The 70317-nt window shown below is 50.6% G+C and overlaps 2 protein-coding genes across 5 annotated transcripts; both read right to left on the bottom strand.

Moving 5' to 3' along the window:
- Positions 1-16980: 16980 nt before the first annotated feature.
- Positions 16981-18821, bottom strand: ACKR1 (atypical chemokine receptor 1 (Duffy blood group)). 2 transcript variants are annotated; one of them, XM_021681930.1, is made up of 2 exons: positions 18385-18821; positions 16981-17980 (listed from the first exon to the last, which is right to left on the bottom strand). In XM_021681930.1, exons 1-2 carry the CDS (start codon positions 18406-18408, stop codon positions 17009-17011), a joined length of 996 nt encoding a protein of 331 aa, XP_021537605.1. In that variant the 5' UTR covers positions 18409-18821; the 3' UTR covers positions 16981-17008. The 2 variants fall into 2 exon arrangements, with proteins under 2 accessions (XP_021537605.1, XP_044772209.1); XM_044916274.1 differs by having other exon boundaries at positions 18379-18408.
- A 3022-nt stretch (positions 18822-21843) lies between these two features.
- CADM3 (cell adhesion molecule 3) lies at positions 21844-51308 on the bottom strand. Of its 3 annotated transcripts, XM_021681933.1 has the most exons (10): positions 51067-51308; positions 33844-33945; positions 31645-31785; positions 30988-31140; positions 30188-30325; positions 29693-29863; positions 27453-27543; positions 26863-27032; positions 23859-23984; positions 21844-22193 (listed from the first exon to the last, which is right to left on the bottom strand). In XM_021681933.1, the coding sequence occupies exons 1-10, from the start codon at positions 51146-51148 to the stop codon at positions 22075-22077; spliced, it is 1293 nt and encodes a 430-aa protein (XP_021537608.1). In that variant the 5' UTR covers positions 51149-51308; the 3' UTR covers positions 21844-22074. The 3 variants fall into 3 exon arrangements, with proteins under 3 accessions (XP_021537608.1, XP_021537607.1, XP_044772207.1); XM_021681932.1 differs by lacking the exon at positions 33844-33945; XM_044916272.1 differs by lacking the exon at positions 33844-33945 and having other exon boundaries at positions 29831-29863.
- Between the last annotated feature and the right edge of the window lie 19009 nt (positions 51309-70317).

The raw sequence follows: 70317 nt of genomic DNA, 5'->3' as shown, positions 1-70317 counted from the left end.
AGTTATTGAGAAATACACCTTGACGAAAGGATGTCAGTTCACCAATCCACAGACACTTGATAGCATTAATTCTGGGGAGCATCCCACTGTTTTATTTCTGAATTCTACAATCACTAAATAGTTTTGTGTTCTCTGTTTTGCCAACTGTGTGGCCTTAGTCAAGTCACTTAAATTCCTGGGTCTAACTTTAAATAATCAATGAAAAGCCTGGGTTAGATCATCCCTGGGTGATTTTCAAGTGTTAAGAGTTTGAATTCATATCATTTGTAATTTTACCTCCTGAGGAAAGCAACCCACCAAAAAGCTAGTATAAGAGGACTTGTTGTAATGCCTAAGATTTACGTAATGTGCATCTTTTCCTATTTAACTATGTTGCTACCTCTGTTTACTTTAGTCAGGACTGGTTAGCCTACTGCGTTAGGACAGTATGATGGCTCCCACTGATACCATCTACAGCTTGCAAAGTGCCGTTATGCTGGAAGAGAAGTTAATAGGGCATAAGGATCAAACGGTGTGCGCTCAGGAGGCAAATTGCCTGGATTTGATACATTCACCACATCTTAGTTGCATGATCTGGGGACAGTTGGCGTGCCCCTGTGGTGTCACTTCCCACACCTGGGAATACCGGAGGACCTCCTTGGTGTGTCACTGTGAGGATTAAATAAATTAATACACTGAAGTGCTCTGGACATCCATACAGCACACAGCAAACATTCAGTGGCCATCAGCTACAACGTTAATTGTGACCATTGTGTCCATCGATCCTCGCGAGACTGAAGACGCATTCCCGGGGACCCTTCAGATGCCGCAACTGGAGGAGAAGACAAGTCGGACTAATCGCCAAACATCACCCAACTCAGAAGTGTCTACTGGTGAGTGTGGACCCCAGGCATGCTGGTTTCCAGTGGTGATCTCTCTACACCCGGGGCTTCCCCTGTGAAACCCACACTTGGACTTCGGCCGTTGACTCTTTTGATGAGCTTCACTCCAGCAGAATCTGCCCCCAGGTGAGCCGGAGCACCCCGGTGTCCCATCAGTTATCTTGTTCACCTGTATCACAGCTACCTTGTGAACCTGCCAGCAGGGCTAATAGCTCTATGGCTGTGGGGCAAGGGGAGGGGGGCACAAACCAAGACAGCCGCCTATATCCCTTTTCACCGGAAGTAATGATTCTCTTATTGTAAATGCCACAGCACTTCATCGGTATTCTTCCGCAGGGCATCACGCACTTCCCAGCACACGGTGCGGAACCCCGCACTCCAATCCAGCCTGCCCTGCCACACTGCTCCCTCCCTGAATGAACTGTTGCTGTCTTACTCCCTTTGTACCTCGTCATGTACTGTAAGATATTTGTTGATTGGGTGGACGGATGGATGAATGCCATACTTGAAGTGCTGATGTATTTAAGGTCAGAATCAGGCCCCTGCAGAGAGACCTAATTTAGTTCAGCTCAAGTAAATTTGGAGTGGCGGAAATATACCTGGCACTCTGCCAGATATTATAAGGGATCCAAAGCATATGTCATCGTCTCTAAAAATTTTTTTGGACAGGCAAGACTTCTATTCATGAAGAAACTATACCTGAGGGGGAAAAAGGAAATGATATAAGGGAATGCTGGCAGTCTTTGAATTAGAAGCCTCTTCCAAAAATTCATTTTAAGTTAGTTGTTTGAAATTTGGAGAACATTTACCTATGGAAACATTGTCATAAATTATGCTCTGTTCCCAATATTCATCCACGGTATTTTGCCAGAGAAGTCAAAGATGAAAAGGACTTCAGAATTTATCTGGTCAAACCCTCTCATTTTATGGAAGATACGGTGCGACTTTCTCAAGCTCACATAGCGAGTGACCTGAAGCTAGAATTTGAATCTCTCGACTTCCTATGAAGTGTTCACTTTAGTAACAGTACTAATGACAGAAAAGTCAATCATCACGACAGTGAACTGTGTTTACATAAATGTTGATCCAACACCCATCACAAGGCAGATTCTTGTGAAAATGCCTTTTCATGCAAGCTACAGACCCAGGCATCCTCCTTGACTGGCCCATCTCCTCCACTGCCCCCTGTTCCCATCATGTCCTGCTGGTTTACCTGCCTAGGTGGTCCTCAGATCTGCTCCTCTTCCCCGCCCCTGCCCATTCAGGCTGTCTCTTCCTCATCTGGCCCATTGAGCAGCTTCCTATACAGCCTCCAAAGTGATTTATCTACAACTTCTAAAAAACAAGCCAGATCATCTCACTTTTCTGCTTAAAATCTTCCCATGAATCTATCCAATCACCTCCTGGATAAAATGCATGCTCCCTAACTTATTCTGCAGACCTCCCCAGGGTCTAACTCCTCCCCTCATCCACATCATTTCCCGCCTGCCCCTCTGTGTTACCAGGGGTGCACCCGCTTCTCACGCGGCGCTCAGACTATGATGCCTCGCGTCCTCCCCTCTGCTCAGAGCGCCTCCCCTTGCCTGGCTAGTCCGCATCTCCCCTTCATAACAGAGGTATCCATTTTGCTCTGCCTCCAGCTTGCTTCAGTCCATCCCCTGAGTGCAGGTTCCTGAGCCCCTTACCCCTGGGGTGGTGATAGAAGAAAATTCAAAGCAATCCCTCCATCACCTTATTAGGTGACCAGGAGCATTTGCTGGGTGAGTTGAATTAGGGAATCTGCCATGTTGCTGGATCCATTGCACTGGCTGAAAAATTGCGGGTGGTGTCTCTGAGGCAGAGGCCAGATTGCACACAGTGACTCTGAGTCCCCAGATAACAAGAACGGTCAGGATTGTAGGTGTGGTCTGGCTCGCTGGCCTTTGGGAGGATTGTCCCAAGCAGGCACTGCTGGAATGACCCTCCTACACAGATCCTACTTGCAGGCAGCCTGCGCTCTTGTTCCTCAGCCCTGGCCTTTCCCAGCCCCGTACCCTGGCTCTGCTTTCCCAGGAACTCAGGGTCCTGACACTCTTCCCTCTCTCTCGTGTCTCCCTTGGGCCCTCGCCTTTCTCCACATCTCCTCCAGCAAGGACTGATTCCATCCTCCTTACACAGTAGGGGTGTTGGCCCCTCAGGGCCCATACATTCACCTAAAAGCCTATTAAGGAGGTTCTGGTCTGGGCCATCCGCAGCTACTGGGCAATTTCTCCTGTCCAGCCTTTAAACCCAAAGATTGATCATTTTCCCAGTGAGGGGAAGAAGCGGTTAGTTTTGTGCCACAAGGTATCTCTCTAATTAAAAAGGAGTTGATGACACTTATTTACGATAGGGCATTGTGCTGAGCTTGAGGACTCGGTTGGGCATCACCACTGACCAGAAGCCACTCTGACCAGCAGCATTGCCCTCCCCCTCCGGCCGGGCTGGGCGCCACTCCTCTGTGCCCTGTAACAAGTGGGGAGACCGCTCTGACCCTGCACTCACTGCACTGAACTGCAAGGTCTGTTCATAGGCCTATCTCCAACACGCCTGAGTCTTGGAGAGCAGGGGCTAGGCCTCATTCACCTTTGTGATCTTTATCCCAAGAACAGTGCCCGACACATAGTAGGTGCTCAAGAAATGATGGTTGTGGTTTTGCTGCATTTCACTGACCTCCTTTGATATCTGGAATTCGTGAGAGCGCTGACCCATGCCCTCAAGGATCTTACAACCAACTTAACATTAATTATTACTACTATAAATAATGATCCTTTCCTGATATGAGGGGTAGATGAGACACCAAGAATTACTATGCAGATGGGAGACACATAGAAATATATTTAGCTAACCAACAACTAATAGCTCAGATCAGCTGAATGGCCAGCTGTGATGATTCAGCATCAGTCGGGGTTTATAATAAGTCCAGCAGGAGCCCAGGTGATCTCCCTTTTCTCCAGGGTTCTGGATGAGGTCCACACTTTGTGGAGGGGTGGTAAGTACTCTGACCCACAGAGCAGAGTCAGATACCAAAGTGATATCTAACAGATGCTCCTTTCAAATCAGCTCCGCGTCAAGGAAAAATCCTCAAGTCTAGATGAGAATTGATTTAAAAAACAAAATAAATCTAGCAGAGTCTAAGGGATGCATGAAAGTTGGTTAGAAAAGGGAGTCTTTCGGGAACTTTCATTCTTACGGAGGAGATGAGGCAGGCGTATGTGCAACTGGCATATAGATATCGCTCTAATCTCTTTTCTCCGAATTGCAAAAATTGGCAGAGAGGCAAGATCTAGTGGTGATGAGGGACTTCAACTAGCAGGACATCTGCTGGAAGTCTCTTGCAGAACATCTGATGAATTCTTGCTTTGCCCTGCTGACAACTTAATCTCTCTGTAGGTAGAAAAAGCAATGACGGGGAAACTGGTACTCAGGACTTAATTATGACCAGTAAAGAAGACCTGGGTCATGATGTGCCTGTTGTAGGAAAGTGACTGGCACTTCCAAAAACTAATAATAAAGGGTAGGGTGGCCTCTTATAACAAAATATGACAACCACCTCAATTCCTTTTGGGAAACAGGCAATGTATGAATAAATTAATTAAAATATTCAGATCAGTGTACCCCAGACACGAGGAGAGCAGATTTCTAAAAGTTCAGAGCAAGGGATTATGATCTTGTGACCCACGATGCAAAAGAGTAATGGAACTCCGTTCTTTAATGGGATGGGCACTTCTGAGACATGAAACCCAAATAAAATAATCATGAGTCATCCTGATAAAAAGAGAAGGCAGCTAACAAAACCCACGTGGCTTCATAAAGAGCTCTTTGATGAGCTCAGATTGAATAAAGACCTGCACAAAATATGTAAGGAGGAAAGCGTAACTCACAGCAAATCCACAAGTTCAGACAGTCCTATAAGCACAGGAAGAACGTTAATGCCCAATATTTACTGAGGATTTACTGGGTACCTGGTACCGTTCTCAGCACTTTACGTATATTAACTCATGGATTCCTCAGAAGAACATGATGAAGTAGGTGTACATTTTATCTTGTTTTCACAGATGAAGAATCTAAAAAACAAAGTGGTTAAGTCACTGGCCCAAGGTCAAAAACCAACACAGAGCAGAGTGAACCCTAGCAAGCTGGCTCCAGGGCCCACACTCTTGACGGCACTTCTCAGGACACTCTGAGCAGGTGAAAGGGCAGATGCGTCAGTCTTTGGCAAAATAGTCGCTTCATATGGCAGGGTCGGTACGTTTTTTATTTCTGAGTTCCACGCTTGTAGTCAATGTACCACTTCTATCGCACTCAAAAAAGTCAGCCAGCATTTACTGAATGCCTGCTATGGGTCGGCCAGTAAGCTCAGGACTTACAGGAGATACCCAACAGATACTTGTTGATGGGGTGATCAGCAAATTTGTGTAGGAGAATGATGCATCTCTGCAATCGGTACAACTGTACTCTTGTTTAATTTATATGCTGAATCTTGAAACTCACAGGAATCATCAGCAGAGACCGTCTTTTCTCCGACTTCACAACCCGAAGAAGGGAAGTCCTGACATTTTATTGCTTCTCAGACTCCTCTCGGTGCCAGGGAGAACAGCAAGGACCCAGCCTGCCCTCTCTTTCTTGCATTCTCCAACCACCCAGCCAGGCCTGCCGACTGTTTTACAACCTGGAAGACCAAACGGGCTCCCCTCGGGGTCTTGTCGGGCCTTGGCACCATTAAAAACAGTTGGGAATTAACGCCGTGTGAGCCAAACGGTATGAAAGGTGGTTCTGAGAAGGGTGAGAATGTAAGATTCGGGGGATGGACAGCCTGCTGCCTGACTTCCCAGCTTCTGTGCACACAGTGCGCATCCCGGGCCACTGTCCCACGTGTCGGGGGCGCCGAGGTACTGCACGGGGGAAGAGAGAGCCACTCGCCCAGGGTCCAAGCAGCAAGGCTGTCCCCTTCATGTGAGCACAGCAGATGTGACCGAGCGGCGTGTTCCGAGGCTCGTGAGCTGCCCTGGCCGCCTCGCCTGCCACTCACCCCTGTGCCCTGCTGCACCCCTTCAGCCCCGTCCTTCCCACCACGCCACACACATCCAGTGCCGGGGCTCGGCGCCTGTGGGCGGCGGGTGAGACGGAAAGTGAGAAGAGCAAAATCTATCCCTGACAACCTGAAGGTGGCAATAATCACATCTACTTGAAAACTGCCTGAGAGTGAACTGCATGTTCTTGTGTGGATATGCAAACACATGCAAATGTATGTAAATGCACGACCCTCTTAACTATTTTCTCCATCTGGTTGTGGCCCCTCGTGGTGAGGCCAGAAGGAAGGAGGCTCCAAGGGATGGGTTCTGTCCAGTTCTCCCCCTGGGCCGTGGGCGTGGTTGGAGAAACAGATCCTCTGTTCTGCAGGCCACCTTTGCCCCCTCCCGGCGGTTTGGGGAGGGGGTGGGGCACCTGGGGAGGCTCCTGTCCAAGAAACATCTCTTGCTATGATTCAGCTTGATCTGGGCCCGGAGAAGCAGGCCTTCTGTCCTCTGGCCCCTTCCTCATCCCCAGCCCCTCCATCCCAGCCGGCCCAGTCTGTGATGGCGCTATGGCCTTGCTGGGAGTGTCACCAGGATGGGGGAAGCCCCCACATCCCTGAGGCTCAGCCACCAGCTGGAGAACAAGAGGGCTGAGCTCGATTCACTTCTAGGTCCCTCCCAGAAGCTCAGATCTGAATGTCTGGGATCTATGATGGAAAATATAGCAACAGGGCTGCGCTGATATGACTCACCACCAGCTGGATGCAAGAGAGGAAGGAGCACACTTGAAAGTCATCCTGGAACACAGGCCTGGGTTCAAATCTTCGATTTTTCTGGTTCCTAACAATTCATATGTGACAAATTGCATAATTTCTGATTTAAGGGCCCCATTTTTCCCCTTCACTGCTTAACCTCTGTCCTGCATACATGCATCAGTATATACAACAGACTTTTAAAATGTATACTTTGTGTCCAGCCCTGGGCAAGGTTCTAGCAAGGTTGAAAGATAAGGAAACCATAGATTCCGTCCTTCAGACATCTAACCTAGGGGGGCCAACACCCAAGGACAGAGGTAAAATAACACCGGGTGCTAACTATGATCCCAAGATGCTTTGGGAGCACAGAGCAGGTACATCTAACTCCCCATCCCAGTCTGCAGGGACAGAGGATGGCTGCAGGTAAGGGGACACCTGAGGCAGGTCTTGGAGGACAAGTAGTCATTGGCCAGACAAAGGGGGGGGGGCGTGTAGAGAGCTTTCCAGTCCAATGGAACAGCCCCACGCAGAGACACAAAGTAAGACAGAAGGTCTTACTTTGGGGAGCAGCTTGTCACACATCATGTCTGGAACTTGGCGTGACTGGCAAGGCCGGGGAGGTAGGTTCCGGGGAAGGTAGGGAGGGCCGCACGTGCCATGCTGAGGCCTGGATTTCTTCTAGGATGGCAGGAAGCCAGTGACTCCCAGAGGACTGATTGGTGTGTTTTTAGAATTTTTCTTGCTGCAGGTGGAGTGGTCTCAGGATGAGCCAGGCTGGAGCCTGAGAGGCCCATCAGGAGGCTGGAAAGCCTAGTTCCTCCGCTTGCCCTGGAGAAGGTGGATCTGTGCCAACATCTTGCCCTGTGAACCAGACCTGCTCCTTGGCACGACCGTGAGGCAGGGAAAGATGAGCTTGGGGCCCCCATCTCTGCTCCTTCTTCCCTTTGGTTCCCGATCCACCTCAGCTGCCTGATTGTCTCCTATCAGCAACTTGACATTTGACCTCCTTGCAGCAACATTTCTGATAAGTGAACTTGCACTTATGGTCTATTATTTAATTCATGGACTGTCTTAGAGGAATTCTGTGTTGAAAGGGAACCCTGGGGCGAGGGGTGGTGTGTGCCAATGAGAGGCAGAGGTCCAACAGCAGGCCTTTCAGGAATCTGCGAGGACTTCCACCGCCCCCACCCACGCTCCCATCACAGGCTGCCTCCTGCTGCCCGGGGACAGCCTGCTGGGGTCAGGTCTGTGCCACCAAATGCAGACAAAGCTTGGCCTCTGCTTAAGGACATGGTGCCAAGACTCAGGGTCTAGAAGCTGAAGACCATGTGGGGCTGCCTGCCTGCCCCAGGTCTGTGGTGCGTGGTGTGAGACCCTGGGTCCCACATGATGCTCTGTGGTCCCTTTGCTACCTAGAGGGAGTGATGCTTTTCCTTCCTGCGTCTCATGGCCAGCTCCTTGGCAACCCCTAGATGCTCAGTCATGCCTGATCTTGCACTCACCTCACCGCTGATCTACTGACAGTTTCCCACAATCGCCCTTCCTGGGGACCCCTCCCAGCCTGAGCACGGGAAGGACAGAAAGGCAAGAAGGTTGCATTCTCCATCAACCTGCCCTCCGACTGGTGCCCCGTGGGGGAAGATGTGAGGAACGTCTCTACTTTTGGGGCCGAGGGGGCCGGGGAAGGAAGGGGAATGTGGTGGGTTTTTTTTTTTTCTCACTTTATGTAAAGCATGGGAACTAAGCATGTGCAGGGCCTGCCCCCAGTGCATGGTAATGCCTGAATTTTGAAGTCAAGTCTGGAAGGCAAGGAGACCAGAGAAGGGAAAGGTTCCAGGAACCAGGCCTTCACCTGCTAGGGGACGGGTGCGGGCAGGGGCTCTGGATGAAGACAGCCTGGGTGAATAATCACCGAAGTGTGCGGTGTCCCTCACACTCCAGCTTTCAAATGAATTGCCCGGGATCCTGTTAAAGTGCAGATTCTGATTCAGGCCCGGGTCTGGGGCAGGGCCTGAGAGTCCGTATTTCCTCCAAGCTCCCAGGTCATGCCAATACTGTGATCCATAGCCCATATTTTGAATGGCAAGAGTGTAGAGTATGTGCCATTAATCTATGCCAGAGAGCTGGGGGCATCTCAGCATCTGCTGAGCAGACAGGTTCTCCCCACTGCACCACCTCCCACAGCAAGGAGCCTCCGAAGGACCCCATGTGCCAAGGGACAGAAACCACAGGCGACCATGTAGGAAGAGCTGGAATGTGGTCATTTTGGGGTCCCTGGGGCAAGGTTCAGTATCATAAACAGCAGAGGGTAGGGATTGCTGCTTTTTGGCAGTCCAAGAACATTTTATGCTGTGCCCTAAATAATACTGTAATGCAGCCAAAGCCAGCCCAAATGCCAGGAAAATGCCTGCCACAGCCCCATTATCGCCCTCGCCGGGCCAGCCTCTCTTTTAAAGGAACGCTTCCTTGGCGCTTCTTGTTAAGCTGTCTCGGGCACATTGTGTTAGCCTTTTGGTCCCTGGGCCAAGTGGATACACAGGAACGGAGGTAAGCAGGGGACATCCAGCATTCCTGCTCCTTCTGGCGGAGTTTACGTGCAGGTGGAGTGAACGGCCCAGAAGGCAATGGATGCTTCCCCAGTTGCCTGCAAGGCAGACTCTTCTTTAATACTAATTGTGGTGTATGTCCTCCTAGCTGTAACTCATTTGACAGCTTCCACATCTGTCAGTTCATTTAATCTTCAGGTCAGATCTGTGAGGGAGGTGGGACTGGCATCATTACCTGCTCTTTCTCAAGTGGGAAAACTGAAGCCCGGAGAGCTAAGTCACAGAGCTCAGAACGCCTCGACCCAGCCGTCCAAACACCCTGCCTTCACACACTGTGTCCTTTCCCAGGGAACAGAGACGATCTTGGAATCCCTGGCTGGTGGCTGCGCATCCTGAAGAGCTGTCTACTCTGGTTAGGGGAAGGTATCTAAATTAACATCATCCAAGGCTTGGCAACGAGGGGCAGGGGGGGTGTAATTGGTAAGCAGGTCCTTAGTTCTACCACCTCTATTTCTTAACACTGATTCTAGTGAAGAGCTTTCTAAAATACGTATTTCAGCTTCTCTGCGTTCCCTTCATAGTGCCCCTTCGTCCTCTTAGAGCCAATATTCGCTAATAATTTCGGCCAAACCTGGGTCTGGAGAGAAGGGGAGCCGAAGTGACCACTTTTGGCCACTAGAGGGACCCCAGGCACCAGCTACAGTTTTTTTTTGCAGCAATTGGTGCCTGGTATGGTACCCACCTCTTGGAAAGATTCAGGTCAGGGGCGTATCTGGCTAGGAATCCCTTCATTGTTCCACAGACCAGGTTTGGAAGAGACCAGAGTATCCTAGCTCTGAACCAGAGGACTTTAATTCAAGGATCCAAGCAAAGAGACTAAAATCATCACAAGTGGGACCCGGACACCAGAATCAAGGAATTACGCATTTTGGTCTAGCTCTTTCATTTAACATATCATCACAGGGGTTTCAGAGTCTTCTGGCCCCAAATATTCTGATTCAGAATATCTTGAATGGAGTCAAGGACTATTGAAAGCCTCTCTCCAGGCGATTCTGATGCACTGCCAACTCAGGGAAAAGCTGCTGGACTAGTCCTGGCTCTGTCCCAGTGCACGGGACATCCCTCCACTGTGTCTGATGATTTGCTACGGTTCAGCCTCTGCTTGAGTCCTTTCTGCAACTGTGAGCTCATAACTCAAATCAGATCTGTCCTCTTATTCTCTTGCAAGACACCAGTTCTGTTTTCCTGTAACAGCATTTAAAAAGCACGTGCAATTTATCTGTGTGTTTAGTGTCTAATCTCTGCCTCTCACATTTGTCTCTAAACTCCACAAGAGTGAGGCCATCCTCGGATGTGTTCACTGCAGTAAAACAAGAGCACAGAGTAGCGTAGAGCTCGGTGTGTGTGCGTGCACGTGCGGGTGCGTGCCTGTGAGCATGTGTCTATTTTTTATAGTAACAAGAATGCCATAGCCCATCCCTGTCATCTGTAATCCAATTGTGGAAAGACTTTCTTAACATTCAGCCAAAATCAATCTGTTACTTCTCCCCCATCCATGTCCCTAGTTCTAAGGCCACAGCCGACATTTCTCTAATGCTCCCTTCACAGGACAGCCATTCAGCGAACTGAAGATGGCTGTGTGTTTTCTACATTTTCCTAGAATTGGGGTCCCACCCGCCTCCCCTGCTCCTTCAGCCCCTCTGTCAGGGTTGGGGGACTGTCATTTCGGCCACTCGCCTTTAAAGAGCTCTAATTTGTTAGTGTGGTCCCCAGAGCTGAGCCCTTGGTTCCCAGACTGGCCTGTGCAGGGCGGGAAGGAGCGGTGGAGCGTCCTGCCTTGTCTCTTACTGCAGCTTGAGTCTGCATTCGCTTCTTGGCTGCCACACACACTGCGGAATCATCTGTAGCCTGTGGCCGAGTGAAACCTCTAAGTTGTTTGTTTGTTTGTTTTTTGGTAAGAACTTCTGTCGAGCCAGGTCTCTTCCATCTCGTTTTTGTGCAATTGATTTTTTAAAACACAGGTTTTGCCTTAATTTCTATTAAATTGTATTTAATTTCTGCAATTCTTGCTATCCCAGTGGCCTTCCCTCCAACTCTGTGCTCCCAGAGATTTCCATGGGTTGCTCTCTTGTCACCCAAGAACATGGCGGGAGCAGCCCCATCCTGAAGACTGAAGGAGTGGCCATAGAGGAGAGACATGGACATGCTTTTGGAGCTTCCAGGTTGCTAGCAGAGACGGTCCACTTCTTCCTCACCTCTTCCTTGGGGGTCACAGACAGACAGGGGCCAACTGATTTGTAAAGCGCTTTCCACCACACCCACCTTGGAAGAGTGTGGAGGGGAAAATGCCCTTCATTTTTCTATCTTCTCTGCATCTGTACGTAAAGAACGTTCCTGGCCACCACGGGGAGGCAGGGCCACCACGGGGAGGCAGGACCACCTGCTGATGAGGGGCTTTGTGATTTGCTAATGGTCTTTGGGTGTGAAATAGAAGCCCGGACTGAAGCATCAAGGTGACCAAGGACCTTGTGGGGTTTCTGTATGTCCTGGGACCCAAACATGTGTAAGGTTATTAAGGAGAAAGCTGGGAAGTCCTGAGAACCTAGGAAGGAAGGGGACAGGAAGGGACCAAGTGGGTCCAGGGAGATGCTGATGTCTAGAATTGTGTCTGAGTCCTTTCTGTGTCTTCTGGGACCTCTCCCAATGTCCTGAACTTAGGAGGCACTCAATACATCCTTTAAGTGAAATGAGTTACACACCCTTAAGTGCCTTCAAGGGTTAACCTGACCAAGTGCCCAGAACTGCGCAAAGAATGGACTGCTGCGGTGGGTGGGGGTGGGCTCCAGAAGGCTAGAAAAGGAGCCAGAGCTCCGAGGTCTCAAAGGGGTGGTGGCAACGGGCAGTGGGGACGCTGAGCTGAGCTGGGACTGAAGGAAGGAGAAGAAACAAGCAGTAGGGAGGCCAAAACGTCTCTTAGGTCCACAAAGAGTGTGGGCTCCCTCCCGGAGTGTGATCAAATCTGAGGAAGTGGCTGGACTCCAAATTTGATTCTGAGCCAGTGGAAGACCATCTCCTTGAACTCGGGGGCATCCCCGGGGACTCACTTTTCCTCAAGTAAAGATGAAGGGTGGCAGGCCTTCCAGCTCTCCCCCGATGCCCAGAGCTGTACCGTCCCGAAGGAAAGCGAGCATCACTCCTCCTACGTGTGACTTGGGGACGGTGGTGAGTCCCCCCCGGCAGCAGCTGCCCAAGAGTGGACACAGAAAACAGGTTCCCCGGCCAGAAATCTTTTATTTTTTTTCTTCTGAGACATTATTTAAATTCAAGTTAGTTAACAAGGAGTGTAGTACTGGTTTCAGGAGTAGAATTCAGTGATTGATCGCTTCCGTACAACACCGAGTGCTCATCGCAACAAGTGCCCGTTTAATGCCCATCCCCCAGTTAGCCCATCCCCCCACCTCCCTCCACCCAGGCCAGAAATCTTGTGCTGACAGTCCTCCAGTCTTTTCCCGCCCCCAAACGACTGAATAGCCGGGAGAGACGCCCTGGAGGACTTCGGGAGGAAGAGTTCTGGGCCCTGACATTTGTTCTGGGGGAATTCTGTGTTTACTTGTCCCAGGGGCCTGCAAACCCTCCAGGTTGGGACACCACGCTTTATTCATAGGAAATTAATTAATTCACATATTTAGCACCTATTTCCTGAGCTCTGTGTTCCAGTCACAACAGAGTAAAAGCTCCTGCATTCTTGACACTTGCTTTGTTGTGGTGGGGGAGGGGCAGATGAACAGGAAACTGGTCAGCAAACCAATGAAGAAAGGAGACAATTTCAGTGTATGATACACACCACACTGGAAACATCTCAGGTGAATTGGCGGAGAATAACTGGGTGCATGGAGTGGCCAGGGGCTCCATCTCATTTGATGTCAGGAAAGGTGAGCCTTGGAAGAGGCGATATTTGTATTGAGACCCCGAGGATGAGAAGGAGCCAGGCATGGAAACTGCACAGGGAAGAGTGTTCCAGGCAGAAGAGATGTCAAGTGCAAAGCCCAGAGTACAAACGGGGTTTTCCCATTCAGAGAACAGAAAGTTCTTTAGGTCCCTGGGCCTCAAGCTTCCTGAGCAAGGAGGAGACAAAGCCACCGTCCGATCACAGAAATTCCTGCGTTGAGTTTAACTCCAAGGGCGGTGGGGAAGAACTCAATGCCAAATTGTGGGTGTAATATTCTATTTTCCTAAAGAGAGATTTCATCACTTTCACTGGATTTTCCAAGAGACCTAGGACTCCCCCTTCCCCAAGCATTAGTAATACCCGACTTCGAGGGAGAAGAGCAGGCTCAGGTCCTTCAGAAAGAGGCAGTTTGCAGCTGTAGACAGTGTATTATTCTTTCAGGATAGAGGGAAAGACTCAGGAAAAAAGTTCAAACCATAAGCCTTGAGCAGGACAAGGCTGGGACTTGGAACATTGTCTGGGAATCTTAGGGAGTAGGCAACTTTAAGTGCCCCCAAAACATGGTACAAGGAAAGGCAGAGAGACATAGCAGTGTTGGGGCAGTTGGGGTTCTCATGCTGGAAACCCAGTTCCCAAACACATGGACGGGGAATTAAACACATTTGAAAAATTGCAAAGACTTCTTCCTCTCGTTTATACAACTGCGTCGGAAAGATTTCCTAAATGTAAGTGTGACATAAAGATGGCTGAAATCCCCTACAGCTATGCCCCCCTCCCAGTTCCCCTAAACCAGTTTTTCAAGGGGGTCTCTGGAGATCCTGCAGCAGGTAGTCATGGGAGAGATGAAAGCTGATGCCCACTTTTGCTGAACTCATTTCTCAGCTGGCCCCACCCCCTGCGTGCCCCACATCCCTCCTGCCCAAATCACCCAGAAGATGTGCGGATTCGATTTGGAAGGACTTGGACTTGTTAATTAACCTAAACAGTCACATTCGTCTGCAAGGTGCATTATTGTTAATTAAAGCTGCGATTCTCCTTGTGCCCAGACGGCGGGCTGCTCTTGTCAGAATAATTAGATAGCATACGACGGTTTTCAGGCAAATCCCTGGCAATTAGAGCTGGTGAAGAATTGGGTTTGAAATCCCAGTGACTTTTTCAATCAGAATTCCTCAGAGGGCCACCTCTGGGGGAAGGTGATGATGGGGCTGTGGGGTTCGGACATGGGGGTGGGAAAAAGGGTGTGAGGACAGGTATCTGTTTCCTGCAACCTCTGGGAAGGGACCCCAGCCTGGAATAAATGAACTGTGGGCATCGCTGTGATCATCAGTCTTCCCCGAAGAAATAAGTCTCCCCCCGGAAGCAGTGTGGATGGACCTTCCCCAGGGCAAGGTGAGCTCCCCACGCTTGCTTGCTCCCTGCTCTCATCTTTCGGAGAGGATTGTTCCTCTAGCCGGGAGGCCCACTAACTCAGACACAGCGAATGTCCCTGCCAACCCTAAGATGAAATTCTGAAGGGTCCTAAGGAAACAGGAGCTGGGTTCCTGAGGGGTTGCTGAAAAGATGCCAGGTTCAGACCAGTTTGGGGGAGGCCGGTGGCATGCGGTGGGTGGGTTAGATGGCTTGGGGTGACAAGTTGGGGTGGGAGGACCCCAGGAAAGTCTTGAAGAAACATCCAAAGTCAGGTTGAGGCTCACAGAAGAAGCATCCCTGTGCAGTAGACAGTGCAGGAAAGGGTCGCGGGGAAGGACTGGGGCAAAACAGCAGGGCAGGGGTGGGATGGGCTGGAGATAAGCGTGGAGAGCCCGCCCCAACCTCCCGGACCTCTTATCAGCCACCAGCTTCTGCCTCGGCCTTGGCTTCGTGAGAGATGTGATAGGGGCTGTCTGGGCTTCTCTCCAGCGAGACCCTGCAGACGCGGTTTGTGTCTAGGGGCTGGGGCCCGGGCTGGGGCCGGGGCTGGGGCCGGGGTGCAGAGCCCCGGGGGCTTGCGTACAGCCTCCCTAGTATCAGGCTGACCCTGGAGGTTTCAGGACGGAGAGCACCCTCCGCTGCCCGTGGACTAGGTCAGCCTCGCTGCCCCGAGAGGGGGTCGGGGGATGTCAGGTAGGATGGAGAAGGGACGGGGCTGGCGGGTTCCGAGGAGGAGTCTCTGGAAAGAGGATGAGAGAGGAATCCCTGTGCGGCCTTCGGGAACTGTGGTTGGAGGCCTTAGCATAAATTAGGTTTGTAAATTCTCTCTTTTTTCATTTTCCCTTCTCTTCTTTCTGTCTCAGAATGCCTCCCGCGGCTCCATGGGCCCTAAGTCCCGCCTTTCAATTTAGGATGAACCAATCAGCAGCTCCCCCGATGGTTGCTAAGAGACAGGAGGTGGGGGGGCGGATTTGGAGGCTTTGTCACGCACCCACCCAGGAAAATTCCTGAGCCTCTCCGCCGCCTGCCCAGGATGCTCTAGCTCGTGCCTGCTCCTCTCCTGCGCTCTCCTAGCTGTCTCCAAGCCCAGAGGCGAGCAGGAACGGTGTAGGGGAAAGCCAGGTTAGATCACGTCTTTACAAAACAGGACAAGCTGTGTCCCGATTCAGACAATGGAAGGTATCCTTCAAGTTTCCCCAGTTTTCAACTGGGTTGGAGGGAGAAACTCATTTTTGGGTGTGTGGCATCTTGGGTCGAGGGTGAATTTGCTGGTGGTGGTAGAAGTTGCGTCCCTTACAGAGAGGGCTTATCCACTGTCCTTCCAACCATTACCCAAACCTGGAGAAAAAGCCTCCAGGACCATGACTATGCAACCAGGGCATCAGGGGGATAGCTGGGTTCAAAGGGGAAATTTGGGGGATTCTAAGCAGAAGATGAGTCAGGTCAGGCCCCTCCCCTTGAAGTGCCTCAACCTTCTCGACTTCTTGATTTTTGGTCCCCTGTATGCATCTCACACAGACACACAGAGAAAACTTGGCATAGATGCCAGGGGAAAGAAAACACATTTGGGTAGGGAGTGAGTCATTAATCCTGATTCCACATTCTGAAAACAAGGATGGAGAGTGGAGCAAAGTGGAGGGAGGGTCTGAGAGAGCGCAGGGCGGGCACACAGGTGTGTGTGGTTGGACACTGAGGGAGAGGCACCCACACGCGGACCGGTGGTATTACATGCATGCACCCAGCATGGACGTAGGTGCCAACAGATGGAGACAGACAGATGCACGCACACACACACACACACACACACACACAAGTGTGCACGCTCATACACACATGGGGATTAAGGTCCTGCCGAGAAATGAACCTCGGGGAGATGACTCCTAGGAAGTGGCTTTTCGAATTATCTTGATATGTTCCCTGGACTAAGGGAGCCCCCCGGGATGCTTCTCTCCCTGATCTCTAAGCAAAGCCAACAGGTGTCAGGGACATAGAAGGCAGAGAGGAAGGCTGGACAAGACAGACAGGGTGGGGAGACATGCTCTGAGTCCTTCTCTTTTTTCTGTTTTCTCTCTCCGGTTTCTATTCCTGTTTCATTTGCTTTCCGGAGCAGCTTCTCTTCCTTCGTCATGTCTTCTAGTTTTTCAAGTGTCCTGCTCCCCTCATACTCTGGCATCTCTTCTCCAACCCCCTTTGAGACGGCAGTAACCCCACACCTCTAGAGAACATCTGTGCGCCCTGAGGAAGTTTGTACATCATTCACTCTCTCCCCAGGCCGGCTAGAGAAACAGACGCCGCCGGCAGGAAGGTCTGGCATGAAATGCCTCTCTCTCCATGCTCCTTCCTCTCCTCTATGTCCCTGGATAAAATAAGAAACCATCAGCTTCATAAAAGCGGCGCAGACTTTAATTCAGGCGGACAGGTGGGAAGAGAGCTAAGACTTTGCTCCCTCGGTGTCCAGATGAGAAGGCTGTCTGAGCGGGAGGGGCAGGGAGGACCGGGAGGTGCGTGCCGTCTGGTGGTAGGACAGGGCCAGGAGCAGGGGTGTGGCCACGCAGTGCAGAATGGCCACGGCCTCTGCCAGGTGCTGTAGCAAGTCCAGGGCCTGCTGGGCCAGACATGTTGACAGGACCAAGGTCTTGGACCTCACGAGAAAGTCCAAGCCCACAACCACCCCATAGGGCCACCAGAACACAAACCAGGCCCACAGGACGTTGACCCAGGGACACGGCCACCTGCCCAGTATTTTCATCAGTGCCTTGGCTCCTAGCAAACCCAGTGGCAACAAGGTGAAGATGGTGAAACAGGCCATGACGTGTGACAGCTGCAGAAACCAGTGGCTCTTGCTGAATGTCACGGAGCAGAATCCATGGGAAGTGTCAGTGGCCAGGGTGACTGGCAGCCCCAGTAGGATAGCCGTTCCCCAGAGTCCCACACCGAGCCCCAGGGTGATGTTGGGGCCCTGACCTGTGCTCATTTTGGGGCCCAGGCAGGCATGGCAGCCTATCAGCATAGCCTGGGCAAAGGCTGAGCCATACCAGACCATGTGGGCCAGATGGCACAGCGCTGTGCCCTGGACACCGCTCAGCCCTGGTGCCAGGATGGGCACCGCAGTACTGAAGAGGGTGCTGCCCACGGCCAGCTGCATCAGGAAAGGCCGTTCGGGGCACACCTGCCAGCGGGAGAGCGGTCGGAGGAGCGCGAAGAGGACCGCCCCACCGGCAAGGATGCCCAGGACGCTGGTGAGGATGAAGAAGGGCAACGAGGAGCCGTCCAGCAGGCTGCACGAGCGGCAGGGGGCAGCTGCGTCCACATTGCTGTAGTTATAGTTCAGGTCATAGGAATCATTAAACTCGTCCCAAATATCGTCTCCAAAGGGGAACTTAGTAGAGTCCTCATCCGCCACCTGGAGGACAGCCCCAGAGGGGACAGACAGTCAGATCATCTGTTTACCCCACTGAAGAGTCCCTGGGAATGAGGGGCGGGAGGGGGAGACGGAGGGGAGGCTAGCCTGGAGGAGGGGACACAGGGGGACAGTGGGAGAGGATGGAACAGGGAGCCTGGGAGCCTGGGCAGAAGAGCAGGGGAGGGGACCGGACAGGCAGCAAGAGCCGGACAAGGTCAGGGCCAGGGCGCCAGGGACCCGGATGGATGGGGGACCCAGGAGACCAGAGTAAGAAGGAGAAAGAGGAAACAGAGGGAAGGGTAAGAGAGGAGTGGAGAAGAGAAGAGGTGCAAAGGCCCCCGGGCAGACGGAAAGAGGTGGTGAGGTAAAGAGATGGGGGACTATGGGCTTGGCCCCACACTCACCTGGTACTGCAGACAGTTCCCCATGGCACTGCTGGACTCAGGGCAGGCAGAGAGAAGGGCTGGGAACGTCCTATGGGCAGCTGCGGCTCCAAGATAAGTGCCAGGGGCTAATGAAGGCCATCAGTTCTGGGCAGGGCCATGGGATAGGCGGCGGGGGGGAGCTGGGCATTCAGGAAGACTTCGTCCCACGCCCATGGCCTGCCTAAGCCTCAGGAGCAGAAGGGGCACTAGCCCGGGGCTTCCTGTTTTGAGGTTGGATTCCATCGGTGGGGACCTGCGCTCGGGAAAGGAAAAAGGCGGCCAGCAGATAGTGGGTATTTTCCCGAAGGTGGAAAGCGGGCCTGAGAAGCCAGGGGGTTTTCCAGCAAGGACAGAGTCTTCGAGCACCAGGAAGGAAGAGGGGCCAGGGGTGACTTGTGAGACAGAGATAAGAGACCTGCTGGGAAGGCGGAGGGAAGGGGCAGTTGATGACTCTCACTGAGTCTCCACCCCCTTGAACTGGATCCAGGGAAAGCTGGCTCCAGGGCGACATTTGTGGGAGGGGGTGTGAGTGGTGCCTGGGGTTGATCCGCGGGTGGCTGATGGCCCCAGCGCCCCGCCCGTGTGCACCCCAGTCTATGTGTGTGGCTGTGTGTTGTATGTTGCATGCACATATCTGAGCGCTAGGTGGTAGGCAGGTGTCTGGGTGTTTCCGTGCGAGGACGGGAGGGGCTGGGGGGCAGCTTTCAAGGCTGCACAATGAAGCTACTTCGGGGAGCGATTGGGCGTTCGTCTAGCCACCTATGGGCGCAATGAATGCGTTTTCCATACCCAGCACAGTACCCGGCCTGACGAGTTAAAGCAGGCTCTGGGGCACAATGGGGCAACATGTTTTAAAATGGGACGGTTGCCTATGGGGTAATCTCTATTCATATTTCTGTTGGGGGACATAAAGGTTCTGGAACGGCTGCACTGGCTGGCATCTCAGCGACATGCACAGTCCCTTCCTGGGGTGGGGTCCTCTACTTCTCTCTGGCTGGAGAGCGAAAGCATGGACTCTGCAGACGCAGGCCCCTGAGCCAACACCTCTGCTCTTCTGCAGCAGCCCCCACCCGGCTTCTGCACCATCTCTGACGTTTCCCTGCATTTTACTCTCTCGGGTGGGGAAACAGCCGGGACTTTGGGAGGGGTGAGTCATGGAGTCTCAGGAGCTGGTTAGGTGACACTATTTCACTCCAAGAAAGCATGGCATGTTTCCACTCCAATCTCACCAAGAAGCTCTTTTGCATTTAGGTAGGGGGGCATGGAGCCAGAGTAGGGAAGCCAAGACACAAAAGGTGGGCGCCTTACGCAGATCTTCACCCCCTTTCTTCCCAGGATGCCAACTCCAGTTTCAGGTTCAACGTGAGCGGGTTAGACAGTGGTCCCTGGGGAGGGTCTGTCCTGCAGTGGGGCTGGTGGAGCCTCTGCCTTCATTTTAACCTTCTCCAGCACCGCCTGGCGATGGGCCATGGGGAGCAGTCAGGCACCCCTCCCCAAACACTCTGGAAAGCAAGCACTGGCCAGGACCCCCAAGGGGGCTAAACACCCTTCTCTCCCTTGGAGAGTTCTGTGGTCTCCATACAGGGATGCCCTTGGGAGGGGGCATGGCAAGGCACATGGCCACCCCCAGAGGCGCCGGACGCAGAGGACACCAGCAGGACCACCCTCACACGCACACGTCCCAACTGGAGCAAGAAGGAGGCAGCCGGACGACACAGATAATCCAGATATATTGAGGGTGGCCCCTCTGAGATTAGCACAGGAGAGTTAGAAAGATTATAAAGATACACGATCCCCTCCCTGCTCCCCTCCCCCCCACCCACAGACAGACACACACAGCACAACGGCCCCTGCCCCCCGCCCCCCGTACAAATATGGCTTCTGTGTAATATGGACAGAGTGGTTCAGCTCAAAGAGGAAAGGTGCTGGGAGACAGGGAGCCGACAGGCCTGGGGCCCTAGGCTGCCTTGCTGCTGTGGGGGGGGCCCTGGCTGAGGTGGGGGGTGCCTGCGGTGCCCAAGGGCCCTAACCAGCGGCTGGAAGATTCACGAGGCTATGACCTGAACTGAGGGGGTGGGCGAGCCTGCCGGACACGGCAGGGTGGATGTGCCGGAGCGGGTGAGCAGGGCCGAGGGGCACCCTGGCTCAGGGAGTGTGGGCAACCTCATCTCCACGGCAATGAAGGAAGACAGAAAATCAAAAGCAGGGGTGGAAACGGGAAGGAGACCGAGGTCTCAGCCCCAGCCCTCGCCGCGCAGGGGACAGACTGTAGGGGAAAGAAGTGACAGCGGTTCTCCCAGGGTCGGTGCCAGGGAGCGGCCTGAGGGGTGCATAGCAAAGCTGTGGCACTGGCTCCATGGCTCTGAGAAGGGAAATCGAGGCAGGGTTTGAATGCTCTGTGTTTTAGGGAGAGGCGAGATGGACAACCGAGCGAAACACATCCCGGGACTGTTTTCTCCATGACCGATGGGCACTGAGGGTGGCCTGGGACGCACGGGGACGGAGCCACAGCCCAGGTGAGGTCCACAGCCTGATTAGGAGCCCGGCCCACCCGAAGCCCTCCTTGCGGCGTCCCAGGGCCCCCCCGCCCGGGCGCCCCCCCCTCCGGCTCTGTCTCACACACATGTGCATGTACACACGGACACCGTAACCACACACTCACAGGGTTCACATTACGCCCCTCGTCTGGGCAGGACACAGCTCGGTGCAGCGAAGCGCCTTTTAGTATTTTTGTTGTTATGTCTGCCTGGCTGCTGTGGGAACGGGAAGGGGCACAGGCGGCACAAGACGGGAGGAGTGGTTGCCGAGCGATGCGACAGCTGGGCTCGGGGCAGAGCCAGGGGCCGGGAGCAGCGCCTCCCCCACAGCTGCTGGAGCTTCCCCCCCCCCCCCCCCCCCCCCCGACCCCGGGGCCTGGCTTCCTTCGCCCCAGGGGCAAGGGGTAACACGGCCCTCTCCGCCATCCTCCCCCCGCAGATCTACCCCCTCCGGGCAGGGACCTGCGTCCTCCCCATGCGGAAGCCCTGGGTCCCTGCGTGGCTGCCTTCCACCTGCGGGTCACACCTCCTCGGGGCCCCCACTCACCCCTCTCCCGTTGTGCTGGAGGAGGGGTGACTGGGTGGTACCTGCTTCCCTGTCCGTAGCTTGAGGTGCGTGACTAGCAGAGGAAAAGCCCCCTCCAGCTTCTGCTCACCACCTCCCCATTGTCCCCCCCGGAGGCCAGGAAGCTGCTCCATGGTGGAGGACGGAGGGCGGAGGGCCGGGGAGGGCCCCCCACACCAGCCCGGCTTGGCACCCTGTCCTCACCCCTCCGCCTTCGCTCTCCTCCTAACACTCCAGGGTTGTTCTTTTCCTCACCCAGGGCCCCTGCCCCTCCAGCCTGGAGACGGATTTGATTTGGGATTGTTATAAAAATAATAATAACCCAAACGCAGAGAAGCCACGGAAAGGGCTGAGGGCAACCCTCCCTCCCCCCCGCCCTCCTCCCTCCCCATTCCAAACCGAGTACAAAACCGCACCCAAAGCAGACATTCTGTACAGGGGGGTGGGGAGGGCTGGGGAGCAAGCGGGAGGGGCGGCCCTGGGGTCGCTCTGTACAAGTCCAGGTTGGTGATGGCCCCAGCAGTCCCCGTGGGGCCCCTGGGGGGCGCAGGAGGTGGCTGGGCGCCTCTAGATGAAATACTCCTTCTTGTCGTCCCCGCCCGACTGCCCGCCTTCTGCATTGATGATGGCCGTGTCTGCGTCCGGGGCGTCGTCCGAGCCTTTGGCCTCATGTGTCAGGTAGGTTCCTGCAGAGAGGGAGAAGCTCCTCCTGTCAGTTTCAGGAGCAGTTTCCACACCTCTGAAGCCCGCCCCCTACCCCTGCCCTGCCCTGCCCGCCCACCACAGCCATTCCTGCAATGCTTCTCCTGCTTAGAGCTTTCTACCTCCCCACCTGACCCAATTTGCATCTTGCTGCCAACATCCATCACCTGACCGCACCTCATGAATTAATGAATGAATGCAGTCCTTAATTAGAATCTTATTTATAAAACAGGAAAAAAAGCCCCATGTGTGCGTGTGTATAGATGCATGGGTGGGTATATGTGTGTATACATACACAGGTACGTGTGTATGGGTGTATGCATGTGTATGCGTGCCTACACGTGTGTAAGTGTGCGTGCGTGTGAGCACACACATGTACATGTGTGCTCCTATGGGTGTGTATGTGTCTCTGTGTGTACCTGTATGTATGCATGTGCATGTGTGTCTGCACATGTTTAAGTGTGTGCGTGCGTGTGAGCACACGCATGTACATGTGTGCTCCTGTGGGTGTGTGTGTGTCTCTGTGTGTACCTGTATGTATGCATGTGCATGTGTCTGCACATGTGTGTGTGCATGCATGTGAGCACACACATGTACATGTGTGCTCCTATAGCTGTGTGTGTCTGTGTACCTGTATGTGTGCACGTATGCATGTGCACATGTGTCTGCACATGTGTGTGTGCATGTGAGTACACACATGTACATGTGTGCTCCTACAGGTGTGTATGTGTCTCTGTGTACCTGTATGTGTGCACGTATGCATGTGCATGTGTCTGCACATGTGTGCATAAGCATGTGCGCCTCTATGTATATGCATACATGTGAGTATGTACATGTACCTGTGTGTGTACCTGTGTGTGCAGGTATGCATGTATGTGTGCATCTGCACATGTGTGCGTAAGCATGTATGCGCGCCCGTGTGTATATGTGTACATGTGAATGTGTGCATGTACATGTGCGCACCTCTAGGTGTGTGTGTGTACACCCGTGGGTATGTGTGCATGTGTGAGTATATGCGTGTACCTGCATGCACATGTGTGTATGCATACATGTGTGCCTCCATATGTGCATATGTGTGCACCTGTGTGCACATGCATGTGTGTACACGTGAGCAGGTGTGTAGTGAGCATGCATGCCCACCCTAGGTTGGGGACAGGGAAACTGCAGGTCAGCCACGAGCAGGTAGCTGAGATCCGGGTCAGCCCATGCAGTTGGATTGCTGGCTAAAGTAGGTACAGAGGGATAGTCTGTGAGGAGTCAGCAGGCTTGGATACAGGAGAGGAGAGGAGAGATGGTGTGGGGACAAGGCGCCGGGGGACCAAAGGACAAAGAGATGAGAAAGGAAGCCAACGCAGGAAGAGATGGGACGGAGTGGCAGAGTCGGCAGGTCTCTGCCTGAAAGCACGAGACCCTGGGGGCAGAGTGGTGTGGGAGCAGCTGCGGACTGAGTGGGAAGGCTCCATTTTACTTGGGTGATCACCGAGGGATCGGGCTCTACTGCGGGTTGGTGGTGCTCAGTCATCACAGGGCTGGCTGTCTTCTTTCTTCCTCTCACACTCCAAGGGGCCAGCAGAGTCCCCAAAGGCCCGTCCTGCAGCCGGATTCTGGCTGCCTCCCTACCTGCCCTCAGGCTCCCCGCTGCCTCTGACCTTTGTGCCGGATCAAGTAGTGGCCGAGGAAGATGAGCAGGATGAGCAGCAGGAAGACGATGAATGCCACGATCCCACCAATGACGGCGTGGTATGTGCTGGAGGACGAGGGTACCGGGCTGGGGTCTGCGGGGAGGGATGCACACAGTCAGACCTGGGGAGAGCCCTGGTCTTAGAGCGTCTCTGGTCTGGCCGTGGGCAATCGGACTCAGCACAGAACACGGGCTGACGCCAGCAGAACGGACTGGATCATACGGCAGGGGGGATATGCCTTGTTTTGTACCCTTTTTTCTTACACAGTGTCTGGAACGCAGTAATTGTTTAAAACAATTATGTATTCCTGAATAAATGGACAAATCTGCTCACACTCAACCCTTTAAATTGTTTCTGGCACGGAAGCTTTGGTCAAAGTTCACTGCTTTAACACCTACATCGTCTCTTGTTCTCGCTCTTGCTTTTACTTTTGGGGTATCAGACTATATTCCTTCTATCTCCTCCAGGCCCTCTTACCTCCTGTCTGTTTGCCATTCAGAGCTGGCCTCTCTAGCGGGGCCCCCAACCTATTCCCTGTCCCCCGGAGACCAGACAGAGGAGGGGCAGTGAAACACCAACGAAGCTGGGAATGGGGACTCTGACAGCACCTCCCAGAGTGCCACGGACTACGGCTGCTGTGTAAAGAGCAGTTCTGAGATGCAACGAAATCCCAGTCCTCCAGCACGCCTCCTCCGGGAGGTCTGGGACTCCAGCATCACATCCCACCATCCAGAGGTTTGTGGGAAAGGCAAAGACTTCCTTCATGGATGCAACCCCCCACCCCCACCCCAAGCTTCCTCCCATGGTGGCTAATGTCTCTGCCCTCCACTGCAGCATCTACGGGGTGGGGGGGGGGCATGTAGATCCTCAGAGCACACACTGGGCCAGGCATGCCACGGACAGCACCAGCCTAGTCTGGGTCCCAAATATCCAAGACAGTGCCCAGGCCCAGGACACAGTTCTGATGTGTCCAAAACTACATTAGCCGTAGATACAACTCTCCCACCCATGGGAGTGCTACTGTTTTCCCACAGACTCAGCTTGAGTCTTGATGCCCCACTGACTCCTTGTATATTTTGTCTTTCCTATCTTACGTCTCCTCAAGCTCGACTGGGCCAGCTTCTTGGTTCCTTGACTGTTGCTATGCCTAATTTGACAAGAAAACATTTATGTTTTGGTTTTTTATGCTCTGCTTGGGGGTGGGGGGAGGATTGGCCTGGGGGCTCCATGATATGATGAGGTGGGTGTGAGGGTGTTGAGTGGGAAGAAGCAGAGGGACGTCGCCCCTGTCTTTCTCCCAGGCAGCAGGTGACACACAGTCCACACTAAAAAAAAAAAAAAAAAAAAAAAAAAATTAATGCTGGATAATTGTTCCGGCTATGGAAACGGAAATGACTTAGAAAAACAGAGCTTTCCATGGCCAAAATGACGTGTGGGGTCATCAGTTACAGATCCCTGTCTCTGCTGGAACTCCTTTATTCCTTCCAGGCTGGTGGGGCCAGGACTGCTGAGGAGACGCCTGGAAGGAGATGCAGAACCTCCTCCTACCGCCGGGTGTCAGCACTGGAAGTGGACGCGGTGAGACAGGACTGGGTGGGGGAGGGCGGGCCCGCAGGAGACCAACCACCAACCACAGGGGCCAAGAACTTTCAGCGCCCTGCCGGTCAGCCTCGGAATTGGCAGGGGGAGATCTGGGGGCTGACACTGGTCCTTGATGCTGGCATCCTACACTAGCTTTGCTTGTGGTGCTGAGGCAGTTCCCACATACCCAGGCCTGTCCTGGAGTCAGATTCACCCCATCTACACAAACACCACGCTCCCACGGGTCTCAGGTCTCTTATCCATGGGAGGCCCGACTGCCATCACCTCGCTGACTGAACGGGCATTTCCAGCAAGGGAGCCTCTGGTGTTCCCCCGACAATGCATTTCCCCTATTTTGAGCTTATAAGGTTTTCTGGCAGGACCCCACTGCCGCTGGGATCTTCAAAAATTCTGCCCACTTAATTGTGCAAGACTGTTGAATCTCAGATCTGTACCTCTGAAACAAATAATGCAATATATGTTAAGAAAAAAAGAAGAAGAAGAAGGTAGCGGGAGGGGAAGAATGAAGCGGGGGAAATCGGAGGGGTAGACGAACCATGAGAGACGATGGACTCTGAAAAACCAACTGAGGGTTCTAGAGGGGAGGGGGGTGGGGGATGGGTTAGCCTGGTGGTGGGTATGGAGGAGGGCACATTCTGCATGGAGCACTGGGTGTTATGCACAAACAATGAATCATGGAACACTTCATCTAAAACTAATGATGTAATGTATGGGGATTAACATAACAATAAAAAAATTTAAAAAAAAATTCTGCCCACTCTCCAATAAGGGGACCTCTGTGCCAGCCTGTCACGGCTCCTGGGTTTTGTGGTCACACCTTTGGGAAGAGCTTCAGAGAAGAAGCATGACTAGTGTCTCTGGGAGATAAGGCATCGGAGAAAATGCCCTGTATCTCAGCGTCGTACCAGCAGACCTCTGTGTTCTGCCTGGACCCACCCTACCCTGTCCAAGGTCTGCAGCAAGGAGGTGGTGGTGGTGGCTCCACGCGTCCCCTGTGGGTCACAGGAGTGGCAGCCCTGAGACAGCCCACTGGAAAGGGGAACTCCCACGCTGGCCCCGGTGAGACTCTGGGGCCTCTCCACACAGAACTGTAGTTGTTGCTGCCTGGGGAGTGCAGGGGGGGAGGACGGTGTCCGGCGGGCCACCAGTGTTAACCAGGCAGACGAGAGCCTGCCATCCTGCTGATTGCTTCCGTGTTACACGTTCCAGAGCGGACCCAGAGCCCAAGTCCCAGGCCCTTCCGCGGTGGGCTCTTGTCCCCTCCCTTGCCCCTAGGGCACAGCAAGGGGTGCTCTCAGGAGCCGAGACACAGGGCGTGGGCTGGGCGGACAGGGCGAGGGGGATGCGGCGGAGGGCTGGGACGGCTCACCGTTCACATTGAGCGTGTAGTAGGCCTTGTAGCTGCCCATGTTGCTGGTGGCCGTGCAACCATACGTCCCACTGTCGCTCTTGTTGAGGAAGGGGAAGATCAGGGCACTCTCCTGGGTCATCTTTAGCGGGGGCACACTGCCCTCCTTCTCCCACAGGTACTGCTGGGGTCTGTGGAGGCAGAGAAATCTCACGTGTTTGGGAGAGAGCAGGCCAGGGGGCTGAAGGGAGACAGAAAAACACCTGGGTGGAGGAAGTCAAGGACGGTTTGACGCAGGCTGAAGGACTTACAGGGGCCACAGGCACGAGGTGCTGAAGGGAGGGGTGACCCCTTGGGGTTCGACCTGAGGATGAGGGTGATTTCCTAACTCGTATCTGACTGTGACTTGGTGGATCCTACGGGGACCATGGGGGCAGCCAGAGAGTGCCCCCCTTCTGCTGCTTTGCAGGAGAAACAGGTGGGGGACGGATGGCGCAGGGCAGGGACAGGGAAGGCAAGAGGCTGACAGTAGGGGGCGATGGGGAGACTCTAAGGGAAGACCACAGTCTGAGGTGCGGAGGTGCGCTGGGGCGGGAAGCGGATCCTCTTACACGGGATTGCCACGGCCCTCACAGTGGAGTAGCAGTTTCTGGCCCTCGCGGGGGTGTGGGGGGTCTGGCCTAATCTTCGCCGTCGGTGTGTCTGTGGAGAAGGAAAGGGCGTCAGCGCACAATGGCCACACCGTCCAGGAGAGGACCGCCATCCCGCCATCATCCAGTTGCACATTACGGCTTCCATCCCGAGAAGTCTCAAGCGCTGGCGGGGCCGGGGACAGAGGCCTCCACCCCCCGCCTGCCACAAGCCCAGTCCACGGTTGCTACTGAACGCGTGTGGGATTCGCACTGCAACCCCGTAGAGGTAGGATTTCTGAAGATCTGTCGTGGTGGGGACCGAAAGGACGTCCTAACAGAGAGCTGAGAAAGGGTCGACTTAATACACATTTTTGGTAACCAGTGAACTTGAACAGGATCGTTTATTGAGCTCACACTCTCTCCATCCTCTCTGTTCTGCAGGGAGTTTAAACTGAAAGCAACAAGGGAACACAAAATATCATTTTCCACCGTCAGTCCAACAGTGAAGTAAGAGCTTCCCAACAACAAGAGATGGGGGTCATATTTGGGCAGCAGAAAGGCACTGACATGGTATAGATGAGCTCTGTGAAGGCATAATGGCATCTGCCATGGCGCCAAAGGGCTGCTGGGAGGCTAGGTCCAGATGGCCGCACGAACAATACAGCCAGATGCTGGTTTAGAACAACAGATAAAGAGGCCGAGCTTCCCCTAAGGACAGAGCCAACCTTAACAACCAGTTAATGAACGTGTTTCTGTCAGATCAAACAGGACAAAGAGCATCAGGCCAGGTGAGAAGATGGGTGCTCCAGGGCCCCACAGCCATAGAAACCTCTAGCACAGTGCCTGGAGTCTAGCACTTGTTGACTGACTGCTGATCACAGTTGGGCCTAGACAGTCAGCACCAGATGGTCTGGTACCTGACAGAGAAGTCTGTGGGGTTCGGACATGGGAGGGCCCTCCTGAGCCCTAGACAGGGACCCGGGCCTGGGGCCCCACACTTCTAACTAATCAGCAGAGAAACACCTTACAGCAATAGACAACTCTGAAGTCTGCACAGTTCTTTCACAGATATTTTCCCCTTGACCCTCACGCTAACTCCGGGAAGTAAGCAGCCCCTGGGAGATGGCAAGTTTGGTGGAAGAGGCACAGCTAGTCGGTAGTGGCCCCGCGGCTGGATTCGGGGCCGTCTGCCGCCAGCTTGAGAGTATGCCAAATGGGAAGTGACACCGCCCCAAACCTGCCTCACATTCAGGTTTCAGCAATGGGTCTAGCAATTTTGAAGAGTGCCAAGTTCAGTCCTGGGTCTTCCATAAGAAAGAAGATGAAGCAGCTGAGTTATTTCAGGAAAATGCCCGCCTCTAGATAAATTAGGATAAGAAATGCATTATTTTATAACTCTCTGTCTTCTGCCTCGGTACTTTCTTTTCTTTTTTCTTGGTTCCCCGACTCAGAAAATTTACAAATTTCCTCAGGTGAGGGTGGAAGTTTCCTGTCCACACCCAAGGCAGATTCCACAGAGAAACAAAGATCCTTGGAAAGGTTCCAAGTAGGGACTATGACAGTGGCCATTGTAAGTCAGAGAGCCAAGAACACTTGTGGAGCTGGGGCAGACGAGGAGGACCATAGGGAAAATCTGGGATCCTGAAATCACAGTATGTTGGTCTAGGAAAAAGCCTTAGTGATCACCAGGTTCATCGTCTTAATAGAGCAAATAAAGAGTCAAACTCAGTGGGTAAAGCCCTTTTCTTAACCTCAGAGAGCCTGGAGCGGTGGGGGGCGGAGGGAAGACTAGCACCTGCATCTTCTGGCTCCCGGCTTGCCACAGTTACCACTAGAGCTTACAATCTAGCTGCATAACCCTGGCCTAGCTCAGGGCTTAGTAAACTTGCTCTGGGGCCAAATCCTCCTAGCTCTGTGTTTTTGTAAATAAAGTTTTATTGGGATGCGGCCACACTAATGTGTTGACGTACTGTTTATGGCTATTTTTCTGCAGCAACAGCAGAGTTAAGTAGTTGAGACAGAGACCATGTGACCCACGAAGCCTTAAATACTTGCTACTGAGCCCTTTACTGAAAAGCTTGCTGACTCTTGGCCTGGTGCTGTCACCCCTCAACTCATCACTTATCTGTGCACAGTGCTTCGCATATAGTCACAAGCACTTTCTCCCCCCGCCACCATCTCATGCCTGATCCTTCTTCACCCAGAAGCCCACCACATACATAGAACTTCGATGCGTTGAGAGGTGGATCTGTCAGCTCCCTTTAGAGATTCATGGTTCACAGAGCATACGATGTCAGCCCCATCATCCTCACGGGAAACCTGGAATGTCACTGAGCTGCTCACAGTGAAGGTTTTACCATTGGGATCTTCCTGAACGCGGGTTGGTTCTCCTGGAGTACAGAACAGACACACACACACGCATACACACAGACAGAGTGAGCCCTAACATACAGATACAGTGTGGGCCCCACGGCAGACATACAGATGGCGAGTCTCAACTTAGACAAACTTAGAAAGTTGTGAAATGGTTATGTACACACAGGGAGAATGTAGGCCCTAGCACACACACACACACACACACACACACGAGTGTGCACAGAATATCTGTCCTTCTCCTTCTACACCACACTAATGTGCACATACACAGACATGTACCCCTCTCTTCCTCACCCACCCCACCACCTCCTTCTGAACCCCAAAGCAGGGGGACGTACCGTGGAGCTCTTGGTCGCCCTTCCGCCAGGTGAGCTGGGCTGCAGGTTTGCTTCCAGAAGACTGACAGTTTAGGGTGGTTGTCTCCTTTTCCCGTAATGAGGACTTGTAGCCAGTAATTATGGGCTTCTGTGGGATTCCTGCCATGGACGGGGGATGGCCAAGATAGGAAGGAGAGGCACCATGAGGTGACCTCAGCTGTCCCTGCAGAGATGGCCCCTCAGTGGCGGGGGGGCGGGGTGGGGAGTCAGGATGCATGAGTCCTACTTTGGTTTAGAATGGGTAGAAGACTAGAGAAATCATCTTTCTCTTCAATCTCTTCCGTAAGGACACACAGGGAAGATCTGATACATGACCTGACACCCCACAGTAAAACCGGCTGGCTAAAGAAATGGTGTGAAGCCCAGGGGAGCAAGGAAGAAAACTGAAATGTAGGACCCAGGTAAGAGCATGTAAGCAGCTGGGGTACTTGGACAATAGAATCATACACTACAAGTACTTCTCGTTTTCCTCATATAATCTTGGGAGGTTCATGGAATAGACGTTAGCATCTTTCTATCATAGGTTAGGACATTCAGGCTCAGAGAGAATAAGAGATTCCTCCCAGAGCACACAGTAAGTAGAGGAGAAAAGATCAGAACCCAGTGCTATTTGCACTTGGTTCCATTGTGAAGGAAGCACAGACTCAAGTTTTCCCAAATGCTGGGAGACTTGCCTGGCCTCTGGCTGCCTCGGGGGCTCACCTAGGAGCTGTGTTTGCAAGGAAGCCCACCGTGGAGCCCCTGGGGTTGGGGAGCCTCACCGAGCACAGTGACGAGGGACTTGGCGGTCCTCACGGGCATGGTGAAGATGGAGCAGGTGTACTCGCCCTCATCCGCCAGGGCCACGTTGCTGATGCTGATGCTGAGCTCATGGGGTGTGGATCTAACCAGCTGGATCCGATTATCACGAAGGGCTGGGGACATCGGGAGAACGGGAAGCAGGGCTTTCACTGGCACTGTTCATCTTCCAGTCCCAGGCCAGAGTCTTTGGGAGAAGGGGTCTAGCATGGTTTGGGGCAGGGAAAACTGCTTCTGAGTTTGAGCAGTCTTTATGCGGTCAGTCACTTTCCTGAGCCACTGGGCAGGCACAGCAGCCTCAGGGACGCTCAGAGAAGCAGGCTTGAATCTCGTGGGCCGCCGTGTGAAGTACACGGGGCAACACTGACACCAGCTAAATCTTAGGGCTGCTTTGGGGTGTCGCCAGGGAGGACCCTGTGGGACCGTGCATGGTTCAGGTCAGAGCTGTGACACTACAGTTTTTCTGGAGCCAGGGGAGGAGCCCCTGGCATAGCTGCCTCCTCCAACAGCATGTCTTCCCAGTGCCCAGCCTCTGCACCCCAGGCACATACAGCCCCGGGCTCTGCGGACCCCTGCCCCCGCCCACAGTGCCCCCGGAGAGAGGACACCTGGGACAGTACCTCTCTTCTCGCCAAAGTAGAGAGTCTGCTGGGCAGGGTTAGACCACTGCAGAGACGAGTCCTCATGATCTTTCACTTGGCACTTGAGCACCACAGTGCCACCAGCCACCACTGTCTCGTCCGATGTCCAGGGCTGGCTATCTGCAGGAGTACAAGAGGGTCAGCTTCCTGAGGAAGCCCCAGCCCCTCCACCCACTTCTGGGCCAAAGCGTGCCTCATCTAACCCCGGCGGTCCAAGGCCCGGGTGTCTGTGTTCTCGCCAGGCATCGTGGGAGAAGGAAGAGAGGTGGTGGGGAAGGGGAGACAGACCTTATTTCCTCTTGCTCGGAATACACAGAAAAACAGTCACTTGTTGAATGTTTGCTGAGTGAACTGACAGGGCCACAAACATTTAGGGGAATAAAGGCGCCCACATCTACACAGAGCACCGCACATGCATCTTTCCTGAGAGGCTCTGCCGTTCACTTTGAAAGCACGCACACGCATCTGTCATTCTACACTCTGCCTTCCTGCCTGTGACTGCCTATTCGAGCAAGGACAGGAAAGGCGCTTGAGACCAATAATCCCAAAACTAAAAGCGAGGAGAAGGCCGAGCCAGCTTTGGGTCCCACATTCGTTTACATAAGAGGTAGCTGATAAAACTGTGGAATAAGCAACCAAAAAGATTTAAAAAAAAAAAAAGAAAGAAAGAAAGAAAGAAAAGAAAAGCTGAAACATATTGGCACAGACTTTTGAATTCCTCCCACAATAACTTCCCTTCATCATCAGCTCACACTCTTTCAGTACCCGGACAACCAGCCTCTCCACACACCAACCCAAATCACCCCCCTCCTGTTATTTTAGAGTAAAGGATTAAAGTTTTCCCTGCCATGTGATGGAAATACTTTCCCACCCCTCTCTCCTTAGTCAAATTAATTAAAAAAAAAAAAAGGACTAATAAGGTATCATATGGATGAGCCATTTGACTCCCAAATGGGCCCTCAAGATGGCCTAGCCGGGAGCCCTCAGGGCGTGACCCTCGCTTCTGCCTCCACCCAACGTTGTTCCGTGTTCCCCACGGCTTGGCTTCTGCTCCCCATGCTGACTCCCTCATCTCCAGGACTGACTTTCTGTGACCCCAGAGCAGTGACCTCCACAGGACGAAAATGCACAACACCTTCCAGCTCTGATTCTGAAGCATCCGCACCATCCCTTCGGTGGCATGAAACCAGTTAAGCAGCATTATTCTTCTCTGAATAGGAAGCCAAGGAACTTACTTCCTGCGTTTCCTAATTGCGTAATTTTAAACAATCCCCATCCTCCCCCTGGCACTGACCTTACCCCTGCCCTGTCTGTTATTCCTTTCCTCCTTGGTCACCAGAGCTCCATTTCCAAGAAATACATAATGGATGCTCCTAGCAGAGAAGGGGCCCTGAGGAGAGAAGGTGGCGTGTGCTGGACTTGATAACGAGCACGCGCGCTTCGGGGTGTCCATCTTCACGTTGGTGCACAAAGTCTGGCCGCTGGTTTCAGTGTTTAGAATCATAACAGAACTGAGGGGGATCTTAGGGATCACGGAATCCAATTCCCTCATTTTACAGATGTAGACAATGAGGCCATGGAGGTGGAGTGATTGCCTATGATCATTCTACTAACCAGGGACTCCAGTGGGGACTGTGATTCTGTTCTTCGACTCTCAATGCAGGGGCCTTTTCATGGGAATGCTCCTCAAGTAACCGTCTAACTTGAACATTTAAACGATGATTTTAAGATTAGTGAGCCAGAGACGGAGCTGGCTGAGTACACTGGGACATGATTTATCCCTTAAGCATCTGAACTAAAGGTTTGGGAAACCTGTCATTTACTGCTCGCCATATACCAAGTTTTGACCAGTAATCCTGTTATCCCTGGGTCCCTTTGAAGAATTCTACTTCGATTGTGTCTTTCAGAACCTCTTTATTCTGAGTAATACCCTCCTCCTGGAATCATTTTATTTTGGGGAAAAGGTGTAGGGGATACAGAGGTCTCTGCACTGGAGTAAGGGAAGAGGCGTAGGTGCAAGAGAAGTTGGTGGTGTGGAACTAAGAACTAAAATGTCGGATGGAGCTGTGTGGTAATGAAGAGGGTGAGAACATAGGGCAGAGGCAACATGAGTGGGAGATGATGTGAGGATGGCTGAAGGAACTGAGGGACATTGACATGAGGGTCCTGGATTCTCACCTTGACTGGCCAGCATGTCAGAGCTGCTCCAGACTGTGGAGCTGATGGCCTCGCCGAGTGGAGCCAGAGTTCCCAGCTCCAAATCCTGCTCCTGCCAGTAGCCTGGGGAGAGAATCTCCATCAAGGATGAGCCCTACGTAGTTGCTGCTACCATTTGGGATACGTTGGTTGTTGAGGGTGGGGAGAGGGCAGGCCCTTAATGAAAAGCAGGTTCTCCAGGATCCCTAAGAGAAGGTGGGTTTCTCACAAAGGGGAGAGATTAACTAGAGTCCTGAAAAGGGAAGTGAGCTCTTCCTCTGAAGGAGAGATAAAAGGAGGATGCTGAGTTTTACCAGTCAGAGCCAGAAGAGACCTTAAAGATCCTCTGGTCCAGTTCTCCCACTTTACAGATAAGGACAATGGAGCCTACAAAGGTTAAAAGTCACTTGGTGAAGGTCATCCCAGAAAATGAAAGATAAGCGAAGAGTTTTCATTCCTTATCCAAGATTCTTCCTGCTACACCATATTATCTACTAAAATAACAACAGATTTAATAATTACAAAATACGTTTACTCTTAATCCTTTTAGTAGACCTGTGAAATAAACACGCTGGTTCCTGTTTTGCAGCGTGGAAACAGGATGAAGTGACTTGCCCAAGGTCATACAAACAGAAAAACAAAGATCGGAAATTGAATGCCTGATCCCAAGTCCAGAGCTGTTACTTTCCAGCTGAGGCCTCTACCACTGCAGACAGACCGCGGCGGGCCGGCGACGGCCACCTGCTAGGGGACGCGCAGTCTGGACTGTTCCTCCTGCGCCCGGCCCACTGCCCACTTGATTCCCCTGGCTCTGCTCCCTGCCGGCCACAACTAACCCCAGGGCCTGAGTCACCGCCTGTCTTCCCGGCCGGTGGCTCCTGCACCCGCCGGAGAAGCACTGCACGGAGCCCAGGGCCTGGGTCCCCAGCTCCACCTGAAGAGGCGGAGGGACAAAGAAAGCCGCCACGCAAATCTGCCGAGTCTCCCGCCGCAAACCCAGAAATAGCCAATCACTGGCGCAAAGCTCAGTGACGTCATCGGCTGCTGAGCAGAGTCCGGAGCGGCCGCGCGTCCCGGGCTGGGAGTCGCGGGAACTTGGCGGGCGGGGCGGGGCGGGAGCGCGGGAACCTGACGGGCCAGCGCTGCCCCGGCGGTGCTAGGGCGGTCGGGGGTGCGGGTCGGGGGTGCGAGACCAGACTGAGACGGGGGCCTGAAGAAAGGGGACGGGACGAGGGGGGGAATTGCGGAATCTGAAGGAAAGGGGAGAAGGGACAGGTTGCGGGGGAGAGCAAGGGAGGAGAGGGGAGGGAGGGGGTGGCCGGGGTGGCGGGGGTGGGCGAGGCGGAGGAAGCGGGCCAGGGCCCCGAGAGAGCGCCTCCGGGGGTCTCCGGCCTCCACTGGTCCTCACACACATCCTCCAGGAAATTCGAGAAAACGTTCTTCTCCGGGAGCGTAGCACCAATGTCCAAATGGGGAGGGAAAGTAGAGACCGCAGAAAACCTGGAGCCCGCGGAGAGAAGTAGGCAGCAAAGGGGACAGGGAAAGTGTTGGTGAAGGGAGGCAAGAAGACTGAGGCCGCCAGGAGAGGTGGCCAGTGCTAACACAGGGGCTCTCAGACCCAGCAGTGCCCGCCCCCCTTCCCCCCACCGGGGGCCAGGCCCTGGCCCTGCTGCCTTCTGCGGACTTCAAGGCTGGAGGCAACCTGACGCTGGTGAGTGTTTCATTTTCTTTTCCAGGTTTTGTATTTGTGGGTGCTTGGACACACGGTGGAAAGCCAGATTGGGGTGGTAGAGGGTCAGAGAGAAGCCAGAGAGGGGTCCATGCTTAACCCCCAACTCCCAGTCCTGGTACTATGTGCCCTCCGTAAGCACCAAATAGGAGCGGAGGGAATAGCAATCTCAGACTTTGGCGCAGGACTTCTCAGTTTGCAGGTGGATCTTCAGCCACCAGTTCATTTAATGACAAAACCACCTTGAGAGATAGGCAGCCAACAGAATCGCTTTTTAGAGATGAGGTTGAGAGAGGTCCAGTGACTTACCTAAAGGCACACAAATAGACACCTCTCAAGAATCCTCTTTCTCTCTCCCTTGGGGCTCTCAGAGCTTTTGCAACAGCTCTTTTTTCGTGTGGCATTTCTGCTCATTGTATGGCAGTACACTTGTTGACTTATCAGTTTCCCCATCTAAACTTTGAGCTGGTTAAGAACAGGGGCCTGCCCTTATTCATTTTGTATCCTCAGCTCTCGGTGCAGAGCAGGTTCTTGGTGCATTAAATTGGCTCTGGTCATTCATTCAGACACACCTGGCGCTCTGCTCTGTTCACAGTCAGGCAGAGGATGGATCTGCCCAACAGTGTGGATTTCGTCCCACTCTCCTGCGCCTTCTTTCCTCTGTGCTTTTTTGCTGCATTCCCTCAGTTGCTTTTCCCTCCTGTTTCTATTTCTTTCATCTCTCCCCTCCTGCATTTTGCTGGCATTTTCTCCCCCTGTATAGGATGAATATGTGAAATGGTAAGGTAGGGAATTCAAACCACACTGAATTGTTCAGATGAGGGGACAGATAATTAAAATGAATAGCCTCCAATAAATGACATATATTGTGTTTGTAGATTTCCAGGGAACTCACTCTGGTTTGTAGCGTTTTAAGAAGCTGGTGAACAGATAACTGTGTGTGTGTGTTTCTTTCCCTGCTGCGGTGATATTTCTCCCTCTAGTTCTGAAGAGTACTTATGATCGCATGTCTTCTCTTGAGAACTGTCTGTTAGTATGCCTGAAAGTTTTCTCGCTGTTCTTATAACACTGTGCACCTGTAATGATAAATGCAGAATGGCCATTCCCCCAGCAGCGGATGAGTGATTATAATGCTATTAACAGAAACATGGATAAGTAGCAGAAATTATGACTGGGGCAGCAAAAGCCTTGTGCCTTTGGGTTCAGATTGTGCTCATCATTTATGACATCAGCATAAATGCCTTCTGTGGACTCCAGTTGGAAGAGAAAACTCAGGAGCGCTCTGAAAGGGTGGCATGGACTTTGCAGTGGACACAGTGGACCTTCTGCTCAGGCAGGGACACTGGAGGGAAATGCAGACTTTGGACCACAGAGCCACTTGTTGCCGGCGGTGGGGGGGGGGGGGGGCAGGCTACTCATAGGGAAAAGCAATGAAGAGATTCTATTCAAATGGGCCTTACTGTCTTCCTGCTTGTGAGCCTTCACTGACTTCCCATGGTCTGCAGATAATATCCAGATGTGTTAGGCTGGCCTTCAAGATCCTGGGCAGTCTGACGCCACTGCGCCTTCCAGCTTTGTCTTTCCTTTATCCTACCCATATCCCAGACATGATGCCAGTCTGAGTTTTCTATAAACCCTTGGCTTTCCTGCCTACATTCCCTTTCCTACCATAACCCTGCTGATAATGCCCTCCACCCATCTTCATACATCTAAGCCCTACCAGTGCTTAAAGCCTACTTTCTGTGGCATTTGCTCTGGTAAGTCTTCCTTAATTGTCTCGGATGGAAATGGCTTCTGGTTTCTCTGAGTTGCAACACTTGATCTACTTTTCTTAAGTTGTGCATCACTCTGTGTTGTACTGCAAGTTTGGCTTCCCTCCTAAATTATAAAGATTCCACAGGTGGGGATATCTGATTCATCTCTGTATCCAGCACGGGCTCTAATGCAGCATACTGCACATGGAAGGGGCTTGATAAACAAATATTTAATAAATGATTCCAAGATGCTGGGCATCTTCTGTTGTGAGAACCAGGCTCAGCATCTGCCAGGGAAGAGGAAAAAGCAAACCAAAGAGGAGGAGGAAGAAACAGGACAAAGGAGAAGGTAGACCATCGCAAGGCTGAAGCTCTAGAACCTACAATATGGTGGGAATCGATATTTATTGATCACCTTGTATGTGTCAAAGCCCAAGTTAGGTGCTCTATAATCATTATCCAGAACAGCCCTTTTTGATAGGTATTAGTATGCATACGTTAAGGATGAGTTGGCTGCGACTCAGAAAAGTTAAGTAACTCATCTACACGATGGAGCCAGTAAGTGTTGGGACGGGACAGCCGTCAAACTTAGACCCCTCTGACCGCAGAGCCCAGGCTTTGTGCACTTCTCCGCTGCACTGCCTCCCTCTGCAGAAGTATGCATTTTGTGTGTGTGGTGGGGGGGTGGGGGCAGGAGTTCTAGGGGTCAAGGTTCCTTCCTGCATCGCTCACTAAACAACATTCACACTGCTCATCTGTAAGATGATCAAGATAACAGTGTAGCAAGTTGGGAATGGGGGCTTGTGGTGGTAATGGATGGCTTATACCCACTGAATTTCCTTGTTAATTGGATTTCTTCATGTGGCTTCATCTATACCTCTGGGGGATACTTCATTTACCCCCAAGAGCCTTACAATGCGGGACTTTTCAGTTAACCCAGCAGCAGATGTGTCTAGTTAAAACTAACAGAATCCCGTCACGTTTTCACAAGACTCTAGTGTCTGGGCTGAAAACAAAAAGAGTGTCTTGTTTGCCCTCAGTTGCCTTGGGGGTTTCTTAATTCTTGGTTTATTTACCCGGGGGTTCCAGTATCTTAAGGACTCCCGGCATTTTAAAGGACAAAGTAGCCCTTTCACCCACCAATGTCCTCCTGATCGATTGTTCACACTGAGAGGAGCAGAAGTGGGAATTGGAGACTTACCGTGTCCCTTGAAAGAGCAGTGGCACCTGGGACTCGTTTTCCACTCATAACACATGTCCTCACATATAGTATGTGCTCAATAAATATTTACTGAATAAACATATGAGCGACCCAAATGAATGAAAATGTAGGATGTCTGAGTGAGGCTAGGAGGGAAGTCTAAGAGAATGTGCCAGCATAAGCTCCAGTTGCTTGGTTCATGCCTCCCCTGCCCTGTCTGTTCTGGGAATCTACAGTGCATTCCCCCGGGCCTGTGAACACGGTCACCGGTGCATAGGTGGGGTGGTGGGACAGGGACGGAGAGCTCCCGTGTTACCATTGCTGGCCTTGCCAGCGCCTGGGTCCAGAGCTTTACTTCCCTGACTAGAGAAAACCAGCTCCCTGAGTAGGAGTTGATGATGATGGTGATGGTGATGATGATGATGAGTCAGCATTTCTAACTCCAGAGTTAAAAATATTCTTCATCCCAGCCTACTTGTTATTCCTCACGACTACCATGACAGGTGGGTGGAGGAGTGTTATCTCCAAGGGAAAAACACACTGGGGGCTGTGGCCCAAAATACTGAAGGGACCCACTTTTAGGATCGTTTACCCACACCCTCTGCTAGGCTCCCCGGCCAGGGGATCTCGCTCGGATTCTTCCCTGACCTAAGCTACTAGTGAATTCTCGTGTATGTTTGGATCACACACAGAAGAGAATGGGCCTGGCAAAATCAGATTTAGAACTCAGCCCCTGGAGCTTTGCTGTGTGCCCAGAGCCACACGTTTCTTTATCAGTGAATGTCTGATTCTGCGTCTGGAGGAAGGTAGGCCTTGTAGTCCTGATTTAGATGATAACTCCGAGATCTGGGGAGAGTCACTTTGACCTGAGAGACTTTAGAGCTCAACACCCTGATCAAAAAAGGACTCCTTTCATACTTTTACACTTGCTTGCGTGCTGCCAGGAATTACTCTACTTCTGCTGAGGTCACCGTGTTGCTCCCTCATCTGAGGCATGGAGGGCCTGAGTGTCGAAAAACTCTTATTTCCACCTTCTGTCCCTTTCTAACTCCATCCTCCCCCGGGTTCTCAATCCCTCCTTCTCTCTGTACTAGAGTGCAGTCACACAAAAGCTGGGGCCGTGAGAAGTGGGAGTTGTTCTGACGTTTGGGATTGTCTGTCTTTCCAGGTGTATTTCCTGCTTTCTCTGTTGCTCCACAGGGATGGGCCTCTGTCCCCTCACAGGCTGCAGGATCACCTAAAGGATGCCCTGGCTCGGTTCAGATATGCTCCAGCTCACAGTTCCTGTGGGACTTCTGAGCTCAGTCTCGCCCCAGCGGCCTGCCTCCCTCACCCAGGCCTCCTCTCCACCCTCTCTGTTGCGGGGCCCCTGGGACCTCGCTCTTTGTTCCCTCGCTCCGTTCTTTCTGTTGCTGTCTGGCTTTTCCTCCTGGAGTCTTGTTTATCTCCTTTCCCTCTGGCTCCCAGCAGCCGCTTGGGCCCAGAAGGCACTACTCTCTGAGCTTTGCTGTACTATCCCAGGAGGCACACAGGATATAAGGGAAAATAGACGGTAAATAGGGTGGGAAACAGAACCTTCACTAGAAGAAGTGCCTGTTGTGTTGATTTGTCCCATGGCTTGGTGAAGCGTGGCCAAGAGGTTCAGATTTGCAGAACCAGGGATCCTACACTATTAGATAATCCAAGAGATTTAGGTTTGGAAGGGGCTGATCCAGGCTCCAACAGGTTTATTACTGAACATTGGCAGATGCCTTTTGGTTCCATCCTAAGCAGGTCATTGAAAATGAAAGGCTTTTGTTTCCTGGGCTTGGAATGGTGTGTGGCTAAGCTTTTCCAGGCTGAATGAGGAGGAGGGAATCTTTGGGTTAGTTGGCTAGCTCGCCTGTGGTGGGCGTGAGGGTGGGGTTAAAACAAAAAGCTTATCTGTGTGTTAACCCTCTTTTCACTAAAAAAAAAAAAACAACAACAACAAAAAAAACCCCAAAAACCCCCCAAAACACCAAAAGCAAACCTCGTTATCCCAAATGTTTTGAATTACCCAAGTATTAGAAAAAAGTACCAAACTACAATATATCATGAATAAATATATTTTGTCTATTTCCTAAAACCCAGCCATCGATTTGCATGTCTGGTCATTTTCTACTGACCCCTAATGGCCAGAGGTGGTTAATCCTAAGATCTTTTTGATTCTACCACACAGAGTATGGAATTGATGTCTTTTCTGACCCCCTCTTACCTAAGTTCAGTAATTCCTCTCTTCCTTCTGTTATGCCTAATCCTCCCCCAAATACTTTCCCCTCTATCATTCTTAGAAGCATAGACTTTGAGACTTGACAAGAATCCGAAGTAGCACCTAGTGCAAATCTCATTTTAAAGAAGAAAAACCAGGGCTCAGAGAGGTTGAGACACTTGAGCAAGGTCACACAGGCAGTCTGTGGAACCCGTGGTTAGAAGCCCGTCTCCTGTGGTCACTGTCATTTGATAGCAGCCCTGGGGGCCAAGGGATTCAGAGGTTAAGTTGCCAGCTGGTGTGATTTTACTTTCAGTGACATCTACCCTCCCTGCTCCCCATCTCTGTGGATGGTAGTGAGGCCCCCCAGGACCCCGGACCTCAAAGGAGGTAAGGCTCCTAAATGCCAGGCAGGTTAGAGGTGGTGTGAGGTGAGCTGTGAGCTCCTGCAGCCGTGAAGAATGGCGTCTTCACAGACTCAGGGCCTTACTGGCCTCTTCCAGGTCTCCCCAGAGAGGACACGAAGGGGCAGAGGCGCTTCCATGCCCGTAGATGTGAAAAGGCTGACTGAGGACAGGCTGTGGGCGCGCACCCGTGTGCTGGCCTCTGGTGGTGGAGAGCCTTGGGATGCAGGGCTGACCGTGAGGAGGGGGACGGCTACAAGAGAGGAGAGAGCAGAGGAGCATGTCCTATTCTCAAGCTCCGAAGAGAGAAGAATCTGGAGGCAGTAGTGGGCTTGTGGTAGGCTGAGGGGGCCCCTCAGAGACTTAGTTAAGATTCCGAGGAGCGGAGACTGGGAAGTGGGTGGCGGAGAAGGAGGTGGGGACAGCTGTTGCTTTGATTTGCTATTGAGTCAGTGTTCTCAGTGCATCGGCACTGGGAGGGAGCCCTGGGCTGGCCCCCAACAGAAGCAAGCCCCTCTGTAGCCAATACTGCCTTGTAGCAAGAACTGCAGTTGGGAGACAAAGAGGAAAGGGGTCTGATCCCAAAAGAGCCCCTTCCCAGGCTTAGCTCTTTCCTCGCAGCACTGGGCTGTGTTCTGTGGACAAGCATCTAGTGTTCTGGACTAAGAGGCTGGGAGGGGATGAGGCAGAGCAAAGAGGATGGCTCAGGAGGAGCTGCTGGGAGAGCGGCCCGGGGTCTATGCAGGGGGCTGTCTCATCCGCTGTTGCTCAGGTAAGCCCACAAGGCTGGGCATGACATCACTCCCTTGATGGTAGCTCTGAGCCACCTCCTCATTCCCTTCCCACACACGCTCACACACGCAGAAATCAGGACAGGTGGGACCCGGGGTCTGCATGCTGATGCAGGAGTCAGGAAGCCAGACTTCGTCTGAACTCTGAGATGCTCCCCTGAACCAGGTGCAGGCACTTCATACCCCTCCCCTAAATTTTTGCCTTGCTGCTTTCACACGTGTGGAATAGAACTGGGGGAAAATCTCCCATCTTAGAAAATACTTGGGAAAGGAAACATAACAGAGGCAGTGTGGAGTAAGTGAACAGAGAATTCCACCTAGCTCATTGGACAGTATGTTTGTGGTAAAGGAGGGACTGGCAATGGGCAAGGCAGCCCAGGGGCATGGAGGAGAAATGAAGAGTGGGTTCCCCAAGGCTGAGAAACCCCAGTCCAGTTTGCACAGCCTGAGTGCCCGCTTGAGTGCACGGATGGCCTCCCTTTCTCAACAGGCTCTGTCTTACTCTCCTTGGCTCTTAAGTCCTACTTTAGATATCTCAGCCCGATGGCTTGGTGTGGGGGGATAACAATGCTGGGAAAAAAGTTTAATTTGTTAGAAGCCAGGCAAGAAAGCATTCATCTCTGCTGGTTCTGATTTCACTGACTTGTTTTTACTGTTTCCCTTCACTGGGTGATGAGAGTCAAGTTGTGGATGGCAGGTTCAGGGCACTGCTGAGGAGCATTACATGAAGACAAATGTGTTCCGCTCTGCACACCTACACTGCTCCAGGCCCCCTCCCTCAGTCGTAACAGTCTCTTCCTTTCACTTTTTTCACTTAAAAATGTATTTTCCAGAGGGTGGCACATTGTTCAGTTAGCCTTACTTTGTGCCTTCCAGGGGAACTTGAGCGCTTTGGTGAAACAGACACATTCTTCCAAGCCTACAGACTTCATGGTCCCCACAATGGGGACCCACAGATGATCTGTTCTTTTCTTAAACCTTCATTGAGTACCTTCTCTGAGGAGGGTATATACTCAATTTTTGTTCTCCACGATACATATATATTCCAACCTAGCCACCCTCTTTCTCTCATTTAGCATGTGTCCCTCAACACACATGACACACTACAGTTTTCACTATTCAATCTCTGTTTTTATTTTTTTCTGACACAAACACACAGCTTTTCTTATGACCCAGATACAGAGCCCTTTTCCCCAGCCCATTATTAGTCAGAACCCCTTACTTCCAGAAAACCATATGGCTTAAACTCAGAGATATTCCCCAAAGCAAAATTTAGGTTCTCTCTTCTGCTCAGACTCCCCAGGAGAGGGACAGAATCCTCTCCCCTCCCAAGGGCTGAGGCTCAGGCCATCTGTCACTGACACTGGACTCCAGGGCTTGGAAACCAGGAGAGAGTTGGCATGAAGCAGCAGTTGAGGATAAATGAGAATATGTGAGGCCCAGGGGCTTAGTGGTGGTAGTTTTTATATTTGTTTGAGATGATAGGATAGAGATTAGAGGAGAAAACACATAATACGCGTTTAGAAAGATTTCATCCTTAGTAATTAGAGTAAGAGTTAGTAAGAATGAGTACAATTGTCCTACCGTCATTTTTGCATTTGCTGAGGCACAAATGATTAGGAGCAGATGGCAAAACTGGCCTTTCGTTTCATAATAAGGAAAGAACTTGGCTCTAGGCTCTTCAGAGCTTGACCTAAGCCATGCTAAGTCTCAAGTTACTTGTCATCAATGTATTTATTAGAGTCTTGCTGGGTTTCTAGGAAGTATCAGGTATTTAAGTCAAAGACTCCAGAAACCAGTTCACCCTCCGGAGCTTTTTACCCCAAGGTTTTGGCTGGAATTCTAGAATCAGGATTGGAAGCAAAGAATCGGGGCAACAGAAGAAGACAAGTAAACGTAGGAAGCCAGGATTTGCATAATCACAATGAAATCTGGTATTGGAAGTACTGGTTCCCCACTCTGCCTGGCTAATATCTGGGATTATATGAAGGAAGTGCAGAGCTAAGTAGTGGTTAGGTTAGAGATGAATGGCTGAGATAGCAGCCTTCATTTCTTGTTCTTTTTTTCCCCTAGGGCAAGGTGGTGCATCTGACCTTCCTGACCCTGAACTGGAAGTAAATGAGTCAAAGGTGCTTATAATTAGCAATCAATACACAATTAGTGCAGGTCTATCTGGGGTAAGGAAAAATAAATCCTTAGAGAAGACTACATTTTAGTTCTTTATATTATTTAGCTTTCTTATCATTCTCCTGGAGATCTCTAGGAGACAGAGAGAGAGAGAGGTTTAAGGAATCCCAGAGGGAAGAACTCAACGCAGAATAATGATACAATTTTGAAAAAAAAAAAATGTTGGAAGCTCTGCATTAGAATCCTTTCTGAAACATGTCTGCTGTCCGTGAGAACAGGGGGCTCAGGGAGATGAGTAGATAGGAGATACTCCAGCTGTTACTGTAACCTAAATTCTGTCTTCCTGAAGGCTCACTCATGGAGATAAATCACTTCCATTACCTGTCCTTGAGGAATGAAGTTTCTCCTTGTTTCACATGAGGAGATGGAAGAGGGGCCCTGAAAATTCATCCTGGAAGCTCGCCTCCCCAACTAGATTCTGCTGTAGGTCATTCACCAGTGTAAACCATTATAAGAATGATTACTAAGAAATTGATACGAAATCAGCACTTAGGGGAAATCAGGATTTAGGGGAAGATAAGCTTGTGTGGTTTTGACTTGATGGGAGGAACAGGCTGTCTAGTCTCAGACTGGCAGGGGCTGAGCATTCTCGGCTCCTTGCTGCATTTGACGTCATCAGTATTGGCAGATACCCCAAAAGAGTAGCAGAGTCCAGTTTAAAGATGCGCCTCTTGAGATTTGGCCAAGGACTTGGACTCTGGGATAAGATGGTTGTATTTAGTTCTGTACAAGATGGTTGTAAAGATGGGGGACGTGAGTCAGGGTTTTGGTATTTGTTTTTGGTGTCTCTCATATATATTAAATTCCTCCCTTACCTATTCGGATAACCCATCTGTATATATTCTCTTTGTATTTACTTCTAAGGTTGAGGGAAAAGAGAAAATAAGCACCATGACAGGACAGTTTGAGTTGGTTGTCAGGCTCAGAGTGGTGTTAAGAGGGGGGTACTTAGCAAACTGAGGAGGGCACATTTTTGTATTCCACATTTACAGGGCAGATGTGGTACTACTGTATATGAGCAATACTGTCTTAATCGAAAACAGGACCATTTGTAGTTCTGTTTATCGTTTATGACTCCACATATGGCAAAACATCCAGTTCTTCTGAGGCCATCTGAGGTCACTGAGCATTTCAAACAGCTCATCTTCTCAACCTCAGTTTCACCTGCTCGTTCTGTCCCCTTCCTACAGTTGTTTAGATGGTCGTGACGACCTTTTGTATCTATATCTCAAGGTTTGTTCCCCTCTTCCTGGTGGAGCAGGTCAGGGATCATAGCCAAGATCATGCGTGTTTGTGGTGAGGGGAAGGAGATGCACCTCAGGAGAGGTGGAGACTTGGAAGTTTGGAGGGAGAGCAGGACCACGGAGAGCAGCAAAGAGAGCCTGGAGTGGCACGTGGGGGCTAGCACCATGGAGAGCTCAGGGCTTCAGTTCCTTCCTCAAAAAGCAGAGGGGAACAGGGATGATGGGTTAAGGCATCCAGCTCTCCAGAACTCATACTGAAGGCAGACATCGGGACTTCTGTTAAGATCATGCTATACCCATCACTTGCTCTAAAAGGCCTCCTGAAGTCCTTTGTTTGAACCTGCCATATATACACCCAAGATCATATAAAAAGTGAGGACCATCACCAGACTGAGTTTGTCAAAGTGAGCCTTAGTAATTATGACAATTACCTAGGTATTAGGGGTGGTGGAAGGGGTTTTAATTTGCCACAATCAATTATGAATAAAAGTATCTTCTAATGAGGGAAATAGTGCCTGTGTCCCCTCAGAGACACTAAGGCATGAGAAAGCCAAAGTGTCTTACCATCAGATAGGGTATGAGATGTATCAGAGTCAGGGTGCCCAGAGGCACCCCAAATTGCCATGAACAGTCCAGTCTTCATCATGTATGGGAAAGAGGAATGGATCATGCCTCTTAAGAAGGCATTTGTCTTCAGGACATTAGTTGGGACATTTGGTTGGTCTCTTTACACTTAGAGAAATTTTGGTAAAGGGACAAATCTAGTTCTCTCTCTAGTACTTGTTGCTTCAGTGAAGAATATGTAGCTTTGCTAAGCCTCTATTTTGCAAAAGTCTCAACAACTTCATGTGTTCAAGACTCTTGAAAGCTAGGCTTCTCAGTGTTAGAAGGGATGGATCTCCTTGTTATAACAGGGTTGGATTGGGTTTTTACTTGGGTTATAGGAACCCTGAGCACCAGCTGCTTCTGACCTTGTAAAGAATCATCACTACTGCTGATCCTAGAGGAAGAGGCAGGTCTGTGGCCCCAGAGGCTTATTCTTCTTCATTTTATACTTGTATGGAGTGTTTGTTCTTAATTTGACTGAGTTTTTAGGGACCTGAATCTTTATCAGATGGCTTGTTTCTCCGGGCTCTTTTTCTGATGGTTTGTTTCTCTCTATCTCTTATAAGCATTCCCGTGGGGATTGCTGTTCTCAGAGTTTATGGATAGACCTCTAGGACATGACCTCATCCAGGAAACAGAATGTTCCAGTATATGGGCCTATAGCCAATGGTTAAACAGGAAATGTTAAATTTTAACATGAAAAATGAGAGGAGGAGATATAATTACCAAAACTTTCTAATGCCTTGGGGATGTTTCATTCAGTGGTCAGTAAGGAGGTAGTCCAGGCCACCGGTTGTTTTCATGGAAAATCTGGAACCTAGGTTACCAGCCTTAGGTGACATTCTGTCACTGAGAAGCAGATGACAAAGCAGGGATCATAGAGCCAGTGTGCAGTTACTGGAGTAGGAAATGACAAAGACTGTGACGCCTCACAGCCACCCCCCCCCCCCGGGGTTTTATCTCTCTGGTGATAACTGTGAAGATATCAGTCCTAGCATGTGACTTAAGGACAAGCAGCTTTTGATCCCCTTCTGCATATTATGTGGACCTCAAGGGAGTAGTATCAGCGAGGAGTACCGACATCAAATCTCAGGATTCACAGACCAATGGCACAACTCCCCGATCTCCTGTTTCAAAGTGACCAGCGCACCAAAAAAGATGCCATCTGTGGAATTTTATGGCTGCAGAACTGTGAGTCACTCTCCAAGTGAAGAGGGAATGTCTCCAACAAGGCACTCTTGAAATTAGACTTGGGTCTCCAGTCTTCCTCAGTTGGAAGAGGAAGGAAAGAGAGCATCTGAGGGCAGCGGCCTAGCTCCCTTGCTGTCGGGTGAGACCAGAGGACCTCAAGCTGCATGTAGCAGAGGGCCCAGGCGTCAAGATTGTTGGGGGGTGGCCAGGAAGAAGGGTGAAAGAGCCACAGGTCTGTCTTCTCTCTTTCAAGCAGGTAATTCTCCTTTGATCTGTTTTACTTATGTGATAAAGGAATTTCACATTTTCAACACTAAAAGTGAGAAAACCACCATCCTGGTCCTGAAAGAAACTCCTTCGCCCAGCAGTGCTGCCTAGCCCCGGGGAGAGCTTGGGGCAGAGGCTGCGGTGGGACTCTGGATGGCCAGGGGACGTGCCACAGCTCGGGCCCCTCGTCAGACAGACTGGTTCTGCATGGAGTTCACGAAGCTCTGCCATACCAGCGTCGCTCTGAAGGCCTCAAGTTCTCGGTGCCAGGAAACACACGTCTATCCTTCCCAAGGGCTACAGCTGCACTGGGGAGAGCACGGTTACAGGGACAGAACGGTTACAGCTGCAGGGAGGAAGAAACGGGATGGAGGAGGCCTGCCAAGCAGACCCGTGGGCAGCTCTGGAGTGAATGCTTTCTGGACTTCTCCAGCACATTGGGCATGAGCTCTACACTGGGCACCTGGCCAAGGGGCTGAAGAATGGACGACAGTGGACAGAAGGTCATTGGAAAGGGAAAGATATTCATGTGTCGGGCAGCGCAGTACAAGGTTAAATTGCTACAGAGGCTGAAGCAAAGTCAGGCTGTCCACCCATCCTCTACACTTGGTCAGCTCACAGGGTGCGGGAAACAACTTGAGAAGCAGAAGGAAGAGCCCAAGGAAGGCTGGTCACAGTGTTGAATGCCGGGCTGCTTACCAGAGATTACCAGAGAACACATTAAGTTCATAGGCCTTGAATCTGCCAAACCTGGAGTTGCCAGCTTCTGCCAGGATCAGTGGAGAAATGTGAGAGGGAAGGAGCAGGTGGCAAACTGAATGTGCAGACGGGTCCCGGGCCTCCAGCCACAGCATGAACGGTTGGTTCTCATAGCATTTCCCGCGCTTCTCCAGCCTCTCAGTCCCTCTTCAGCCTTATGAACCCTCCAAACGTGCTCTACTCCAGGGAGCTCTATGTCCCAGCAGCACATGCTGTTTGTTTCCCTCCCTCTGCCTGGAAGTAGCCACTCTACCACACACCATAGACCACTCAGGCATCCCTGTGTTAGGGAATGTTGTCCTCACGCTTTCACACCACATCTCCTTGTTTTGGGCAAACATCACCAGGTAGGCTCTGCACTGCCTCGCTCCCTGCTGGGGGACCCAGGCCACATCAGGGGCACCAGACCCACCTTCTGCATGATCCTGGTCAGAATGGTCATCAAGACCACCATCCATGAGCCTCAGATCTATGCGACTACCCCCCGCATCAGAGCTGGCCCTCTTAGGTCCAGAAACTAAGAGGTGGAATTAATTTAGAGAAAGACTGTGTGGGGCTGTATGTCTTGTACATCAGTAAGTCCCAGGACATTGCACATCAGATGTATGTCTACTATCTAGACAGATAATACTCTACAAGGAAAATGAGGCTTCATTTGACTCTTCCTTGGGAACAGACCTCCCTCCCCATCCTTGACTTCCTGACCTCTCCTCTGGAAATTCTCCATTCCAAAGTTAGTGCCTTGTACTCTCCCCCCAGCACTGCTGGGATGTGTTTATAAATGTGAGGGCAGAGGGTTTCTCTTCCTCTCAACCTGACACCTGAGGAAGGGCTGGGCCCCCAGATTGAGGGCCAAGACAAAATACTGTGTTTGGTGAAGAAAGACTTGGCTAGTATACAGATTTACTCTGTTCTCCAGTGTTTATGTCCTAGGGCTGAAGAGCTCCCAGCTTTCTGGGGTGACTTCCTTCTGTGTAGGTCCCAGCCTGGGGCTGTCTGTCCCCACTCCTGAACAGGTGCAGTTTGGGTCACACTGTCTATGCTGAATACAGCTAGTGGGATGAGAAAGCCAGGGGCTGCGGATGAAAGTCAAGGCCTGGTAGAGGGTCATTACTGAGACACATAGAGCCAGCAGTCTCTCCTTGCCACATACCTAGCTGGCCCTCGGGACTCTCCTCACCTCCTCAGTGAGCAGGGTCATGAGTGTAATCCTCTGGGGAAGGGGGATTCCACGGAGGGGAGGGGCCGCTGTCTCTGTGGTGACTCGGGCGGGGACTCCCTTTGGGGTGCTGATGGGTACAGCGTGGAAGGAGTCAGCCAGCCAGCTATAGGGAGGGGATCCCCAGTGTCCTCATACCAACTGAAGCTCCTTTATCATGATGGAAACAGGGCTGGGGGGGGAGGAGGTCAGGGGAGATGGAGCCGTGATTCCTCCAGCACCCTGACTCTTCGCCAGTTTTCTTCCAATGAAATTCTTTACATCATCCTCCCCAGTTTCAACCCCTCCCCTCTCCACCCCCGCCCCGCCCTGGCCCTGTGCCCATCCCTGCTGGCCACTGGGTCCATAGCCCAGGAGCCGCCTCCCCTTTCTCCTCCCCTGCGGTTCTTTCTGTTTTTCGTTGGCATCTGTCCGGGCATAGCCACCACCCTCCCTCTCACTCTCCCCACATCCCTTTGCTCCGCAGAGGTCCTGTCCCCTCTCCCCCTGACGCCGCCCAGCCCTCCTCTGACTGGGCGGAGAAGACTGAGGATGCATGCCCTTAGTCCCTCCACTGCCTGCCCTCCCGCCTCAGGGGACCTGAGGCTCTAGCCGTGGCTCTCTTCCTGGGCTCCCTACAAACTGTCCCCCGCCACCCCATGAACCGTCAGCAGCCTTTAAGAAAACCGGGGGGCCCCCGCAGCGCTGACCTACATAGCTGGGTCCAGGGCGGGAGGGGCTCTCCCCCAAGTCCCCTCGCCCTGGCCCCGCCTCCCTGCTCCCCCCACTCTCTTCCTTGTCTCTTCGCTTACAAACCCAAGAAGGCTTGAGTTCCCACCGGGGGCAAAGGGGACCAGGCGAGCTACCCCACCCCTAATCTGGCAAAATCAGTGCTTAGCCCAAGACAGCTTTGGGTTTTCTCGGCATCCTCCTTCCCAAATATCTTGATCCTTCCTTTTGCCCAACCTTCCCCCACCTCCTCCGCTCCTGTCTGGGTTTCTTTTCCCAGCTGCTGCCACCGCTAGGGATACTGCCATCCTGGGGCCCCCCGCCCTGTGTTGTTGTTTTGCTCCAAGGAGAAGCCCCCCCCTTCCTTGCCCACGCCCCCCTCGGCAGCCTCACCCAGGCCCCCTTCCCTGCCCACTCGGAGCTGCGCCGCGGGTGGGGGCGGGCGGGGGGTGGGCAGCGGTGTTTGCATACAGCAGTTTGGGGGTTTGCACTGGCTATCCAACCCCTCAGACACATACACAAACCCCCGACACACGCCCTTACTGAAACGGCGACAGATCTCACTCCGCCCCCAACACACACTGACACAGACATACACACAGATCCTGACACAGAAACACCAACACAGACGCGCACACCCAGACACGCACACGGACAGCGGCACAGCCAAGCCGGGCCGCACCGAGCCGAGCGAGCCCGGCGCACACGCACACAGCGAGGCGTACAGCAGGTGCGCAGCCGGCCACCCCAGCCCCGCACCGACACGGATGCCCGGGCAGAGCCACCCGGTACAGCGGCGGCGGCGACTCGAACCCCCGCTCCCAGACAAAGCCCGCGGGCTCCCCCGCCCCGCTGCGATCGGAGCCCCCGCCCCGGTCCCCCACCTCCCAGCGCCGCCCTCCCCCCCAAACTCACCGTCCTGGGAGAGGTTGGCCCCGCCGGGCGCCCCGCAGCAGGCCAGGAGCAGCAGCAGGGGCAGGGCGGAGGGGCCCCCCATGGCGCGTCCCGGCCGGCTCCCCGCTGCGCGCCGGCGAGCCTGGGTCCCCGGGGGCGGGGGCTGGGCAGGGGGTGGGCGACGACGCTGACCGACAGGGCGCCCCCGAGCCGCTTCGGAGCCCGGGGCCGAGGCGGGGACCGGGAGGGAGCCGGCGCTGCTGCAGTCGCGGGGATTAAATAGGGCGCTCGGAGCAAACCATTCGGTTGGAGGTGGAGGGGGGGCGACGGGGGGTTGGGCTGGTCGCGGGGGGGCCAAGCTGCCGCATTCCCCACGCCCCCCGCCTCCCACACCCCCTCCGCGCCCTCGTGGTGCCTTCCAGCTTCTCCCCCGGGAGCTCCGCCAGCCGGGCGCGGGTGTGGAGCCGAGGGAGGGAGCTGGCTCAGCAGTGGGACCCGGCGCGCACCCCTCTTAGGCTTGGGTGGAGGGAGGGGACCCGGGCAGGGCCTTGGGCCAGCTGGCGGGAGCGGCCACTGCAGGCCTGGGCAAGGGCGTGCCCACTAGCCCGAGGTCCTCCAGCCCCGCCCTCCCTCCTTTGGCAACTGGGGAACCCCAGGAGCCCCGGGGCCCCCTATCAAGAGTGTTGCCCAGCGACATCTCCCCATGGGTAGCCAGTTACCCTGAGCGGTTCTCCTAAACACACACACATCCCTAGCTCCTCAGACCCAAGAGCCCCGGGTTATCTGTCCAGCAACAGTGTGTGGCCCCAGGCAATTTCCCTTGAAAGGCTTCTTTCAGCAAACCCCCCGGGCCGTGGGAATCAATGTTTTCCTCAATCCCTTGTTTAAGAAATGACTCCCCTTCTAAAACCTGATTCCACTTCAGACTCTTGCCCAACCAAACAGCCTGCAAAGCAACTCTGTAGTTTCCCCCTTAATCCTCCCTTTACTCACAGCCCTTCCCCCAGTATTTTTTCTTCTTTCTTAATCTTCCAGAGGAACTTGTTCTTTCTTCTCAAGTTCTAGTAAGTAAGATTCTTGGGTGAATGGTCTGATCTGCAGACCCGCGAGAAGATGCCGTCTTTAAGGAGCCATGCCTCTGTGGCTAAAGCAGCTCTTGTCCCTGAGGCCGGATATAAGATGAATGAGAGAGGCAGGGCCTTTGCACTTGCTTTTAGATCAAGAGTCCCAAGTCCCTGGGGTTTGCTGTTCTGTGTGATCTGTGTATTTCTGGAAGACTCTTGGTACATCTCAGAAAGGGAGCCCTTGAAGTCAGTTTTGCTCAACCTTAGCTTTTGGGTATACATTCCTAAATCTTAGACTCTCTGAATCAAAGAATTTTAGGTATATAAGGATTCTTTAGAAACATTTGGTACAACCCCTTATTATACAGGTGGCAGCTGAGGTGATAGGGGCTTAACTGCCCATCCAAGGTTACACTGACAGTTAATAGTAGAAAACGCAAGTGGTGGTTAGGACGTGGGGCAATATGATCTCTGAAGTGTCTTCCAGTCCTGTGAGCCCATGCTTTGTCCCTGAATGATGGATTTGGGTGCATGTCTTCTAACCTCTACACCAGTCCCCTTTCTGCAGTGAGACTGTGCCTCGCCATGAGAATCCTTCATGTTTGGTTCATCTTTCCCCTTCTCTGACAGGCTTTCTCGGCCCTCTGTGATGGACTTAACTGTCTGCCACCTAGTAGTTCAAGGACAAGGATGTGGGAAGTACTCTGTAATCGGGAAAGCTCTGTATCAGTGTTAGTCACTGATGGAGAGGCCAACGAATATTCTCTGGGAAGTTCCTTCAGGATGGTCAGAATGCTGCCCCACTGTTTTCTCTGTTTCTAGAATCTGTCTGTGGTCTCTGGGGGAAGAGCTCTGCCTGCCTCTTGCTTGTTTTCTGAGCGTCTGGGTAGTTATTTAGAATTACTTGCAGAAGTTTTTGGCCACCATGGGCTGTCTGACTTGCTTGCTTTCCTATATTTCAGTGACTCCAAAACATTCTCTTCCCTGGGGCTCCCTGATGTCTTAAAATCTCTGAGAGATTAAAACGGAGGGGGGGAGTGTGGTTGAAGGCTGTACAGACGAGGATGCAAGAGAGAGGAGAGGCCAGAGAGGAAGATCAGGCTTTCTGACAGTGATGGGACCAGGTGGTATGAATTTAGTCCTACAGAGAGAAAGAAGGAGTGGGTGTGTTTTCAGAGAGAATGGGGCTTCAGAAGGGAAGGATCAGGCTCTCCTAGCTAAAGGGTCTTGATGGCTAAAGAGTATTACCTTAGGAGGTAGAAGAAGCCTTAGAGATCATCGGAGCAGGCTTAAGAGAGGACAGGTTACTGTTGCAGGAGTGAGAGGAGCTGGGCGGGATGGGACAGCAGGATAGGGGATTAGGTCCCGAGCTCCTCTAACTAATCATCTTTTCTGTCTGCTGCTCTGCCGTGATCCCCTTCTGCCTGTCCTCACGTAATGCTCTAAGGCCTGCTGGTCGCACCCCACCCTCTACTGTAACCGCACAGGAGGAGGATCAAGGGTGGGAGGAGAGGGAGAGCTGTTTTGGAGAGACTATTAAGAGCTAGCAAATGAGACTCTGGAATGCTCTTTTCCTACTGGCTCCTTTTCCCTTTTCTGCATCATCAGCATCAGTTTGACAGCACTTTAGGCCCTGGGAATAGGAAGAAGACATTGGCGTTTAGAATTGTAGAATGAAAGAGTATTAGAGTCGTAAGCAACCTTCAAGATTACCTAATCAATGCCCCTTGTTGAATGGATGAAGAAGATGAGGCTCGGAGAAGTTGAGTGACTTCCTACGATCACACAGGTGCACAGTAAAGGGGTTACCCACGTTGGATAGGGAGGCAGATAGTCCCCTCGGGAGCAGGAGGAATAAGGAGAATCATTGTCAGTACTTCTGAGCAGTGTACAGATTGAGGAATTGCTCACTCCTGCGTGTCTCTGAGTGAAAGGGTAGCTTCTCCTGCAGATGTGGATGTCTCTATTGGGAATAACTCCTTGCCTATAATCATTCTAATGCCCTTTGTACATGCATGAACACCCGGCATCTCACTCCTATTCACTACGAGTAGTTTAGACCTACAAGGATTATCCCCATCATGTAAATAGGTAAAATAGAAGTATCCATGTTGGATTGTGATCTCTATGGTTACTTTCCACTCTAAAATGCTGTGACACACAATATGCATTTCCAAGAGACTTGCACAAAGTGTGGGGTAGGTTGTCTGTGGGATTAAAGAGCTGGTGGCTACAGTGGAGGCTGGGTGTCGGGGGGGAAGCCGAGAAGGAGATTGGAGAGAAGGCGGGTCTTGGCTCCTGGATGCTCCTGTCCACTCAGCAACAGCCTAGGGAGCTGGGGGTGTGGAATGCGGTGCTGGCGCTGGTGCTGTGCTAGATGCAGCTGTGTGGGCCCTGGGCATTCCTTTCCCCCATGCTGGTCCTCCTCCTGCTCAGGATGGGAGGGGGCCTCAGCCGCGCCCGGTGAATACTAGGTATTATTCATCCAGGAGGGGGATGACTGCACCTGTAGGAAACAGCTCGGAAGACTGGGCTCAGTTCTGCTCTGGACTCCAATCCTTCTCGTCTCTATGACTTTTCCTTTATCAGTGAATTCTACATGGGTTTCCACATTGCTTTTCTCTTTAACTTTCCAACCCAACTCAACCAGTACTCCTCATACTGCTTCCTTCTTCCATTATCCAGTTTTAATTAACCCCATCCTTAATAATCACCTCTGTGTGCATTTTAATTCTAACCTTAATTGAATTCTAATTTCAATCCTAACCCTAATCTATTACAGACTCTAACTATTAATCCTAATACCAACCCCAATTTAATTGTCAATTTGAGCCAGCATCTTCATTCTAACCTGCTATGAGCTAGCAACTAGGACAGCAACATACATATGATAAAAATGATCACAGGTACCATTTGAGAATCCGACGTTTGCCACATTTGGCACTGGGTACTATACGTGCAGAGCATCTCATTGAGGGACTGGAAAGTACTTGAAGGTGGTTGGAATTATTAGCTGCCTTACAAATATGAGGAAACAAAGGCTTAACGACATTATGTCATTTGTCAATAGTGGGTCTGAATCTACTAGTTAAGGCCCCCTTGAGCTTAAAGCCTGTGCTCATTCCTCTTTCTGCCAACAAATACTTTCTGATCAACACTTTCCTAAAATCCTAACTAAATCTGACTGGAATGACTTCTAAAATACTGAGTTTCCCAAGAGTGTATTATTAGTTTAGGGTTTTTGTTTGTTTACTAAATAGTGGTACAAAATAGAAACCAAACAAATACACCAACAAAAAAGCCCAAATCTCCCCACACAGAAACCCCACTGACACTTTAAAAACATGAATGTATTTAAAAGTTAAAATAATCAAACTATAGGAAGAAACAAACTGAAAAGCCTCCTTTTCCTTCCCAGACTTACTGAATTCCAACCCCCCCACCTCGGGCAGGGGCGGACATTGTTGGCATTAAATTTGCCCAGCAACCCTGTCTCCCACAACATATCAGAACAGCAGATAAAGTCAAGGTCAGTACCTGTCCATGAAATCACCCTAGGTATATATATGACTTAGGCATGAAAATCGCTAGACAATTTGAATTTATGATTAACAGTAACTGTTAAAGGCCAACGATATGCTAGATGTCACACAAAGTTCTTTCCAGTTAGTATCCCTTGTGGTGTTCCCAAGCTTTCTGGACAGCGTGCCTTACGCCTGCTGTACAGACAAGTGTGATCGTGTCTGAGCCTCAGGTGGAGATAAAGCCTGGAGACGCCAAATGACTGGCCCAAGAGCACAGAGGTGTGGCAGAGAGATCCAGATTTCAGATACACCAGATCTGTCTTAGCCCAGAGCCTAAGTGTTCAGCGTCTGGGTTGAGCCAGGAGACTTGTTAGATAGAAGAGGTCATTTGAGCTTTGTTCTGCAGGAGGGAAGAGGCATTGCTTGACATTAGAGAGGAGGATGACCTGAGAGACTGTGGGAGGACGCAGATCAATCTGGGAGGAGGCAGTGCAAGGGGAAATGGAGCAGGACAACCCGAGCACAGAGGGGAATGAGCGCAAGGTGCAAGTCATCGGGGATGGAACAAATATGAGCTGAGACTGGGGATAGTCTTTGTGATAAATTAGGGCAAATATAAAATCATGCAATAAGTGTGTGTGCCACTTTGTTTCAGCGACAGGCTGATTGATGTATTTCGGAAAGACAGTAGACACACATAATCATCTGCAAACAAAAATATCCATTTTCGGTTACATGGGTATTTACAGCCTCTCCAACGAATATCCCGGCTTCCTTCTCCTTGCATTCTGTGCTCCACAATATTAAATGGCTTGTAATTCCCCAAACACACTGTGTTGTTTCATGCCTCAGTGTCTTTGCACATACTATTTCCTATACCTGGATTGCCCATCTCATTAAGTCTGATGAAACTGGCGCTTGTGTTTATCTATCCAAACTTTGATTAGGTGCCGCTGACTCTGTGAAGTTTTCTAGTCAGAGATAATCACTCCTTGCTAGGAGCTACCACTATAGGAAATATAACCTCCCCCTGTTATCCTTCTTTCGTGGTGGTGCAAGGGTTTGTCTGTGTTTTTCTTCGCTAACTGTGAGCTCTTTGAGGGCAGCAGTGATATTTCACGAATCTTGTTATTCCCAGTGCTTAGTGTAGAAACAGAAAATTAGTAGATTCTCAGTTAATTCTACTGCATTTAGCTGAAATAGCATATTTATAAACACAGAGGCTTGATGAACCATTTTTCTTCAGAAGTACATACATGTATATAACCAACCACATTTCACTGGCATATTCCCTGCAGTTATGTATGTGTTCAAGTAGATACAATGTGTCCAAAATAAGTTGAATGATTGTAATACACGTGTACGCGTATTTCCAACCACTTATTCAAGATACATTTTTGTCATTCTTGGAATTGACTTGAGAGCTGGCCACATCCTTTTGCATATCTTCAGCTGTGGAAATTTTCATCCTTTGAAGATGGCTTTTAATTTTGAAAATAGCCGAATGCCCTTAGGATCCAAGCCTTATGGATAAGTGGTGGTTCGTGTTGGGTAATACAAAAACAGGATTTGGCTGTGGGGTAATAGTAGATGACTTACAGTTTGACAAATATGGTGGTTCTTAAGGCAGTTCCCGAAGAGGAGTTCTAGAAAATTTCTGAACAATGGCATGCTGGTCTATTTGTTAATACAAACAAAATTAAGATAGCGTGCTGTCATTTTGTACTCACACCTGGTGGACATACTTGCGTGGATATAAGAACACAAGAGATCGTATGTCCAAGAATAGAACTCTCTGATCATTCTTTCATTCATTCATTTGTAGCTATGGAGTTTTTATGTGCCATGCACAATGCTAGTTGAAATTGGGTGTTTTGACCCAGCTGTTTTGTTGCAATCTATAAAAAAAAAAGAATCTGTAAACCCCCAGGTTTTATTTTTTTCAATTACAAAATAAAATGATCAGTGGATGTTCTTTACCCCATCTCCAATCTCCACCCCAGTTTTGAGCCTTATTTTATCCGTAAGGAAATATACAAAAGTCAGGGATAGAATAATATTCAGGGATGTGAAATACTTGGTAATTAAGACTAGCCTGGCAGTAATGGTTTGCTTTTTAGAATCATAAGATAGGAGTGAATGTTAAAAAATGCTACAACAAAATGTCAGTGTCTGGTGCTGGGCTCTTGAGATGAGCAAGTCTGAAACTAACCTTTAAGGAGCTCAGAGTCCAGTAGGGAAAATAGGCATGTAAGCACATAATTGCTACACCGTGTGATAAATACTGTGGTGCAATTCCAAATATGGCCTGTAGAATCACGGAAGAGGCAGAGATTACATTTGTGGGAAACGTTAAGGAATAACTGGGAGTCAACCAGGTATAAAAAGGATGAAGGCATTAACAAAAGAGGGGAGAGTGTATGCAAAATCAGGAAAGCTAGAAGCAGCCCCGTCAGTTGTCACTAGATTGTGAAAGGAATTTATGCCAGAGATAGCTCCTAATTCTGCAGACCAGGAGCCAATGGAGGGTTTTAAACAGGGAAATGTCAGTGCTGGATTTGCATTTTAGAGCAATAACTGTGGCAGTAGTGGATGGATGGACTGGCGGATACATGTCATTTGATTCAGAAGGCTGACCCTTCTGGAGACCACAGATCCAGTACCGTGACATTGAGTAGGACCCACTGAGTGTGGGCTTGTCTGATCCTGTGGGCAGAGTAGAGATAACACCCAGAACACAGCTTTAGGACCCAGCCAGCCATCAGTAGCCCTCCCCCCCCTCCCCCACAGCAGACAGTGCTTCGGAGACAGGAACTTGTGTAGAGGAAGGGGGTAGGTACCATGACCAGCTGTCCTGGCTTTCCAGGGACTGAGGCACTTTCCAGAACTTTCAGTGCTAAGATTGGGAAAGTCCTGGATACACTGGGATGGTTGGTCAACAGATAGTTGCCTCCTGGCACCTGTTACTCAGAACATCTCCCTGGCAACCAGCTGGGGGTCATCTCCAGGGCAGACTGGAAGGGAAGGAAAGCGGAGTTATTTTATGGTTTAGGGGGAGGGGAGAGGTGGGAAGGGGTGGGGGGTAGTGGTGATTCAGAAGGGCTAGGCCAGATGACCAGAAAAGACAGAAGAAAGGCTAAGTAGGAGACAGTGTGGAGGTTGGTTTCTGCCCAGGACCCCACCTCCGCTCTCTGAGATGCTGGGCTCTCTGCTGGTGGTAGGGAACATTGCAGACTCAAAAGAGCAGGCATTGCCAAGAGTGAACGTGTTTATTTAGCTTTTCCTTCATGCATAGGGTTCATATATTCATGCATACATTTATTCATTCAACATTCATAGAGGGCTTACTGTGCAGATGCTCTATCATTTAGTCTTCACATATGACTTGTAGGTAGAATTATTCCCATATTTCAGATGAGAAAAATGAGTCTCAGGAAATGTGGTAACTTCCTTTGAGTCACACATTACCTGGCAGAGCTGAGATCTTAATTTAGCTGTGTCTCCAAAATGCCCAGTCATTCCAGCAAACCAGCATATCCACCTGTTACAAATAATACAGATACTCAGGAGATTCTGGTTCTGTAAACTCATAATAAAGATTCCCAGCCTCACTGTTAGCAAGTGCCCCCAGATGATGCCCAGACCCCGACAGTCCTGAGAAACAACACGCCGCAGTCCGTGTCTCCTCACAGAGACCCCGCTGACTCGTTAGAGAACCCCATGTGTAAGTAGCTCAGTAGAATACTGTTGGGTTAAGTTTTAAAAGCAAAATACAACCAAATCCTTCAGTAAGTAGTTTTCTTGACTTTTTCTCTGCAATGATTGCTAAATGTTTATTATTTATAAAGCCCTGTGCAGTCTGGCCCTTTCTTAGCTCTGACACCCTGTAACCTGATGGCCACAGGATTCCCCCTTGAGTATCTGTCCCTAACACACCCAAGCCTTCTAGCTAGCTGGCTGGCCCTCCTGAGCCAGAACCTTCCCCCTCTGCTCTGTAGGAAGCTGCTCTTGCATGCACATCTTTGCTTCAGTGTCGCCTCTCCTGGGAGGCCTTCCCACTGCCTTGCAAACACCTCTCATTTTCGGCTACAATCTTAATCATGTGTCTTTGGTTTGTGTATTCATTATCTGTGCCGCTTCTCCCGGTAGACAGAAGCTCCACAAGATAGGGAAGATCTGTCAACCTGGATCAAAGCTATTGCCAGTAGCCTAAGGATATTGTGCATAATAACGTCTGGCACACAGTAGGTGCTTATTAAATGTTTGCATAAATGCATGAAAGAGAACACTCTCTAGGGGCGCCCGGGTGGCTCAGTCGGTTAAGTGGCTACCTTGGCTCAGGTCATGATCCCAGAGTCCTGGGATCTAGGGGTCCTGGGATGGAGCCCCTTGGCAGGGCCCCCACTCAGCAGGGAGCTGCTTCTCCCTCCCCCTCTGCCCCTCTCTCCTACTTGTGCTCCCGTGCTCTTTTTCTCTCTCTCTCAAATGAATAAATTTTAAAAAAAATCTTAAAAAAAGAAAAGAACATTCTCACTCATCGCACGAGAGAGAGTGTCCACATTCTTTGACTTTACAATCAAGAACTTTTTTCTTGGGCCCCAAGCAAATCTCCCTCTGTCATTTAACCTGTTTCCCGCTGGTTCATGAAAGAAAACGTCTCTTTCTCTTCACCAGCCTCGATGTAGTATCTTCTGGAGGCTCTGAGACTGTTAGTAACTTGCCCCTCAACCTCCCAGGTGTCAGGTGAATGTGTCCTAACTCCTAACTTCCTGCCCATTCTTTTCTCAATGGAACCTCTTCTCTGATCCTCTTTACTTAGATAGTCAGGTTCAGAACAGGTGCTGGTAGGTGAGTAAGGCCTTGTCTGATGGTTACGAGCATCTCATGCTCCTGCTGGCTCTCTTGTATGTTTTCCTGCTGTTCTTTTTTTTTTTTTTTTCAAGAGGCTTGACCATTTTTATTTTATTTTATTATTTTTTTAAGATTTTATTTATTAGAGAGAGCGAGCAGAGCACAAGCAGGGGAATGGCAGGCAGAGGGAGAGGGAGAAGCAGGCTCTGCACTGAGTAGGGAGCCCGATATGGGGCTCGATCCCAGGACCCTGGGATCATGACCTGAGCTGAAGGTGGACGCTTCACCGACTGAGCCACCCAGGCGCCCTGTTTTTCTGCTGTTCTTGATTTAAACTGTCTCTTTGGCTAATTCATGGTCACTTCTGGTCCATTTTGGTTCTAATACCTTCGTAAGCCCTAAAATTCCAGAGCTTGCTACCATTAAGAGTAGTATTCCCTCGCCGGTGACACCTGCTGAGATTTGCCACCAGATCGCACCCCAGGGCTTCCTCGTGTTCCTGTGGCTGAGCCAGAAACGGAGGCAGACGCACTTGGGTGTTTTCACCCTACTCATGTGAGCCCTGGCTAGCACTGGGCAGAGTGCCTGTGTGTCCTGCTCTAAGAAGGTTAAGCAAGTTTCAGGAACCATTCCTGACTCACCGAAGACACAGCGTGTGAGGGAGAAAGTGTGGATTTTGAAGTTGGGCTCCCCTGTGCTTGAAGATGGACCAGCTGGGCCACTGCCTTTGAGATCAGTCTTTTCACTTGTTAAAGGTTAGACATTACCATGGACTGTCCCCGTTGGCTTGTGGTGAAGAGTGAGGATGTTCATATTCATGTGAAACACCGATCGGATCTAAGAACTCAGCACATGTTAGTTCTCTCTCTCTGTGCCCCCTTCACCTGGAGCAGAGGTGTGGGGGATTGTCTCTGGCTGCCTGGGTGGACCGTAGACTCTTGCTTGGTGCCCATTGTCTGAATAGAAAGTGCTACCTGCGTCTAGAGTGTCAGTTCCAACTCCTTGACCACTCCTACCCGGAGCGCCGCGTTCAGCCTGCTCTCTGCTACCCTCGTGCGGCCACCCCGACCCCGCACCATTCCCGGTCCTCTGCTTCCTCGGTGTGGTGGCTTTGCTGTAATGCAGCCCCTCGCAGCTTCTTGGCCAAACTGGCTCCTAACTCCTCTGTGTCTCAAACACACACATAAAACAGAGTTCAGTTTAATTTCAGTCTTGCGTCGTCAGGTAATATTATACAGGTTCTTCTAACTGTTCCTCATCCCTTCTAATATGCATCTCTTCTGTAAGAGACGCTGCAGGAAACAGTGGAGAGTTTGGGCGCCAGTAAGGTCCCTTCGGGTTTCAAATCCCATGATCTGTTGCTTTGTTCGACACAAAGTTCTCTGACATATGAGTGCTGAGACAACAGTATGTTGCCATAGGTTATTTATTTTTTTAAGATTTTATTTATTTATTTGGGAGAGAGAGTGCACACAAGCAGGGGGAGTGGCAGGGAGAGGGAGCAGCAGCTCCGCACTGAGCAGGGAGCCCGATGTGGGACTCGATCCCAGGACCCTGGGATCATGACCTGAGCTGAAGGCAGACTCTTAACTGACTGAGCCCCCCGGGTGCCCCGCCATAGGTTATTTAGTCATAGAAATCCTCTCGTTTTGCCCTTAAGTTCAGATCTCTGCTACCACTTCTCCTACTTGCATGGCTGTCTGGCAAGAGTGACAAAGGGTTATTTGGGATACAGTAAATACACTATTCTGTTTGAAAAACTTTAAGGATGAGAATAAAGGGAAATTGACTTGGTGAGGTGGTTTTAAACTAAATTTGAGAGGGTAGGACTTGAATACCAGACACTGAAGAAGTTTTGGTTTTGGTTTTTGCTTTTTTAAGAGAGAGAGAGAGAGTGGGGAGGGGCAGAGGGACAAAGGGAAAGGGGAGAGAGAATCTTAAGCGGGTTCCACACCTAGTACGGAGCGTGATGCCAGTCTCAATCTCACAACCCTGAGATCATGTCTTGAGCCAAAATCAGGAGTCGCATGCTTAACTGACTGAGCCACCCAGAGTAGCTCAGCACCTCTGCAGAGTTTTATCTTTAACCCAATGTCAGTGAGAAAAATTTTGTAGCAGGATGTTATGTGATTGAATTATTGTTTAAAGATTAACCATCAGATTCACAATGACAAAGGTGTTAATTCTTTCTCCCACTTAATCTGTAAATTCAGTGCAATCCCATGCTAAATCCCAATATTTTATTTATTTTTGTTTGAAGATTTATTTATTTATTTATTCGAGAGAGAGAGAGAACAAGAGAAAGCACAAGCAGTGGGAGGAGCAGAGGCAGACTCCATGCTGAGTGGAGCCCACTGTGAGATCATGACCAGAGCTGAAGTTAAGAGTCAAATGCCTAACTGACTGCACCACCCAGGTCCCCCCAATATTTTATTTTTATGGAACTTGAGCCATTGATCCTAACATTCCCTTAGAAGAGAAAGTCAAGAATAGCCATATATATATTTTTTATTTTTTATTTTTTATTTATTCTTAACACACAGGGTTGGGGAGGTTGGGGAGATGGTATTCCAGCTATCCTAAGTTACTTTAAAATTATAGCAATGAAAACATTGAAGAATTGTCCAGGATTACACAAAAGGTTCAATGGAACAGGAGAGAGACCATGGTCACAAACCGATGTGGAAATTTAGTGTATGAATTTGGTGTATGAATATAGTGTATGAAGAATCATACACTATATCATATAGTATGTTTCTAATCACTGACTGAGGCCTGGACTGTTTAATGCATGGTATTAAAATAATAGATTATCTGTTTGCCAGTTGGCATGGGATAGGTTGAGCCCTCCCTCATACCATAGGCAAAAATAAATTTCAGCTGGACTGAAGTACTGCATTTTATAAACAAAACAGAGCAAAAGAAATTGTTCAACACTATAGAAAAATAGTGTTTAATAATATTTACATTTAATACGTAAAAATACGTTTAACCTTCCTAAGCCAGACACAAAACCCAGAATCCATGAAAGAAAGGACTGACAAGTTTTACTGCTTGAATTTTTTTAAATGATATAAATGTAGATACCATAGACAAAATATAAAAGTAAGTTACAGTCTGGGGACAATTTATTTACAACACATATAGCTAAGTATTACATGGATAACATGCAAAATACCTAATAAATACACATAAAAAGCTAAACAATCCAAAAGAAAAGTAGACAAAGTATATAAGTAGGAATTCTCAGAAGAAACACAGTTATCTATTAAACATCTGAAAACACGGTCAATGGCATTTGGATTTGGAGAAATACAAGTTAAAGCAACAAAGAGACCTGAGATTGTTAAAAAGTATCAAAGACTAGGGGCGCCTGGGTGGCCCAGTTGGTTAAGCATCTGACTCTTTGCTTCAGCTCAGGTCATGATCTCAGGGTCCTGAGATCGAGCCCCGTGCCTGGCTCCGCACTGAGCGTGGAGTCTGCTTGAGATTCTCTCTCCTTCTCCCTCTGCCCCTCCCGCTTGTATGCGTTCACACATATGCGTGCGCTCTCTCTCTCTCTCTCTCAAAATAAATAAATAATTTTTAAAAAGTATCAAAGATTGTTAAAATTTTTAAAAATTTTTAAAAAGTATCAGATTGTTAAAAATTAAAATGATGGATCACATCCAGTGTTGGCAAGTGTTTGGGGAAATAGGCACCTTCATTTATTGTTAGTGAAAATGTAAATTGGGGCAGCCGTCTTGCAGATATTTTGGCAGAATGTATCAAAATTAAAAATTGAAACACCAGTGGTGCTATTTCCATAAACCCATGCTATATGTCTAGTCACACATGAGCACCGTAATTTATGTGCATAGATGTGAATCAAGTCATTGTTTCCAGTAGAGAAAAATGGCAAGCAACCTAAATATCCATCAATAGGGAATTTGTTAAATAAATTATACTATATCTGTACTTTGTGATAACATGTAACAATTAAAAAGAATGAGGTAAATTTATATATACCAACTTGGAAAGATAACCAAGATGTATTGTTAAATGAAAATACAAAGAAAGTACACATGCTATTATCCTTTTTTGTATAAAATAGGAAAGAAACCTAAAACAATATATGTGCCTAGGTTATGTTTCATCTACATGTAAATGTGTGTTTAAGTATATGAACTGCTACTTACTGGCCGTGTGACTTTGGACAAAGTGCTTAACCTCTCAGTATTTTATTCTCCCTGTGTGGAGAATAAAGATAATAATAATCATACATATCCCCTAGGGTTGTATAACATAAGGAAATAAATCAATCTATTTAAGGTTCTTTGAATAGTGCATGGTGCATGGTGGACACTTGATGAGTGCTCCTATTATTCAGATGCATGTTCAGCTTGGAAAATTACGAGTTCTGGGGTGGGAGTGAGAATTAAGTCATAAAGGAGGGGGACTCTAATTGTTTATATAATATACTTAATTTGTTTTTACAGTGATCATGTGCTTCTGTGCTGAGTAATTAAAAAATAATTTTAAAAGCTTATTCTAAGGAGATCTATTAAAAGATAATTATAGAAATGCAGGAATGAAGTCAAGCAGTTCTGAGCTGGGGTGGCGGCATTGGGAACAGAAAGGGGGTGCTCTGGTTGGTGGTGGCCGTGGGAGGTGAAAGAGAGAAAGGGTAGACGTTGCTCTCAGTTTGAGAGATTGATCTGGAAAATGCTGAACCATGGAATCTTTTCGTGAGGTGTAGTATTTTGAGACAGAGGAAGATTAGTTTTGTTTAAACTGGGTTGAGGGTAAGCTTCTGGGACCCTTCTAACAGGACCCATTCAGTAGACAGCACGTAGAGACTGGAGCCCTGGACAAAGCTGACTGTTTCGATACCACTTTGAGGTAGAACAGCAGGAAAAGTCTCAAGTTCTCAGGTCTCATTTTAAGGGTTCCCGTGGAATATTTCCATTATAAAAATACACAAGTGTGGCATTCTGGAACAGTCCCTAGGCTAGGGAGACAGAGACCTGTTCTAGCCCATTGTTTATCCATTTTCCCCCCAGCAAACATATATTGAGTAACTACCACCTGCCGGGTCCTGTACAGACTGACAAGATACAAGGGGCTCCCGGTGCTTGCAGTCCAGCAGGACACGAACGTGCACACAGCGAGGGCAGTGCCGTGTGCTCTGTGCTCTAAAGGGGTGTGCGCAGGCGCAGTCACTGTCTGAGGCTGGTGGGCTCCAGTCTGCGGGGGTTGAGGTGGATGTTGGGGAAGATCTTACAGAAAAGGAGGTGAAGGGCCTAAGTCTTTAAGGAGGAGGAGCAGTTTCCAGGCAGATGTGGGAGTGGGAGAAGGGAAGGGCGTTCCAGAAAGATGGAACAGCGCACACCAAGGCATAACCAGAACAGTTTTTGGGTTTATGTGTGTGTGTGTGTGTGTGTGTGTGTGTTTAGGGAATTATAAGTATTTTGGCATTGTGCAACATAAGGCCGGAAGTGGGTGGAGAATGAGAGTAAATGAAGCTGAAAAGAGGGGAGGAATCACATTGTAGATGGCCTTTAGTCTCCTCTCTGGGCTACGGGTTTTCCTTCCAGAAAAATCACCACCGCTCTGTCGGCCGTGTGGCAGATGGTGGAAGGGAAAGGGCCAGGTGCAGATAGACAAGTGAGGGATTATAAAAATATTCCGATAGGCCTGCCCACGAGCCAGGACTCACACAGCACAGCAGCTGATGGGACACCGAGCACACGTTGAGGGAAGGCGTCACGGCAGAATCCAGGCTTCTAGCGCAGGTGACCCGATGGCCAGCCCTGTCTCCCTCGTGCTGTTTTCTATCAAATCAGTCTTGTCCTTTCAATTTACTGTGTGTAGCCAGTTCTATGACTGGGGTGCGGACCTCTGTTAGGACTTCCCTCGGTGAGGGCCTAAAGCCTCTGCACTGGCCCTCTGGAAATGACCTACCGTGCGGCAGCCGGACCGATCTCTCTGAAATGTACATCAAATCACAGTTCTCCCTTACTTAAAACCCTTCCCTGCCTCGGTATCTCCTGCGGGATTAACATCGAAGGCCTTGGACATGACAGAGGAAGGTCTCCCGGATCTGGTCTTCCAGCCACAGGCTGTCACCCCCCGCCGGGACTCTGGGCGTCAGCGACCCCTCATTTCTCGTAGTTTCTCACACACACACACACGAGGGGTTTGGGTGTAACTTATGCTGGCCTCTCTTAGAGCACTGTTCTCCCCTACTTTCCCCAACACGCATGGGTGCACACACGCACACACGCATGCCCTTGCACGCACACACGCCCTTGCACGCACACACGCATGCCCTTGCACGCACACACGCATGCCCTTGCACACACACACTCCCTGACCCAACCTCTTCTTTCGCTCTGGTGAGCAACTGTTCCTCCTTTCTACAGCTTATTTCCGTGGCTCTAGCAAACCTCCTCAGACCCTCGGAGGGGGTTAGTCTGCCCACATTCTCTATTACTGTACATGCTGCGTGTTTCTCCCCATTTGGGCCACTTCGTTTTGTGACTCTGTTTGGTTTTTGTCTCTGACTGTGACTTTACTGAGGGGAGATACGGTGTCTTCAGTATCTCTCTGTTCCCGGTGCCTAGCACATCTCGTGACACGTGGTACCTCTTCATGGATTTGCAGCATAAATAAACTAATAAGCGAGTGGGTGGGTGGTGCTACCATGAAGCAGATTAGTAGATCGTGAAGAGCAGAAGATTTACGGGGAAATTTAAGTTCAGATTTGTACATCTTACCATTGAAATGCCTGTGAGTCCTGGAGGGGTGGTTATTTCAAGGTTGCTGAATATACCAGGCTGGCTGTCAGGTGCGGATAGGGAGTGTTCAGCTCCTACTCGGTAATCTGTGCTACAGTGTCTTTTCAGATAATTTAGGGAGAAAATAGAAGAGAAGAGAAGCCATGCACACTTGAGGGCAGTGTGTTTGACCACAACCCACAGAGGAAATCAATTTATTTTTTCTTACAACGGAGAACACACATGTCTACACAAATACCTGTACGTTTAACTGGAACAACATTTCAGGAAATGATACAGGGTCTTATTAGAGGCTGATGCCTTCTGGTGTTTTCTGCTTTATTGTGTTCTGCCCCATCCTGTCTTACCCTATGCTACCATTTCTCTTCTCTTCTATTTAATGGTATGAAATGCTGCTGACATTTTGACTGGTGGTCTGATAACCACTGCTTTTTGGGACCCTGATATGTGGGAAGGAGGCCCGGCAAAGGGGGCAGAGAAAGAGGGACGAGAAATAGGAGGAGAGGCCCGTGCGCCATGGAAAGCAGGGGAGTGAACGTTCTAGAGAACGAAGATGGGTTTGGTGTGAAATGCTGCAGAAAGGTGAAGTGAGCCTCTTGAATCTGATGATGAGGAAGCCGTTAGTGACTTGAGCAAGAACCTTCTGTAAAAACAGATGGTTTTCACCTCCTTTGTCTCATTTACTCCTTGTAATGGCCCCACAAGGCAGGTGTTCTTACTTGTGTGAATTCTGAAAGGAACAGGCAATCTGAGCCTCAGAGAGGTTCGTTTAGGTGCTCAGCATCACACAGTAAGTTGCAGAGCTGGGATTCAAACCTTGGTCAATCCTGACTTTAAAGTCTGTATTTTTCCAATCGGACCACAGCAGTTAGTCTATTTTTGTAATATTGGATAAGTAATTTAATTTTTATGGGCATGAGTTTACTAATCTATGTAATTACAGATGAGAGGGTTGACAAAAATTATAGACTACAGAAATATACAAAATAAAGAGCAAACATTCACCCACTTAGCATTATCAATTTAATCTTCAGACTAGTTTTTTTTTAATTTATAAAAGTAATAAGATTATATGGTAAAAATTCTACTAATGCAATAAGATTAAAAATGAAACTTAATTATTTTAAAATCTCTTTCCGTTTTGAGCATTCAGTGATTCCAGGACGAAGCTACTTGATCCTTTTGATTTTCTCATTTTCAGTGATGACTGAAGACTAAGCATACCGTCCCCTTCCTCACACTCTGCATGGAGACCCCACTGGGGTGACCCCATAGTTGCATAAAAAGAGCCCTCAAGTGGCAGTCAGAGAGCCCGGGACTGGGCGCAGCTCTGTGAATGACTGGCTGACTGACCCGGAGTGAAGCATCTTATTTATCTGGACATTGGTTTCCTCTGCTTTGACCTTTGGTGACTAAAGGGAGAATGAGCCACTGAGGGGAGACCACGGGGTGGGGGGCTCTCCCACCCTCACCAGGCGCCACTCTCCATCTTCTTAGCCTGCAGCGCTGCCCTCCACCCGTGGCCATTCCACACCCTCCTGTCCTGCCCTTGGGGCACCACCCCTCGATCACAAGGGCAGGGAAGAGACTTGTGGGGAAGGTCTCAGACCAGTGTCACGGGATGCCCTGCTCTCAGCGCCCGCCGTCTGTGGACGCCTGCCCGTGGTGGCGGCAGAAGTCAAGCAGCCCGCTGCTTCCCGGCTGATGACTTTGGGCAAGCCGTTGACTGTCCTTGATCAAGGTTTTCCTTTTGTAAAAGGCGGAGGATGATCATCACTCTTTCCACAATCTAGGAGAGTTCTGATGATAAAATGAGATAAAGAATTAAAAATATTTTTATCATCATGATGCCTCCTGTTAATGCTGTTTCTTAGACTCTTTGATGGATAGCATGAGGGAGGACTGTGGAAATCCAGCTACTTCCTGTTACTCAAAGTAAAATGCTTCCCCTGGAGCCCGTGTTCAGTGTGGGGACTGAATGCTAGCTAGGATGGCCTTGAGAAGGGCCAGTCCTATGTTGATAAGGACAACGGCGCACACTTCGTCAGACAGAGGCCCCCTGTCCCTGGGATGGAGATGCTCCTGGTCACAATTTCTGTGTAAACTGATGCCTTGTAAAAGATGAAGACTGTTCTTCTCTTGCTGTTACAGAGTCTACCTACGATGTTTACCTCTAGGCTTCTTTCAGGCTGAGTAGGAAGTGGAGCTGAGGTAGTTAAAGGACAAAGAAATCCCCTTTACTCCTAATATTAGGCACAATCGACGTTCTCGAGCCCCTGGACCTGTGACCAGAATCACTGATGCTTGAAGGGTCTGTCTTCTAACTCTTTGGCCTCTGGCCTAGAGTATCTGCCCTTTTATGGACCACGTTCTCTGTGGTGTCTGTGAAGATTAGGGAGCCTGGTTGCCAGGCCATCCCCATGTCCCTCAGTGCCAGGGGATCAGCAGGGCCCAATCGGGGCCCCCCAGCTTTAAAGCCAGTGGTGCATGCGTGGAGCCCCAGGCCTGGAAGTGAAGCAGATATAGGTGTGTGGTAGAGCAGGAAGCTCCTCGGATGTCTGGAGGTGAACATGGCAAAGGGAAGGACCAGCAGGTCATTCCGGACAGGAATCTGGCTCTGCATGGATGGGGTGGGAGGAGATTCAGAAGGACAGGTCCTATGGACTGAAGATTTGGGAAGCAGGAGAGATCTGGACTAAAGGGCTGGGGTGGGGGGAAGTAAAGAGATCTGGAGAATGAAATCTAGAGGAAGGGAAGAGAGGGCCTGATGGCAAAGGAGCGAACATACCAAGATTTTGGAGTGAGTGGCAGAGCACAGAAGTCACAGGTGAGGGCAGAGGAGCTGGGAGGCCTGGGAGATCAAAGAGCCTTACACCCCACAGTGCTGGGGGCCGAGACAGGTGCAGCGGGCTCAGTGTGCCCGAGACCAGGAACGGCGCGTGTGGATCGTAGTGTTTGGAATAGACAGACCCTAGATGAGAATAGATGGGAGTGTCGCCAAGAAATTGGGCATGTCAGAGGATAGATCTTGTGAGGAAGGATTAGGGAATGCCA

The sequence above is a fragment of the Neomonachus schauinslandi genome, chromosome 6 (assembly GCF_002201575.2).
Source record: "Neomonachus schauinslandi chromosome 6, ASM220157v2, whole genome shotgun sequence".
Classification (NCBI taxonomy): Eukaryota; Metazoa; Chordata; class Mammalia; order Carnivora; family Phocidae; genus Neomonachus; species Neomonachus schauinslandi.
This window is presented reverse-complemented; position numbering and strand designations above follow the sequence as displayed.

Excerpts from the sequence above, each read along its gene's own strand:
- ACKR1 (XM_044916274.1), bottom strand. The coding sequence starts at position 18,408 with ATGGGGAACTGTCTGCAGTACCAGGTGAGT. Across the intron at positions 17,981-18,378 it reads GTCTGCAGTACCAGGTGAGT|GTGGCGGATGAGGACTCTAC; the intron begins GTGGGGCCAAGC and ends GCTGTCCTCCAG.
- CADM3 (XM_021681933.1), bottom strand. The coding sequence starts at position 51,148 with ATGGGGGGCCCCTCCGCCCTGCCCCTGCTGCTGCTCCTGGCCTGCTGC. Across the intron at positions 33,946-51,066 it reads GGCCAACCTCTCCCAGGACG|GCTACTGGCAGGAGCAGGAT; the intron begins GTGAGTTTGGGG and ends TTCTCTCCCCAG. Across the intron at positions 23,985-26,862 it reads CTACACGCTCAATGTGAACG|ACCCCAGCCCGGTACCCTCG; the intron begins GTGAGCCGTCCC and ends CCCTCCCCGCAG.